A 68,522-nucleotide genomic window follows, 5' to 3' on the forward strand; every position below is an offset into this window, starting at 1 on the left:
CAGTTTGGCTCCAACCATCACTCAGAATTCAGAGGACGCGGGGGACGGGGACCTTCATGTTCGCCCACCTCTGCTGGGCTGTCCCCGTCGCTCCTCCTGCGGAGGTCCTGGGCTCCTCTGGTCTGTTGCGAGGATTTCCTTTGGCACGTCTTCTAGGGCAGGCGGCCGGCGCAACCCTCCCTCGCTTCCCCTGCATCGTGAGGCTGACAGCGCCTTGCTCTCTGCACCTGAACAAAGGAGGATCCCTCCCGGAAGTGCACCCCTGGGAGGGGATGAGGCACCTCGGGGAAGACCCCGCAGGCTGGTGACCCCGGCATCTCCCTGACCCATGAGGAAGTGATTTTGAGATGGGAGCTCCCACATCCAAACGCGCGCGGGCGACCCACGTGGTCCTGGAAGCGGGGATGGGGCGGGGACACTGCAGAGCACGGCGCTCTCAGCCAGGCTGAGCCCAGACGGGCGGGCTGGGTGGGGAGGCCGTCGCGGACCCGGTGAGGGGGGCCCTTCCTCCCCAGCTGGCTCGGGGGAAGCTCCACCTCACTTGTCCTCTCCCACCCACCGTCCTGTCTCCGCCCCCTTTTCTCTGTCCCCACGTTTCCTTACATTGTATTAAAAAACAAGTCAATGCCTCATAAAAGCCACTGTGTTTTCCAGTAATAGACCACAGCCAAGTAACCTTGACCTCAGCTGTTGGGTGAAACAGACCCTCCCGCTGTAGAACGCCCCACAGGACTGGCCCTGTGAGCCTCTGCTCTGTCCCGGAACGAGCGAGGCCTCTCTAGGAGCTGCTTCCACACACGGTGGATCCTCCTTGGTTCCTGCCTCACTCAGGAATTGCGCTGGCTGCACACACCACCGAAACACCCCCAGCAACAACAAAAGTGGCTTCGGTAAGTCAGGCGTTCACAGGTCTCTCATGGGACAAGAGTTGCAGGTGGCCAGCCAGGGCGGTCCGGGTCTCCACCGTCATCGGAGACCCAGGCAGGCATCTCTGTCCTTCTTTTGCAGCTCCTTGCACATGGCTTCCTGTCTCAAGGTCGCCTCATGGTTCAATCTGTTGCCAGAGCCCCCGCCATCACACCTCTGTTCAGGAAGCAGAAAAAAAGCAACGCGAAGGACGGGGGGTGCTTTTCCCAGGCGAGTCAGCTACTTTCAAGGAGCCCCCCCAAAGCTCTGTCCAGCACTTTTACTCACATCTCCTTTGCCAGACCTTCGTTATTTGGCTGTACACAGCTGCAAGGAATATCGGGAAATGGGGTCCAGAGAGGATATCTGGCTCGGCCAGGATGGTGAAGGTCCAGAAACCTGGGATGGGGGAGCCCTGTGGGGCAAGTCTGCCCCCCAACCCAGCAGAGAGCGAGGACAGGGGCCAGGATGAGCCCCACAGAGTTCCGGCCAAGGACACAGACCAGTGCCAACTCCTCCCTGCGGGACTTGGGCGGGACTCATGCCCCCTCCCTGGTTGTCCCAAGGCCCCGCCTCCACAGCTCTGAGACCCCAGCAGGGTCTTCAGGGACCAGCAGGACCCACGGATGGGGGCAAACTTCTGATCTCGCACCGTCTCTGTCACGGTGCCTGGGGCGAGGTCCAGCCAACCCTCTGCAGTCCACTGACTCAGGACACAGCTCAGCCTTGGGTCGCGTTGTCCAGCCCTTGTGACGGTCCAAGCTTGGGCCTGGACGCCTGGACCAGAGGCAGATCTGTCTGGAGTGGCCCTTCAGTGGGGCTCCTTCTCAGCCCCTGCCCATGGCCTGCTCCCCGACCCAGTGGTCCCCCAGGACGGCCATGCAGATCCCACCCACGCATGCACTGCCTCGCTCTGGCCCAGCCCAGACGCCAGCCCTCGGGGTCTCTGTGTCAGGCACCATGTTTCCAAGCACCTCAAGGGCCCCTGGGAGACCCTGCCTAGGCCTGGGGTCAGCAGGCAGCACCCTAGCCCTGGAGGGCCCAGGAGAGGGGCCGGTCAGGAGGTCCTACCCCCTCCCCGGCAGGTCAGCAGGAGGCGGGAGGAGAGGCCTGGAGAGGAGTCGCGCTTTGCCTGAGCCCCTCGCCCCAAGCCGAGGAGAAGGCCCCATGTCATCCCGCGGTACCGAAGAGGAAACTGAGGCACAGAGCACAGAGGTGAGCTGCCCTGGCCACGTAGCTGGACGGCCTCCCGCCGTGGCCACCAGCCCAGCATCCCTTCCCCGCCCTGAGAAGCATGAGGTAAGGCAAGTCCAGCTCTCGGGACTGGCGGTGACCAGGCCTGGGAGCCCCGGCTGCAGGACAGGGATGCACGGCTGCAGGCAGATCCCAGCCTCTATCAGCAGCTCCAGGGGGCCGGCCGAGCTCTCCGGGACCTGCTGGTCAGAGCTCTCCAGGGACGAGGCCCCCGCCCTGCCCTCCCGCGGAGGGGCAGCCTTGGTGCCAGTGAGGGCGGGCGTCTAGCTGCCCCCACCCCGCCCTCCGCGGACAGCAGGCAGAAGGCCGGCGGCCGCGCTCTCCCGAAGGCGCTCCCGTCCGCCAGTTTCGCGGAGTCCGCTTGGCCGCCCACCTTCTCCGGCGCCCAAGGCCCGCCGGCCCCTCCCGCAGCGGGTGGTGGCTGCGCCAGTGACCTTGTGGTAACCCGAGTGCCATCCGTCAGCGGCCGGCCGCCAGGCTCCGGAACGCTGCGGCAGCTCATCTGAATTCAAATTACCCTGGGAGACGCGCGCCGTGCCAGCCATAACTCAGCGCCGCTGGAGAAGCGCGGCCGCTGCAGATTGGACATTACCATACATTCCTGGGGCGTCGGACAGGGCTGCTAATGAAAATATCAATCAAAAACTCAGCTGACTTAATGGTCAATTTAAATTAATTAATTGGGGAGGAGAAAAAAGTCGAGGGGGCAGCGCTGACGGGCTCCGTCTCCGGTGGCCGCTGAGAAGTTTGGTGCCCGACTGGTACAGCCCCCGGGTCGGCAGACGGGGCATCCCCTCCCAGGGACCCCAGGACACCCGAGGACCCAGGGAAGGGGTGTGAGGCCCGGCCTCCCTGCCTCAGCAGCTCCCGGTCAGCTGCGGGCAGCCTGTCCGACTGTCCGGATCCCTGTCTGCAGGGATAGCCAGCCACCTCCTGCCGGGTCCCCCCGGTCACCAAGCAGCAGAGAAACCCCTTTGCCCGCGGGACGGGGAGCGGCTGGCGGGGCGAGGGCGGGTGAGCCACCGTCTGCTCGGGTCTATGCCTGGACGTCCGCCCACCCCCTCAGGCCTCATCTCCTTGTCCATGAAAGGGGGTGGCGGCAACCCCCACCCAGGGTGCTGCAGGCCGGGGCGCCCCAAGGCCCCTCGGGAGGGTCAGTGAATTGTCTTCCACATACAAAGAGAGAGGGCAGGTCCCCAGAGCGCAGCCCCGCTACAGCCAGGCAGCTGGAGTGTGAGCTGTACAGTGTCCCTCTCAGCCGTGTGGCACTGGGAAAAGCTTCCAAGGCCCCAGGTGACAGGGGAGCAGGGCTCCAGGGACACACGGGGACCCGCCACTCAGTGAGGGAATGGAGCTCGAGAGGCAGACGCCACAGCCCAGGGGCACGGGCAAACTGTTCAGCGGCCAGAGGGGGGTCTGGGGGAATCAGGATTCTGGGCAGGACCCTCAGGGAGATGCCCACCGCAGGCCCCGCAGACGGGACTTTTTACATCCTCAGAAGCAATAACAGAGCCCTCCAAAAAGGAGGGAGGCGACAGAGCCAGGCTGGCCTGGCCCCCCGGCCCCGCTGCAGGGCACTGGCCGTCTGCGGACCTCTCCAAGGGAAGGCTGGCCCCGGGGTTGGGTCCCAGATGCCAGGCGGAACATTCCTTGCCATGGACTCTCACCCAGCACCTTTTCTGCAGGAACTGCTCGGGCACATCGCCCACGGCTGAGAGGAACCCGCCATCCAGGGTCTCAGCGCGTGAGGTCAGGGCCGGGGGAGCCCGAGGCGACGTGGGGATTGGAGAGGAGGTGGGAGGCTGGCGGGGGGCGGGGGGGGCAGTGAGGAGGGGTCAGGACCCTCGGAGGCAGCCAGGAGGCTGTCAGTGCCAAGTTCAAGTGATTTCACGGCGGGGGGGGGGCAAGTCAGGGTGAGACGTGATGGGGAGGGCTGGGTGGGCATCTCGGGCTGGGGATTGGGGACCCGTGGGGGCTATCCCTGGGCTTCGGGTTCTGGTGGTGTTTGCGGTCAGCGCTGGGGCATCACCAGGGTTCTGGGGAGACCTGGACAGTCACCCCACCCAGCCCACCTTCAAGGGGAGGTCCCGCTGCCTCTCCCGGGCCTGGTGCAGGAGGGGGGCCTCATGTCCCCCAGCCACTTCTGCCCGTGCACTGTTAGGCCCCAAGCCCCCGAGGGTCCCCCCGACCCAGCTGTTACCTCTCGCGCCCCCAGGCCTCCTGGTCAGTGCCCAGCCGGGAAGCCCAGCCACCCAGGTCCCCATGGGTCAAGTACCGCGGACGAAGGGCCCGCCTGGCCCAGCAGGTGGAGGGGACACGAGCTCCACCTCTGACCCCAGGGCACTGCCGAGGCCACGGCAGCTGCTCAGCAGGTGCCACTGTTCCTAATTCCCTCCACTGGCGACAGCTGGTGCAGGTGAAATGTCTGCAGACGCACGTTTCCCAGGAGAGGTACGTGCCGACACCACTCCTCCAATAACTGCAGGATCGATGGTACCAGGGGCCCCAGACCGAGGGACCCTAGGGGGCCCACCCCGCCCTCCGCCCCTCCCACCCCCCCACCGGGCCTGGGTCCCATAGGCTACTTATCCTCCCATCACCTGTGCCAAACTCACTGGCCAGACAGAGCCAGGGTCTAGGCTGGGCCCAGCAGCCAAGGGCTGCAGCCAGCCGAGGCCGGGACGTGGAGAGAGGGGGTGACGGAGAGAGCCCAGAAGAAGGGGGTCCCAGGCCCTCACCTTCGGGCGCTGGTCCCTCCCAGGGTCTCCACTCAGTGGGGTGGCTGCTCCCAAGGTCACGCAGCAGGTTGGTGGGAGCCTGGGCCTTGAACCTCAATTTCCCCGGGCTCCCCCTGGCAACCCACCCACCGTGGAGTGGCCCCTGGGGGATTCGGCTGTGTGAGCTCTGTGGCCTTGGGCGAGTCCCGCACCCTCTCTGGGCTCAGAGCCCCATCTGTAAATTGCAGTGTCCAGGGACCAGCGCTGGCTTCAGTAAGCCCTGGGGCCACGCTCACAGCCACTGGGGCCACACCCATAGCCACCGGGGCCACACCACAGCTCACCCTGCCCCATCCGACCCTGGGCTCCTGCACTCCTGACACGCCTCCTGGATGGCTGGCCTCCCTGGGGAGGGGGCACCTCATCTTGTCCACACTCCCCAGGGGGGCCAGCGCTCTTTGGGGAACGGCATTGATCCCCTTCCTGGACTCAGCCCTCTCTGGGAAGTAGAAGGAGCCACCTGAAGCCCTGAGGACACTGAAGTGGGGGGGACTGACTGGGGGACACCATCGCCACCACACCTGGGGCCCCAGGGTCTGCGCCACCTCCACTCCCACCCCAGGTTCCAGACCACCCTCCACCCACCCACCCCCGCAGGCTTGCCCACAACGCCGGGCAGGCTGAGGTCTCAGCCACTGCCGGGGCAATCTTTGCTGCCACCCAGCGGCCGCTAGGGGCAGTGCAGGTGGCGCCTCCGGCCACCGCAGGACCACCCAGCCTCAGGGTGAGTGACCAGGGGCCCCCAGGAGCTGGCCAGTGGAAGTAGAGCCCTTCTTTGGGCCTGGACCATGCACCCCAGAGGCCCAGCCAGAGGGCAGCTGGGGACCGAGGGGGTGGGCTGAGTTCTGGGCAGAGCAGCCACTGCCTCGGTCTAGGGCCACCTGGCCCCGCCCGCTGTGGGGAAGTGGGCATCCATCCTCCAGTTCCTGCACGAGCGTCCCGGTCGCCCCGTGAGGCCAGGACCCCTAGCCCCACACACTGAGGGCGTCCAGTGTCTGGACCCTCAGGCTTCAAGCTGAGAAACAGGCCTCGATCCAAGCCCCCGCCCAGCTTGTGCAGCCACGGTGCGATGCCCATGCACAGCCGCTCCCCTCGGGCCCTCGGCCCCAGCCCACACCCTCAGGAGGATGGGGAGGGAGGTGCCCCCGCCGGCCCCGGCCTGTGATCCCAGCTGCTCTGGGCGCACCCGCATCCCGGTGTGAGCAGCTGGGGCATCTGCGGCGGGCCGTCTGCAGCAGAGCCCTGGCTGGGGGGGGCCTGTATGGCTGCAGAGCCCCGGGGCAGCCCCGCCCCTCCCTGCCCTGGTCCGGAGGGCTGCGGAGGGCGGGTGGGATGGGCCGGGGAGCCTAGGCGGCAGACACTGCCTGGCAAGGTGAGGCCCAGCCTCTCCCTCCCTGACCCATGAAGGGACAAAGTCCCACAGGCCACAGGCTCCACCCCCCAGAGGCCCCTCTGTGCACTGGCCTGTCATCTGTCAGGTCCACCTGCAGCCTCCCCCGCGGCCCCTGCAGCATGGCCTTGGCCCGGCGTGGAGAACCACCCGGGCCCGGCACAGAGCGGACCCTCGGCAGATGGGAGCCCGACGCCCAGGGCAGCCCTGCCCACAGCCGGCTTTCATGGACGGCAAGCGTCTCAGGCCCAAGCCAGCCCCCCGGGAAGGGCGAGCCAGCCCTGAGTCCCTGGTAGTCCCAGGGCTGCCGTGGCTGTCCTCACCACACAGACCCACCTGGGCCACCCAAGGCAGCTCTGAGATCAGGGCCCCCCTCAAAGGCCAAAAGCGCGACAGAGGGGCAAAAACCACAGCCGCTCAACACCCTGCCCCGGTCAGTCCGCCTCGTCCTCACAACCCGGGTCCATTCAGACAGAGGAGGTACCATGCCGGGAGGGGAAGCCAGGCCCTGGGCCTGAGTGAGGACCCCCTGCGCCCTGTGTCCCCAGCACCCCCGAAGGAGGAGGCCTTGGTATCTGTTAACGGACAGGGTGTCCTGCCGCCCGCCTGCCAGGGCTGGTGGAGGTCTGTGCCAGGACAGCAGGACAGAGGACCCACGCCTCACGTACGAGGGCATCAGCCACCCCTGCCAGCCGCCCTGAGCCGAGCTGCACCCACGAGGCGGCCGTGCTCCCAGGAAGCCAGGAGAATGGGCGTCAATCCCCAGTGGACGGATGCTACGCTGGGGCCCAAAGAACTGGGGCTCCCGGGGGCCGGGCCCTGGACCTCCCTACCCTGGTCCAGCACCCTGTGTCCTTCTGTCGACGGCGAGCACAACCAGGCTAGCGGCGGCCACGCATCCAGCCAGGCGTCGGTGGCGGGGCTGGGAGACTGGGAGAACTGGGCACCGACCGCGGGGTCCGCAGATTCCATAAAGCACCAGAGGCAGCGTTTCCCCCTTGTGGGCCAGACGGCCTCTGCGGTCCCTGCTCACCTCTGCCGCCCGACGCGCCTCGCTTCGGAAACAGCCAGGCCCGAGGGCTGCCAGGTGCTGAGCCTTGATCTCGTGGGGACACTCAGCCCAGGACCCGTCCCCCGCCTCCCGGGGCCTCTTCCTCTCCTGCACGAAGGGCCCTGATGTGTGAGTCCATTTCCGTGAAATGTCCAGAATGGGTAAATCCACAGAAGCAGAGCAGGTTGGTGGGGTGATGGCCAAGGGCAGGGGGTTTCTTTGGGGCCACGGCGTGAAATGCCTCGGAACTGGATGGACGTGGTGGCTGCACAGCCCTGTCAATGTCGTAACTGCCACTTTAAGATGGTTAATTTTTTTTTTTTTTTTTTTTTTTTTTTTTTTCTTTGCGGTACGTGGGCCTCTCACTGTTGTGGCCTCTCCCATTGCGGAGCACAGGCTCCGGACGCGCAGGCCCAGCGGCCATGGCTCACGGGCCCAGCCGCTCCGCGGCATGTGGGATCCTCCCAGACCGGGGCACGAACCCGCGTCCCCTGCATCGGCAGGCGGACTCTCAACCACTGCGCCACCAGGGAAGCCCAAGATGGTTAATTTTATGTCATGTGAATTGCACCTCAAAGCAAGTTTCAAAAAGACAATTAGATTGGAAGGATACAGAGACCATTAGCATGGTCCCTGCGCAAGGATGACCCGCAAATTCGTGAAGCATTCCATATTTAAAAGAAAAAAGACAATGAGATAACTTGGATGTATAGTAATATATGAAATTAATACCTAAATCAATAAATCTCATACACTAACAGTAAAAAGATGTTTGCAGTTAATTGTGTAAGACTTTTAAAATAGTAACACCGGAGAGGGAAGGCTTTGGTCCTGGGGCCGCTGCATCTGCCTGGCCCCAGCCCCCCTCTAGCCCCCTCACCTGTGCCCGCCCGGGCTCCCCACAGCATCGCCCCAGGGAGCTCCTGGCTGCGCAGGTGCGGACGACATGACCCTCCTGCACGGCGGCACCCACAGCAAGCGTCTCTGTCACCCCACACGTCCCGGGTCTCGGCCTGGGAGCGGCAAGGCTGGTGTTCATCCCAGATGCCGCAGCACGCTCTCTCCGCTGCAGTCCGTGCAATGCTGTGGGGTCTCATTTGTCATCTGTTACTGTGGTTTCTTGTTCCTAGAGCAAGTTCCCAGCTGAAGGGGAGCTCCCTGGGGAGGGGTCCCAGCACGGGGCACATGCAAGACCCAGAGAAAGTTCCCCTGAGCTGAAAGGGCATTAATTGAGCAGAGGGCGGCCTCTGAGACACCCCATGACCCCCGCCTCCTGGGTTCATGCCACTGTGGGCCGCACCCACACTTCCATCAGGCTCCGCAGATGATGGGTGTGCTGTGGCTAGCTGGCCCACCGAGGGAAGCCGGCTGCTTGCAAGTTTCCTTGGAGAAGCCCCGGCGGCGGGACCGAGAGTTGACTCCGAGGAAACACGTGCGGTGCAAAGGGCAACGAAGAGCCATCAGGGTGGGACATATGTGGGGACACCCACAGCCACTGACAGCACGTGACAGGACTGTCAACGGCCTGGGGGCAAAACGAGGCTGCCCGTGCACAAGACGAGGACAGAAAGCCAAAAGGGCAGGGCCGGAATTAAAGTGACCAAGGTCCTGGTGTTGGGGGGAGGCAACCTGGGTGAGCTTCAGACTTTGCGAGGTAAGGACGCTCATTATGACGGCGGGGCACCCACTTAGAGAGCAGAAACAGAACTCATAACATCACGACCAGGAGAGGGAGAAGCCACAGAACCCAGTGACAGAAGACTTACAATAAGTGAAAAAACACCTAATTCTCCAGGTAAAGCTGGAGGTGGGATTAAGAAAACCACTCTGGTCTGTTCACCAAAGACCTAACATACAAGGCTACTGAAAGATTTAACACAAAAGGATGTAAAAATATACACCCAGTGACGTCCGCTTCTGGTCAGAATGCAGAGGATGTTGAAACCCTCGGCTCCCGACAAGAAAACTCATCACATTAAAGCCAGGGATGCAGGAAAAGGAGCGCCTGCAGGGCAGCTTGAAGAACTGGTTGCACAGAGAGACGAGCCTTTCCTCACGGGCACCTGGGGTGGGCACCTGTCTGGCACGCTGGGTCTGCCTGCAGCAGTGGGGGGTCAGCAGGCTTGGTCAACAGTCCAAACTATCAAGTGTCTAACAGGCATGGAGCTGGAGGCCCAGAGGCAGAAGAGAGAAGACTACAGCAGAAAATCTAACAGCCCACTGAGTTCAGAAGCTGGCTGGAACAGCAGCAACTGTGCAAGATGAATACAAAGAAAAACCATTCCCAGGTGTGGCCAACTGCTGAAAACCAAAACTAAAGAGAAAATCTCAAACGCTTCCAAGAAAAAAAAAAAGACACATCACTTACAGGGATTCAACAATAAAATCACTTCTGACCCCTCACCAAGAACTATGCAAGCCCGAAGACAATGGAATTGTTTCTTTAAAGAAGGAACGAGACAAACTAGAATTCCATGTATGGCAAAACTATCCTTCAAAAATAAAGGCGAGGGCTTCCCTGGTGGCGCAGTGGTTGAGAGTCCGCCTGCCGATGCAGGGGACGCGGGTTCATGCCCCAGTCCGGGAAAATCCCACATGCCGCGGAGCAACTGGGCCCGTGAGCCACAACTACTGAGCCTGCGCGTCTGGAGCCTGTGCTCCGCAACAAGAGAGGCCAAGACAGTGAGAGGCCCACACACCGCGATGAAGAGTGGTCCCCGCTTGACACAACTAGAGAAAGCCCTCGCACAGAAACGAAGACCCAACACAGCCAAAAATAAATAAATTAAAAGAAGGCTCAACATTTAAAAAAAAAAACAACAGAAAACAAGTGTCAGCCAGGATGTGGAGAAACTGGAGCCCTGTGCACGGCTGGCAGAACGTGAAATGGCGCAGCTGCTGGAGAACAGTGTGGAGGTTCCTCAAAAAACTAAACAGTCACCACTGAACCTGACAATTCCATTTCTGGTCACACGCTCAAAAGAACTGACAGCAGGGTCTCAGTGGGGTATTTGTACCCCCATGTTCATAGCAGCGTTACTCACAACAGGCAAAAGGTAGACACAACCCAAGTGTCCATTCACACAGTGGAATGTTATTCAGCCGTAAAAGGGAAGGAGATTCTGACACTTGCTACAACATGGATGAACGTTGAGGACATTATCCTCAGTGACATAAGTCAGTTAAAAAAAAAGTACTGTGTGATTCCACTTATATGAGTCCCTAGAGGAGTCAGATCCATAGAGACAGAGAGCAGATGTGGGGGCCGGGGGAGGGGGACGGAAGGTTAGTGTTTAATGGGTGCAGAGCTCAGTTTGGGAAGATGGAAAAGTTCTGGAGATGGATGGTGACGGCTGCACAGCAACGCGGATGTACTTAATGCCACTGAACTGTGCACTTAAAAACAGAAGTAGAGTCATGGATGTAGAAAACAAATTTATGGTTACCAGCGGGTAAGGGGGGGAGGGATCAATTGGGAGACGGGGATGGGCATAGACACACTACTATATATAAAACAGGTAACTCATAAGGGCCTACTGTAGCGCACAGGGAACTCTACTCAATACTCTGTAATGGCCTATGTGGCCTAAAAGAGTGGATATATGTATAGGTATAACTGATTCACTTTGCCGTACACCTGAAACTAACACAACGTTGTAAATCAACTATACCCCAATAAAAAAAATTTTTAATGGTTAACGTGGTAAATGTTATGTATACGTATTTTACCACAATAAAAAAAAAAATTGGAGACAGGGTCTCTAAAGAGGTGAATAATGTAAAATGAGGTCCCAAGGGTGGGCCCTGATCCAATCTGACTGGTGTCCTTATAGGAGGAGGAGATTAGGACACAGACACACACAGAGGGACGACCCTGTGAGGACACGGGGAGGAGGTGGCCGTCTGCACGCCCAGGAGAGGCCGCCTCAGGAGGACCCAGCCCCATGCACACCCTGAAATGGGACTTGCAGCCCCCAGGACTGGGGCGAGCAAATGCCTGTTGTCTGAGGCCCCCAACGCACCCTCCCCAGTCTGTAGTATTTGCTGCAGCTGCCCTAGAAAACTCACGTACAGATTAAAGGAGAAACATCGTATGATCATCTCAACTGACGAATAAACGAAAATTCAACGTTCGTTCATGATTTTTTATCATTAGCAAACTAGGAATAAAATTGGACTTCCTGTGAATCTCCCGGGTCTTCCCTGCGCTCTGCTCCTTGTCTTTGGGGTTGGAGGGAAGACCTGGGGCCACAGGACGAGCCCCACCCTCTGCCACCAGCACAAGGATCCCCAACAAGCCCTTCCCAGGCCGCCCGCCCGGGGGCCTCCAAGGTGTCTTTTCAGCCTGTTAACAAGCAGTCCTGGCCATCGAGACCCAGCAAAGGGCGCGAGATCAGGGATGTCGCCGTGAGCATCTGGGGAAGCCAGCTCCAGCGCCCAGACCTCAGCCAGAGACCCAGGACCGGGTGGACAAAACTGGAAGGTGGACGAGGCCTGAGTCCCCTCCTGGACGCCCTTGACTGGACAGCCCTCGCCCGGCCAGAAACCACATAACATTCCCCACACGTGTGCATGCACACACGTGCACGTGGGCACAGCCCCACACGTGCATATACACACACATTCCACATGTATACGGCCGTACATGGGCAGGCACACAGACCCATGCATGCACGTACACACACGTGGGCCCCCAGGTGCACACGTGCGGGTGCACGCAGGTTCGTGTGTGGGCACGTGGGTGTGCACGTAGGTACACACATGCACACACATGCAAGCATGCCTCACCACATTCCAAACGGTGAAACATTTATATGCCTCATTATTTAAACCAATGCAGTGACACGCAAAATTGCTAAAAGGATCTAAAAAGGAAGCCAGATGACTTGGAAATTCAAAGCTACTCTCCTAAATAACTCCTCGGTCAGAGAGCAAATGAAAGTAGCTGTGACAGACGAGTTTACAGGTGTTGGGAGAGAGACTGCACATCCCCGGGGCCAGCTTCAGGAACGGTTGTCAGAGAATTGGCAACCTTAACTGTTTTTATTACTGAGCAAGAGAGACTGAGAATAAATGAACTCAACATCCGACACAAGGAGGGAAAACAGCGATAAAGCAAATCCGCGGGGGCAGGAGCGAGGAGCACAGACACAGGCGGGTTCATGAATTGGAAGCGAGGAGAATGGGGGACTCAACAGTAAGTCCAAGCGCTGGTTCCTCAAAGTAAATAAATACAATAAACAAGCGTCTGACCAGGCTAATCAACAGAGCGAGAGAACCCAGACGCCGTGCGGGCCCAGAAGAGGGGACCAGAGAGCCCGGATTAAAAGCGACAGGTTAGTACGTGGGATATTCTTGATGAAACTGACACCGTTCTAAGACAATATAAATTACCCAAATCAACTTAAATAGGTTTTTAAAAGCTATATCCACAGCTGCAGAAAAATAGGAAAAGGTGCATGATGGGCAGTCACTTCCCCTCCCACTCGACACCAGGGCAGAAGCCCACGGTCGGGATGGGCTGCGGGCACCCCGGGAGGGGGGCCCGGCTGAGCAGTGGGGTGGGGGAGGGGGTCAAGGTCAGGGGGCCCGGGGAAAGGGAGGAGGGGCTTGGCACCTACAGGCTGGTGGCCACTGTGAGGGGACCAGGGCTGTCCAGAGGCCTGGGGTGGAGGCCAGGAGACGGACCCTGCTTGCCCTCGACCCTGACCACTCTGACCCTTGACCCCAACCACCGCTGAGCTCCACCCCACCCCCACCGCCCCTCCACGCCATCATGTCAGGGCCTCCCTGGCCACACTGGATTCTCGGGGGCGTGTCTTCTCCAACTGGAATCTCCTCCATCTTGTGTATTTTGTAGGATTTGCCCAAAGTCGTCTGGGGTGGGTGTGGTCTTTGCAGGAAGATGCTCAGCCCGTTTTGTTCAGTGGTTGCAGGACGAGCCCTGGGTTCTGACTTGCGGCACCGGTTTCTGCACTATTTTCCTGGGAATTCGCCCTTTCCTCCCCGCCGCCCACCTCGCCCTCTCACCATCGGCAGGGGCCCTGCTGCCCTCAGGCTCTGTCCTCTTGTCGCCCCTGACTGTCCCTCTGGGCTCCGTCTCGCTCGGCCCGTCACCTGAGTCCATCAGAGGCAAGACTCCCGTCGCCTCGCTCTGGCTCCGTCTCCTCGCTCTGGCTCTGTCCGCTTCCATCGTTTCTGCTCTTACTTTACCATCGATTCCTCCTTCTGTCTTTGACTTTATCCTTTAATTCCCCGAATTCAGGCACCAGCAAGCGACCCCTGAACGGTGACTGCCCGAGAGAGCTCAGATGGCTTTTCCACTTCTGCGGGGAGAAGACTGTACGTGACCCTCCAAATCCAAGGTATTTACTCTCTGGGGGCAACCAGCATGGGGGTCACAAGGCACTCACCTGGAAGAGGTCAGGAGGCTGGGAGCTGCGGAGCAGCGGTGCTCACCTGGGCTCCTAAGACGCCCCTCCGCGGCCGCCCAGACCTGCAGGCTGACCCCGAGCAGCTTGGAGTGACACAGATGTGCTCGGCCTGGAGATCCACGGCCGGTCCAGCTGGACAGGGTTGTGGGGAGTTCTCCCCTGCCCGCCTGCCACCTGCCCAGGGCCCCCCGGGGCTGGGCCTGGCTGGGCTCACTCCTGCACACAGCGCTGCCCCTGCCGTCGCCGACTCTCTCCCGCGCTTCCCCGCCTGGGCCCTACAGTAGCCTTTGCCAGGCCAGGGTCCCCTCCTCCAGCCCCTGCTGAAGAGCCATCCTGGGGGCTCTACAGCCGTCCCGACACCACCAGCACCACGTCCCCTGCAGCCACCTTCCCGTCTCGCCGCTCCCCCGGCCCCCTCGGCAACTTATTTTTGTTCTTTTCTCTTTCAGCTAAACCTGGGCAGCTTCCAGGGCTTCCCTGGAGGTCCAGTGGTTAAGACTCCACGCTTTCACTGCATGGGACAAGGGTTCAATCCCTGTCAAGGAACTAAGATACCACATGCTGCGCGGCGTCGCCAAAAAAAAGCCCAAAAAAGGGCTTCCCTGGTGGCGCAGTGGTTGAGAGTCCGCCTGCCGATGCAGGGGACACGGGTTCGTGCCCCGGTCCGGGAGGATCCCACATGCCGCGGAGCGGCTGGGCCCGTGAGCCATGGCCACTGAGTCTGCGCGTCCGGAGCCCGTGCTCTGCAACAGGAGAGGCCACAACAGTGAGAGGCCCGCGTACCACAAAAAAAAAATAAAAAAACAAAAAAACAAAAAACCCAGGCAGCTTCCAAATCCCCGCTGTCCAGGTGACACCCCAGACGGGCACAGCCAGTGGCAGGGGCCTCTGACTGGACACGTGGACTGTTCAGAAAAGGCAGGAGGCCCCTCTGCATCTGTCTGCGGCACAGACATCCATCCTCCTACTTCCCCAGGAGAGCAACCAGGAGCCGAACCGTGCCTCTGAGGACAGCGGGGCCCTCAGGCTGCCGCCGAGGTTTTAAGAGAAGAAAGACCTCTTCGACACTGATGGGAAAAGAAGCCATTACCGCCACTTCAGTTCTGTAAGTAACTGTGTCAGAACAGGTGCTGCTGAGTTTCCCAAGAGGCACGAGGTGGGTGGGTGCCCGGCAGGCGGCCGCGCAGCGCTCAAAGACCCTGCCCCCCACCTCGCAGGGCAGGGCCAATGGGGGGCCCATGGGGAAGAGCACGCTTCCCAGCCTTGCCCGGCCCCCAGCTAAGCCCAAACCAGTTCAGAAGGCGCTTCCAGTTAACAACTGGGCCCCACGACCATTTTCTCAGGAAAGAAAAGCAAGAATATTTCTCCAAAGATTATAAACGTCTCCTTTCGCTATCGCAAATTCTTCCTCTTACCCAAAGTTCCTTAGATCAACGTGTTTGGTAGAAAGCCTATGATTTTATTGTTAGAATGAACAAAAAGAGACGCGAGGCCAGCCAGGCCTACGTGACCTGGGGAGGAAAGCGAGCGGCAGAAGCCACACCGCAAAGCAAATGAATGCCTTTTATTGAAGTGACAGAGCAGGGCTGCCAGGACCACGTCCTCACGGCCCGTTCCAAGTCCTCAGCGACGCGGCCCTGCTCCAAACAGCCCGGCACACGACGACCGCGTCCACAGAGGGGCCGGCCACGCACCTGGTGTTTCCGAGCAGCTGAACCACGCGCAGTGCCCTTCACAGCAGGCGTTTCACCAAACCCACCCCAGGGTCTGTGCACAGACCCTGTGAACAGAATGCCCTCACGAAAATTCACTTCAAAATAGAGACGCTTTCTCGGAACCGTAAACGCCGTAAAAACGCAGAACATTTCTTTAGGAAAGACTGGATCAAAGCGACACCTCGAGTTCAAAACAGCGCGTTCGCGGGGAAGAGCCGGGGCTCCCCCGCCTGCCGGTCAGTTGTTCTCGATCTGCTCCAGGTCCAGCTCGCCGCGGCCCAGGGGGAAGATGCCCTCCTCCCCAGCGCTGTCCCAGTCACTTGGGTCCCCGCCACTCCCGCCCTCGCCCTCACCGGCCACCCACCCCCGCCAGACCCCCGGGCTGGGGCCGGCGTCGCCGGGGCTGGGCGCAGCGGTGCTCATGGGGCCGTGCGGGTCGCACGGGGAGGACACGGCTGTCTTCACTTGGGCGTCTTCCTCATCCTCGTCTTCATAATCGAGGGAGCAAAGGCTTTTTGAATTTTTTAACGTCTGCAACAGAAAAGACACGGGCTTGAAGCATCTCCAGGAGGCCACAGGGGAGGTGGCATCCCACCACGAGGGGTCCCCGAGGTCACAGAAGGCGTCCTCGGTCCCCTGGGCCCCGCCACATGCCCTCCCACCCTCGGGGCCACTTTCTCAGAGCCCTGCCTGCCCGCGCTCCTGCCTTGCCCAGGGCCATGGCCCCACTGAGACCTGGCGCATGGGGGACAAGGGCCCGGGGACTCGAGGCCGGAGGTGTGTCCACGATCCCATCAAATACCTGCGGAAGGACTGGCCGGAGGTCCGGGGTCCTCGCGCAACAACGGCCCCGCTCGTCAGCCCAGCCGGCGCCCGCCTCCACAGCCTGCCTCGGGGGACCCCCGCCAGGGCCCCCAGCTCCTGCCAGGCGAGCCCCACAGCCACCCCCGGTGCCCACCTTCCTCTCCCCTCAGCCCTCCCTCTTCCAATGGTTCTGCTTTCAACACCGACACGCCGCAACTGTCCTCACCTTAGAACGCCTGAGACGCACACCCTCCACAGGGGGCCTCCCCTGAGCCTCCACCCCCTCCAGCCTGGCGGGCGTCTCCCCACCCCGCGCCCCCGGACGGCCGGCCCAGAGCGCCCGGCTGAGAGCCGCTCTGCCGATGGTCTGCCGCTGCCCCCGGTCCCTCCCTGAACTCCTGGTCCCGCAGCTTCGTGCAGCGCCACGTGCTGCCCACGGCGCGTCCAGGCGTCACCCCTGGGCTGCCCACCCTGCCCCGCAGACACGTCACCACGTGTTTTGGGGCTTCTCAGGGCATTGGCAGAATCCGACATGGCCACGTGCGTGTGGGGGTGGCGGCCACGGGGCGAGGGTGCCCCCAGGCCTCCCGCGGTCAGGCTCCTGGACACACGTCTCCCTGGAACAGGCCCCCCAGAACCACACACGCAGCTCCCTCTGGAACCAGCGCTTTCGGGGGTGCCACTCAGCTCCACCAGACCAACAGCCTTGTTTCGGCTGTTGTCCTACTGGAAAGAGTGGGCCGCCAAGAAGTAACACTGAAGAGTCAAGTCCCTGAAGATCTGACAACTGGCCACAAGCCCTGGTCACAAAATGAGGACGCGTGAGATAATTTCTTCTTCATTCCAATCAAGGTGGACGCCACAGTCAAGGTCACTTTCGTACGCAGATCCCACAGCACGGCGGGCCCAGCCCTGCACCCACAGCAGCAGAAGCCGACGTGTCCTTCCTCACATCTCCACCTACAAAATTCTCCTTTTGATTCACAGCACGGAAGTCGAAGCCCTACCCAGACGGTAGTAACCTGACAGCTGGCGGGAGGACCACGGCCCACAGGTCCTCTCGGTGGCCAGGACGGAGGCCCGCCTACGACCACAACCGCGGCTCAAGCGTGAATGCGGCAGCTCTGGACACTCCCGGCTCAGGCCACGCACAGCTCGAAGCCACTGACTCTCCGCACTGAAGAGCCCAACAGGGGCGTCACAAAGCTCCAGACGGCCGGGCCTGACCTGACACGTGTGACCCTCGCTGCCGGACGGGCCTGCTCTGGTCTGACGGTGACCTGCATCTAAGCAGATGAACAGAAAATATCTTTTCAAAATCAAAGGTCAGGACTTGCCTGGTGGCACAGCGGTTAGGAAACCGCCTGCCAATGCAGAGGACACAGGTTCGATCCCTGGTCCAGGAAGATTCCACAGGCGGTGGGGCAACTAAGCCCATGCGCCACAACTACTGAGCTCACGTGCTACAACTACTGAAGCCCGCACACCTAGAGCCCATGCTCCGCAACAAGAGAAGCCCCCGCAATGAAAAGCCTGTGCACCGCAACGAAGAGTAGGGTCTGCTCGCCGCAACTCGCCGCGCGCAGCAACGAAGACCCAACGCAGCTAAACATAAATAAATAAATAAATAAATTTATTTTACAAAAACAATCAAAGGTCAAAACTTTGAGTTCTGAATCAGGGGCCCTCAGTTTTAGAGGGTCTTTCTCCTTGTGTGCAAAACAGCCTGGGGGATGCGCCCACCACAGACCACCCAACTGACGCGGGCAAGAGCTCGCGCTCAACCCTCCGCGGCTGGAGCGAAGAGGCCCCGTGAGACTGAGTCGCGAGCTTCTGCAAGAACAGACACCATCCTGCCAGCAAACGGCCAGCCCGGCCCAGCCGCAGGCTCGTCAGGTCTCTTCCTGGAAGCACAGCCCAGCGTCCATGCTCCAGACCAGAGCTGGCCCTGCCCACAGGCCACGGCCACAGCCCAGGCGGGAGCCTCCGGCTGCCCGGAGCCCCTGGAGCCCAGCACCCAGGCGCGTGTCCAGCCTGGGCTCCAGCCGAGGAGAGGAACCTGGACACGCACCGCGGCCGACCCGGCCGAGCCAAGGCCCTCCTCACCCGCCACGGGCGGAGGCCGGCCCGATGGACACCACAGGACTGGGGGGACGGGGGCGTCCACCACGAGCAGGACACATGCGGAAATGGGGGCCGCCTGAGGGTCGGCACCCCGTCTGGACTCCCAGCCTCCCCAGGCAGCACTGGAAGAGGCCTCTCTGTGGAACTGGGGGTGAAGACTTGGGGGGTCCCAGCACCCCACAAAAAGCTCACGGCCGAAGGGCCACACCCAGGCACATGGGGCCGCCGATCGGCCTTTGGGTCCCCGTCTTAAACGCAGGCAGGCGTCCCAACGTTACCAAACACCTGGGGACAGCATCTTCTACGTAAGGCAGCAGTGAGGACAACCCAAAAGAGGAAGCAGTTTGGAGGAAACAGGCGATGCAAGACAAAGAAAACGTCCCCAAAACCAGACCCCCAACACCCAGGGATAAGATCCTCCATCTGCGAACCGGCAAAGGGAAAGAGGGGACCAGTCAGGAGACCCACCCTCTGAGGCCGGGGGCCCCAGAAGGCAGACTGAAGAATATCACGCCCCGAAATCATCTCCCCAGCAATGCGGGGGCCCCCTGCACCCGACTGACCCCCAAGGACCCGGCACAACCGACACACACAGACACACGAGGTCTGTCCTCACGAAGTGCTTGGAGGACAGAGAGGAGACTGGGGAACCAGGACCAGACGGGATGGTGCGGGGCCCGGAAGCTGAGGGCAGCGTCTGGAGTGTGAAGAGGCCGGTCCTGGGCAACGGGAGAGGACGTGCAAGGCCTCTGAATCCATGCCACCCCCCTCCTTCCTCAAGAAGCCGTGCGCGAAAGAGATGGTGACAAGGAAGGCTGACCCCTGGGTCTCGGGGTTGGCGAGTCCACTCTGCAGTGGACGGCCACCTGTCTCTGGGTCTCTCTGGAGGCCCAGACACCGGCCGGGGGGGCTGTCACCAGGTCGCACAGCCAGGATGGTACCACCGCGGTGTCTCCTGCTGGGCGGCCTGCAGTGCCCGGGGACCCTCATTTCACCAGCGAGAGCCCCGTGGTGACCTCAGCGACAGGGCACGGGGGCCTTACGAACACAGCCTCTCTCATGCCTCGTGCCCTGGGCCCTGCGTGTCTGGCACCTCGCCTGACCCCGGCACTGACCTTCTCAGAAGAGGGGAGAGAGCGTGGCCCCGAGACCGCTGGGCACACCTCCACCCACAGTGCCACCCACAGCGGTCACAGCGTCCCCTCCGCAAGAGAGATGGGTGTACCCGCCACGCGCGGTTTTTACATGCATCACCTTCCACGTCCGTCTAAAGCAATACGCTCACGCGACAGTCGATCGGGAGAAGCGAACAGGTTAAAGCAGACTAGACAGAGTACATCTACCATGACACGGTCTGTTTATTCAACTTGGGGGAAACTAAAGCACGAATAAAAAGGACGAAATGAAAGGCAGACACGAGCTGCTCAGAAAACGAACTTGAAACACGTGGACAGGGAACTAGCCTCACAAATACAGACGCTGCAGGTCAACCACCACCGCCCCGGGTCTTCCCCGCCTCTGCCGGACCCTCCCATGGTGCCCTCCCCCACCCTGGGCTGGTGGACGGACGGCCAGGGTGAGGCCCCCAGCCCCACCTGCTCACCCTCTGCCCCCCTCAGTCCAGGAGGCCATGAAAAGGCCGCGACTGCCTGACCTCTCGGTGCCGGGCCCCCCGCCCTCTCACCGGCCCAGTGACATCCACACAAGACTTGGGAGTCAGGGCCCGGCCGCCCCTGTGGCCACTGGGGAGGCACATCAGCGCCCTGGCCTCGTGGGGGGCCCTCCCCACGCCCACATTCCGGCCACAATCTCTAAGGCACTGTGTGCATGACACAAAAATAAGGACAAGAACCAAGAGGCTGCTTCTGAGAGAAAGCAGTGGGAACCAGCTGACCAACAAGCTCCCAGGCCTGGCGGCTCCGGGCAGCTGCGGGCGGCAGGCCCGGGTGGGAGCCGGCCTTGGACAGCGTGGAGCCCCAGCGCTGTGTCCAGGGGCCTGTGCACTCTGACCTCTCGGGGCTCCTCCCGCGCCTAGGAAGCCTCGTGGAAGGGAGACGGACTAAGGGACAGGAAACCTGGGGGTCTCCAGGTACAAACGGACAGAATTCGCCAGGTGTCCAGGCTGAGCGACGGGCATTTCCCCGAGGCGACGCCCTGCGCGGAGGGGACGCCTGGTGACGGCGGGTCCTCTATGCCCCAGCCGCCCGCAGAGCCCAGTGACCGCCGCGGCCAGCCCAAGGGAGGGACCGGGACCAGGGACTCAAGTCACTCCTGCAGACGGTGCTTGGCCCTCCCGCTTGCAGCCCCGCAGGAAACACCCACGACACTCTCAGCTCGCTCCCCGCGCAGCGCGCCGCAGCGGGCCTGCCGCCCTACAGGCCCCACACCCCAAACGCAGGGAGGCCCGAACCTCGCCACTCAGACCCCGTGACCGCTTGGCCACTGTCACCTCACTCCCCTGACGTTTGAAATAATCGCGCTTTCTAGGTACGCTGTAACATCGTGATGGAGTACAGAACATACTTGGTCTTCGTGCGGGTGCTTGGCTCAGAGCTCTAAACTCCTCGGGGTTCCCTGAGTGACGGGGGCGGGGGAGCCCCTTCCAACCACACCCGAGTTCACGCCAACACGACTCGACCCCGCAGCAGCCTCAGGTTGGGGGCTGGTCACCAGCGGAACCAAGCCTGGGATTCCAGGGTCGGACTTTCAGCCCACCCCACCTCCACCTCCAGGGACCCAGTTAATCACCAGTGGCCAATGGCTTAATCAATCACACCAATGCAACGAAACCTCCATAAAATCCCCTCAACGGTGGGGTTCCTAGGTGAGCTCGTCAAGGTGCTGGGAGCGTGGTGCACCTGGAGAGGGTGTGGAGGTTCTGCGCCCTCCCTATGCCTTGCCCTACGCATCCCTTCCATCTGGCAGTTCCTGTGTTGAAGCCTTTATGATAAACGGGTGTCGTAAATAAGGTGCTTTCCCGAGTTCTGTGAGCCATTATAGCAAATGATGGACCCTGAGGAGGGGTCGTGGGAGCCCCCTATTTATAGGTACAGGAGGCCCTGGACTTGGGGCTGGTGCCTGAAGTGGGGCCGTCTTGTGGGGCTGAGTGTTGACCTGCAGGGTCTGCACTAACCCCAGGTAGTTCATCTCAGAAGTGAAGTGAGTTGTTGGACACTCGGCTGGTGTCTGCAGAGAACAGCAGGTGTGTGGTGGGAAAACCCAGGCATTCAGTTTCAGAGGCGGTGTGAGTCCACACAGGTCACAGTCACGTCGTCTGGTGAGGGACGGAGGGGCTGCCGACCGGCTGAGGGGCCCGCTTGGGCACTGACCTCTGCACCCAGCCCGGAACTGACCCCACGCCTCAAAATGGGCATCAGAACTGGCACGGGGGGAAGGTTCTTCACCAGATGCTTTTCAACAGGTGGCCGTTATGATCTGTTTGCAATGTTCCTAGCCACACACACTTCATCATTCACATTAAAGATAAAAAAGTACAGACTACAAATTTTAAAGGCCTGAGAAGTACAATGGGCAACTTTGTACCCAAAACTGAAACCTTAACTGTAACAGACAAGTCCCCAGAAATACTCAAAACAAACTGAAGAAACAGAAAACCCTACTAGATCCTGACTGGAGAAAGTGGGTGCGGGTCTGTTTAAATCCACATCCACCCCAGGCCCAGATGGCTTTCCAGCAATCCCACCAAACCTCCGCCACGTGAGGGAGCGGGGAGGTGGCTCCCCCAGCCCCAGTCCAGACTTAGGTGCCCACAGCCCTGGCCGACAGCATGGCCGTGACCTCGGGGAGTCCCTGAGCAGAACTGGCCAGCTGAGCCGCTCCTGGGTGCCCAACCCACAAGAACATAGCACAGACGTGTGCTGTTTACGCTGCTAGATGTGGGCTGTTTGTTACGAGGCAACAGATGACTGATACACTATCTTATGCATTCATTTCAGAGATGGCTCTGCTGGGGACATGAGGGTTGAAGGAGAGGCAGACACCGATGAGTACGAGAGAGGTTGCCAGGAGCCTGGGGCAGGATGGCTGGAGAAGGAAGGGGACACAGGACGAGACTGCTGGGCCCGGGAATTGCGTGGTAGGGGCGCAGGGGAGCTAGCTCTAGGACCACAGCCACGCGCCCGTAACAGGAGGAGCCTCTGCCCTACCCAGGCTTGTCCCTGTCCTGCCCACACCCCAGCTCCCGTCTCCTCTCTGCTCCCCCACCAGCTGCCCTGCACGGCAGCCTCTCCATCACAAGGCGATCACGACCATGCTTGGCCCAGAACTCAGCAACCCAAGAGTTGCCAGGCTGGGTCCACACACATCTGTGGTCAGTGGTCCTGACACCCTCCTCCTCACCCTATCCCTGCCCCTCCCTGGTCTGAGGGGTTGGCACGCCCACCCAGCAGTGAGGGCTCCCCCTGCTCTGCTCCCCCTGCCTACTCTGGAGTCCCTGGTGGGAACGTCCCCACAGTCCTGCCCCTTCGGGGCCCACAGACGCTGCAGTACTCGGAGCTGGGGGGTGCATATCGGGCTCACGGCCAGCTTTCCTCCGCGGCACGTGGCAAAGCTCGGAACACCCCCTTCCTAAACCCCAGCTCCCCGCGGAAACTTCACAGCCAGCAAGTGTGGGTTGGGAGCTCCCTCCCCACCACTGGGAAGAACCTTCCAGAAAACCCACCAGTCAGGAAAGGTAAAGCTGACAGTGAGGTCGAGAGTGGGTGTAGACGGCATCGTGCAGCCTGGATCCCACCTGGGTTCTGTGGACCACGGAGACCTCAGTCCCACCCTGCGGGCTCCTGTGCCCCCGCCAGGACCCCAGGCACAGCCGCCTCTGTGATGAGGGGGCCTGGCAGGCCGTCCTCTCCCTTTTCTCACGCCAGAGCCCCGTCCTTGCTCCTCAGCACCCCCAGAAGGTCCTGCCATCCCCCTGCAAAGATGCACAGGTCAGACCTCTGGAAACCGGCTCTTTCCTTTAACTCTGCTCTGAACTGCCTGCGATCAGAAAACAGCATGGGAGGGGCAGGCGGTGACCCCGGACACCAGAATCTTCAAGCTGGTTCACAACCCAAACTCTGAACAACACCTTCTCCAGAGGCATCATTGGTGGCAGGCTCCGCAAAGGACGGCAAGGAAAGGCTTGGTGGCGGACAGCGCCCGCTCAGCCTCGACGCACAGGTCAGACCTCTGGAAACCAGCTCTTTCCTTTAACTCTGCTCTGAACTGCCCGCGATCAGAAAACAGCATGGGAGGGGCAGGCGGTGACCCCGGACACCAGAATCTTCAAGCTGGTTCACAACCCAAACTCTGAACAACACCTTCTCCAGAGGCATCATTGGTGGCAGGCTCCGCGAAGGACGGCAAGGAAAGGCTTGGTGGCGGACAGCGCCCGCTCAGCCTCGACGCCCTGACCAACGGCTCCTGTCTCCACCCTGCAAAGGGCAGCCCAGGCCCGCGTGGGGGCGGATCCCCCCATAAGCGCCCCGCCCCATGGAGGGGGCGCCTGCACTGGACGCAAGAGGGAGCCTCACCCGCGTCATTTTCAGGAAGTCCAGGGCCGGGCGCGGCCAGCGGGCATCCTCCTCACGCCTGCGCTTCCGCTGGCCCTTCCCGCCCGCGCGCACACATGGCTGAGAGCGGCAGCGGAGCAGGCCCCGGCGGCGGCCCAGCTCGGGCGTGGACGCGGGCGTGGACGCGGGCGTGGACGCGGGCGTGCTGCCCGCTGAGGGTGGGGCCGCGTCCACTGGCAACAGGTGCTCCTGTGACAGGGACAGGCGGCGGCGCGGCGAGGGCCAGCGAGGTCCGGCGGGTTGCCGAGCCGGGCCCAGGGCCAGGAGGCCGCTGCTGGCCAAAGCCGAGGCCGGCCGGGGCGCGGGGGGTGAGGCGGAGCTGGCAGCGGGGAGGGCTCGGCCCGGCGACCAGGCGCTCCCGGCCTGCAGCGTGGCGCTCCCGCCACTGTGGCACCGCCGCTTGGAGACAGGAGCCCAGACTCTGGAGCCACCGGGGCGCCACGGGGACCGGCAGCGCGCCAGCTCGTCGGGCTCCGACAGGGAGCGGCAGTGTCGCTTGGTGGGTGGCGCTGAAGGCGGCCCTGCGCCGTCCCTGAGGTCCCTGGCACTGACCGCACCCAGGCTGGCGCTCGGGCTGCAGGGGCCAGGAGGGAAGGGGATGGCAGGGCCCGTGGCCCCCTGGCTTCCAACGGGCTGTCCTCCACCGACGACCTTCCAGGAGTGCTTGTCTTCTGGGGAAACATGAAGGAGAGACGGGTGAGGGGCGCACGCCCCCCGCGCCCTCAGCCCTACCTGGCCCCAGGGTGGGCCCAGCCCTGCTCGTGGGATGCCCCTCCTCCCCGCCCCTGCCCTGCACAGTCGCAGCTCACACCACGGTGGGGATGCCTAGGGGCACGGGGAACCTGACACCACAGACCCAGCTTCCTCGTCATCAGACGGGGGCATAAGGGTCACTCGAGAGGCTGAGCGTACAGGGGTCAGCAGCTCGACACAGATGGGCTCACGCAGGCAGCATACCTGGGCACGGGGGCAGCCAGGGGAGTGGGGCCAGGGCTGGGGGAGCCCAGAGCCCTGATGACCTGGCCCGGGGGCGGCTAGCAGCCCCTCCAGCCCAGCTGCTCTGCGGTCACCCCCAGCCGAGGGGCCTTGGCATGGAGGCCGGGACCCGCCGCTGGGAGAGGCACAGGCAAAGGCCCTGGGCGACCCCGGGCCACGAGGACGCACAGTCAGTCAGAAAGGACGGCAGGGCTGGCTCCGCGGCCTACAGGAAGCCCAAGGGGCTCCGAGCCAGGACTGGCCCTGTGTGGGACGGAGACGGTGCCCAGGGCCACGTGCGGGCCCATACCACCCGAGACAGCTGCACCTGAGCAGCCCGGAGGGAGCCGAGCACAGCGTCCCCGTGGAGGTGAGCAGGGCCGCAGGGGAAGACCTGGATGCCACTTGGACTGTCCGGCCTGAAGTCGCACCACTAGCACCTCACTGCGACCACGGACACCAGCCACGGTTCGTCACAGGGGCCACGGCGCCCACACTCACACTCACGCAAACAGACTTACGCTCGGGCGGCCAAGCCTCCTAGGCCCATTCAGACCACAGGGCACACGTGGCAGGGGCGTGCGGTGCAGGGAAGGGGTCCCGCAGACCCAGGCCCTCCAGGCACGCACAACCCCGGCTCCCACCACTGGCCGGGTGTGCGCCACACCAGCGCTGCGGCACAGGCCGTGCGTACCGCCGGACCCCCGTCCTTTCCCTGGTGGCCACAAGACCCCACCGGGCGGGCCTTTCAGGTCTGCACTGCCAGGCCGCTTCCAGAAAGGAAGCTCTCCAACCCGCACCGCTGCCCAGAGGAGGGAGAGGCCAGCAGAGGAGGGGGCGCAGCAGGGGCCTCGCGCTCCGTGTCAGCCTCCCCGTCCGGCCCTGCTCACGGGGTCCTGGCCCACAGCAGCCCAGAAAGACCCGCTGGGGCTTTTAAATACTTACCGTCGGTCTCAGAAGGGAACGAGTGGCCACTGGTGTTCAGTTTCTGGGCAGAATACTGAAAGTGAAGAGAAAGAAGTTTCAGTGCTGCGGGTTTACACGTGCGGATTCAGAAAGAGTTCCAACTCAAGAAGCAGGCCTGTGTTTTTATCCCTGCAATAAACTTGTTTGTCCCCAACACTGTCTTTCTTGGTGACTAAAAAGAAAAACATGGGCCCCGAATACATTTCTTTTCTTAATCAGGATTTTTAAAAGCCTCACAATTATTCAGTTAAGTAAAGGACATAGAGGGCCACAAGCGGACTTCCCTGGTGGCGCAGTGGTTAAGAATCCGCCTGCCAATGCAGGGGACACGGGTTCAATCCCTGGTCCAGAAAGATCCCACATGCCACGCAGCAACTAAGCCTGTGTGCCGCAACTACTGAGCCTGCGCTCTAAAGCCCGTGAGCCACAACTACTGAAGCCCGCATGCACTAGAGCCCATGCGCCGCAACTACTGAAGCTCGTGCGCTCTAGGGCCCATGTGCCACAACTACTGAGCCTGCATGCTGCAACTACTGAAGCCTGTGCGCCTAGAGCCTGTGCACCCCAACAAGAGAAGCCACCGCAATGAGAAGCCCACGCACTACAACGAAGAGCAGCCCCTGCTCGCCGCAACTAGAGAAAGCCCACATGCAGCAATGAGACCCAACGCAGCCAAAAGTAAATAAAAGTTTTTTAAAAAAAGAAAGAAAGTGACAAGGCAAACCATGGGATAGGAGAAAATATTGGCAAGACACACATCCAAGAGAAGACTTGTATCCAGAATATACAAAGAGTTCCTACAAACCAGTGAGAAAAACGCACACAACCCAAAAGAAAGACGAGCAAAAAGACAGCAAAAAGGACATACAAACACCCAGTAAGTACAGGAAATGGCCCTGGTCTCACTGGTCATCAGGGACACGCGGTCAGAGTCGTGAGCAGATGCCACCATTCCCGGCCAGGGAGACGGCACGGCTGGGGCGCTGACGGGCCTCTGGGCAGGCCTTCGCTTAACACAGTGGGAACAGACTTCCACAAGAGGCCTACACGCAAACGCAGTCAGTGGTGTCATTCTTAACAGCCAGTCGTGGACACATCCCAAGTGTCTGGCAACAGGAGACGCGGACCATTCAACAGAGTAAAGGAACAGCTCCTGATGCGCCGTCCACACAGTGAACCCAGGGGCGCTCATTCGCCTTGAGTGGAGAAGCCAGTCTCCAGGAGTACACGCTGCATGCCGGCACTTCTGGGACAGCAAAGCCACGTGGGGCCACAGGGCACCTCCCGGGGCGGTGGAGAGGTTTGCAGTGACAGTGACAAGGTTACCGCGCACACGACTGGAAAACCCACCCAATCCACACCAAACCCCATCTGCGCATTTCACTAGATGAAACGTACACCTCAATAAAAAAGTATTTTTTAAACTCAAGGCTTTAAAAGCTGAGCTCTCTGCCAACCCAACTATACCTGCACAGCCGGACGTGCTGGAGGACACACACAGCACGCTGAGGCTACGTCCACGGGGGCCAGCACACGCTGACCCTCCCTGACCTGGCACCCCCCCTCACTCCTCCACCTAGCACCCTTCCCAGGCCCCCAGCACAGCCCTGCAGCAGAGGGGGCCTGCTCCCCTGACCCGAGTCATGGCCTCTGCTCCGGCCCTGGCCCTCACTGAGAACGGACGCCAAGCACCTGTCCCCACCAGGCTCGTGTCCCCACCGGCTCCTGTCCCCACAGGGCTTGCGTCCCCACCAAGCTCTGGGGCCTGTGGGCCCTGCTACCCTCTCACTCCCGCGTCCGGCCCAGGCTCCAGCTGGCTCGCCGCCCACAGCCTCTGCTCCACCGAATTCCAGCCCTGTGTCAACTCCCAACGCCCCTCCCCACTCTACTTGTCCCCAGCACATCATCTGCTTCGCCTCGACCCCAGCATCGAGAACAGCTGCCCTGCTCTCTGGGGCGCCCCGAGCCCAAAATCAAACAGTGATAGAGATGACGGGGACTCTCTTGCTCAGAAAGATACACTGAATTGTGTCTTTCGCTATGTAAATTACACTCTTATTTTCTTTTTTTTTTCTGGCTGCGCAGCTAGCAGGATCTCAGTTCCCTGAACCGAGGCCCTGGGGCAGTCAAAGCGCCCAATTCCAACCACTAGGCCACCAGGGAATTCCCTCCTCTTTTTTTTTTTTAAGTGAATGTTAGAGCAGGTGCTCTAAGCCACGTCTATGCACCCATAGCACAGGAACCCCACGGACACGTCAGCAAGCCTCACCAGGAGCTCAGTGAAACGCCCACTGGTACAGAAAGGCATTATTTCCCACACACGTGCATCCTGTACAGAAGGACGTGTGGGGAAGTCACACAAGGTGAAATGATGTGTCACAACGGGAAGAGTTATAAGTGGGGCTTCTCTTGTCATGCTCTCTCTACAGCGAAACCCGCTCGCGTGCCCCCTTCCCTGCAGGACACCACCGGCGACAACAGGCCAAGGGCTGGGTGCGGGCGACACAATGGCGCTGAGCGCCCGCCCGGGGAGACGCTCAGGCACGGCCCCCAACACCAGACAGGTGCGGATGCTCCGCCGCCTCCCTCCGGACCTCCAGTTTAACCAGGCAGGGTGTGAGCTGAAGGACACGGCAACACGGCCCTAGAAATCGGCTCCACCTCGGGCAGAGCTAACCCACAGAGACACAATTCAAGAGGAGCTCTCAGGAGGGGCGGCGCCCGAAGGCACGGGCAGCGTCTGGCGGGCCCGGCTGCCGACCAGGGTGGACGTTTGCCCACTCAGCGCCCAGGACCGTACGCGTCTATGTGTAGCTTAGGCTTTCCAAGTTTGTTTTTAACGAGGCTGAGGACCCACCATCACGACGCTGACGGGCTCTGGGGGCTGCGAAGGCGCCGCAGCCTCCCTGGGACACTGCCCCCTCCCTCCTCACCTCCCCCCATCCTCTCCCCCAGCTGGGGCCCAGCCCAGGCAGCGGCCCCCAACACGGGCCGGGCAGCTCACCGGGCCGGCATCGTAGCTCTTGCGGGCAAGGTCATCCAGGCTCTGGTTCTGCAGCTTCTCAGTGATGAGGGTGACCATGGTCTGGGGCCCGTGCCCTCTGTCCGCGCCGACAGGCCCTGGGGTTCTGGAACATCAGGCTTCGGGAGGCCCGGGCCGCTGCTGGCTCTGAGCTAACCCTCAAGGGTACGTTTCCATTTTAAAGACGAGCGATCCATTCCCGAGGGTTCTTCAGAGCCTCGTGCCTGTTTCTGGCAAAGAGAAACAAACCATCATAAGGATTACAGGCAAAGCCATTCAGCTAATGACTCTGTCACCCGCCAGGACTGCGTGTGTGAATATTCTGATCTCGCTGCCTAACAAAGACCCTCCCGCGTGAAAACTACCACACGAGCTCTCTCCTGGAAAATGTAATAAAAGCAGCGGTCTGGGTGAAGGATGGCAGGTGGACACGCATGAGAGCCGGCGAGGGAGGCCTCCCCACCCCTGCTCCAAACACAGGCGCCAGACGGGAGGAGGCGCGACCGCCACGCTTCGGACTCGAGAAGCTGCTGGAAACCTAGTCCTCAGCCAGCGGCAGCGAGACCCCAGAATCGAGCTGGCCGTGAACGGCCGGACCCACCTGGCCGCTGACCAGTCACCGCTGACCACTGACCGCAGCAGTTAGACACCCCTCCGCCCCACCTGGCCAGTGAGAGCCCCACCCCCAACTGGGGTTCCCTCCTGGGAGGGGGGCGGGGGTGCAGAGTTGGCAGCAGACCCAGCTGGCGGCGGCCCGGGGGGACGCTCGGAGGACCCGGCTCCCCGCAGACGCCGACAGGAGAGGGCCGGCCACCCGCCCGCCACGCAGGCACCCCCTTCTCAGTGGCCCGCTGCCGCCCGTGAGCAGCTGCTGAGGGCCCCCAGCCCAGGAAGCCACAGACAGAGGCGACAGACAGGAAGACCCCAGCAGCTGGAGAAAACAGATGACGCCAGAGGACGAGAGCTTCCGAGCGAGAAGGCGCCGTATCTACACAGTAAGATCGCTAGAAGGGAACGTTCAGAGAAAACTAAAAGAGCTGTTGGGAATTAAACACGACAGCAGTGATGGAACCTCCATAATCTTCAGAGCCCGGCTCCTAACTGCCTCCCAGAGGCCGTGAGCTCGCCCCGACCAGAGGCCCCATCCACACCCAGGACTGGTTCTAGGCCAGGAGAGCTGCTCTCCATCCACAGCGCCCACGTCTGTGCCCCTCAGCCTGAAGCCCGTCCACGGGGTCTTCAGCACCCAGCATGCTTGGCGCTGACAGCACCCCTGGGCTCCCCCTGTCCTAAGTAGAGATGGCCATCTCTTCCAGCACAGCCGGGGACCCCAAGGCCCAGACAGGAGGGTCAGGGCCAGCAGTTCCCCAGGGGGCAGCTCTGCACTGGCAGTGGTTCTGCTTCAATGCATTGCGAACCCGGGAACCGGATCAGAGCTGGCCACACCACACGCCCACCGCCAGCCCCCAGTCCCTGGGCAGGACCAGCCAAGCCACAGAACAGCTCTCCCTGCCGCTCCCCACAAAGCCACCTGGGCCCCACTCAGAAATCCCTCACAGGAGAGGGGCTTTACGAGGGCCCCTCATCCCGACACGTGACAGATCAGCCTCCCTTGCTGCAACCCCCCGACGCCCACGGCACTGCCCTCTGACAGACGGCAAGGGGGCAGCGTCCTCCTCTGCCCTCTGCCCTGAGCCGACCGCTCGGGGGTCTCTCAGACCCTCCTGTCAAACCCTCTTCGTGGCACACGGCACACAAAACCCTAGAAAGGTAACAGCAGCCACGGCAAAATTTGAAAAAAATAATAAAACAACTAGTACTTTAAAAACAGGCCCCACGGTCCTTGGAGAGATGGCTGATGTCCAGGGCTGGGGCAGGGAAACGACCAGAGGAGGCTGGGGCATCTCCAGGTGCCAGAGCATCAGGACAGGAGCAGAGAGTGGTGACAGGGCCCCCAGGGCAGCTGCGAAGCGAACGAGGCAAGTGGACTATACTCCACAGAAAAAATAAGATGCACAAATCCACGCTGAAATAAATAATTGAAAAGGTGGGCTTCCCTGGTGGCGCAGTGGTTGAGAGTCCGCCTGCCGATGCAGGGGACGCGGGTTCGTGCCCCAGTCCGGGAAGATCCCACATGCCGCGGAGCGGCTGGTTCCGTGAGCCATGGCCGCTGAGCCTGCGCGTCCGGAGCCTGTGCTCCGCAAAGGGAGAGGCCACAACAGTGAGAGGCCCGGGTACTGCAAAAAAAATAAATAAATAATAATTGAAAAGGTAAGGAAATTGGGGAGGGGGAAGCTCTTCCTTTTGGTAGAATGCCAACTAAGACATGTAGATGGAAGGACGGAATGTCTTTTAAATGACCACCTGAAAAGCACCGCATAAAGTTCCAGGCAAGAATCATCGCTGAAGCTAAAGCCAGTGGGTGGAAGCACGAGGAGAGGCAGGGTATCACGGGGCCCCAAGGGTCTCCCTGCAAGGTGCTCCATCGTGGACCGCACAGCACAGGCGCCTGGAGGCCTCACAGGGCCCCAAAGGGTCTCCCTGAAAGGCTCTCTGTCGTGAATAGCACAGCACAGAAGCCTGGAGGCCTCACGGGGTCCCCAAGGGTCTCCCTGCAAGGCTCTCCGTCGTGGACCACACAGCACAGAAGCCTGGAGGCCTCACGGGGCCCCAAAGGGTCTTCCTGCAAGGCACTCCATCGTGGACCGCACAGCACAGGAGCCTGGAGGTCACCGCGAAAGCCAGAGGCCAAGGTGAGCACAGCCTGTTCCAGGGCACAGTGACAGCATGGGACACAGGATTCCTGTCAGAAACACAGAAGCTGGATTTAGCTGTGAGGAAAAGTCAGACAAACCCAAATGAGGTGAACTGTGCGAAGTGACGGGCAGCGATCAGCAGTGTCAGGGCCGGGAGAGACGCACACGAGGGGGTCCTGCCCTGCTGACGACCCTGGGAGGACACGAGGTCCTGGGTCAGAAAAAGGGCTCCAGGGGACAACGCCTGACATCTGCATCAGCACAGCGGTCAGAGCCAGCACCTCGGGTCCCGATCCGACCCTCGCGCTGCGCCACGTCCGACACGGACGCCAGGAGCCACGCGGCCCACAGGGGGCACGGCCAGCTTCCACGTGGAATGGTCCTCCGCCACCACTGCAGATGTGCAAGAAAGGCAACAAAACAGTGTCAGTGCAAACACGGCTCCTGGCTGCTGCGGGCCAGTGCGCGCAGGGCGCAGCAGCTGCGGACAAAGCAAGAGACGCCCAGTGGGGACGCCCAGCTGCCCGCCCGGGGCTGGGGGTGGGGGCTGAGCACCGGGCAGAGGAGAACGACCGTCCTGGGTAACGTTTTCATTTTCGTCTTGGGGAAGGAACGCGTGCCATTCACAGTTGTTAATATGCAGATTCAAATCCCAGCTCCCCGGAGCTGCCCCCACGAAGAACCGAAAACGGGGGGCTTAGGACAGCAGAAACCTACTTCCTCCGGGTTCTGAGACCCAAAGCCAGAAGTCGAGGTGTCGGCAGGGTTGGCTCCTCCTGGGGCCCCCAAGGGGGGATCCGCTCCCTGTCTCCCTCCCAGCCTCTGGTGGTGGCCAGCGGTCCTTGGCATCCTTGGTTGTGTCGGCATCACACCCACCTCCGCCTCCATCCTCAGGCAGCCTCTCCTGTGTGTCCTGTATCTCTGTATCTCTTCTTATCAGGACACCAGTGATTGGGTTGAGGTCCACCCTAATCCAGCATGACTACATCTTTTTTTTTTCCTTTTTTAAAAATATTTATTTATTTTTGGCCGTGTCGGGTCTTCTTTGCTGCGCTCAGGGTTTCTCTAGCTGTGGTGAGTGGGGGCTACTCTCCGTTGTGGTGCGCGGGCTCTAGGTGCCCGGGCTTCAGTAGTTGTGGCTCACGGCCTCCAGAGTGCAGGCTCAGTAGTTGAGGCACATGGGCTTAGTGGCTCCGCAGCATGTGGGATCCTCCTGGACCAGGGCTCGAGCCTGGGTCCCCTGCATTGGCAGGCGGATTCTTAACCACTGCGCCACCAGGGAAGTCCCCAGTATGACTACATCTTAATTTACATCTTAATGTAAAGGTCCTGGGGTCAGGACTTGAGCAGACCTTTTGGAAGGACACACTGTGTCAACCCTCAAGGCCAAGCCAGTTCCCCTTATAAGAAATCAAACAATCAGGATGGAACCTCACGGGCACAATGCATAATGCCCTGCACGTCCCTGCTCAACGGTCAGCATGATGAGCCGGGGCTGGAGCAGCTCAGGACAGCGTCCTGGCCCTGAGGGAGGCAAGCTCGCCTTGGGAACAATGCCAGCTGGTGGCAGGTGCTAGAAGGAGGCGAGCAGGACCCCATCCATGGCAGGGCGGCCTGTTGGGAGGACGATGGAGCCAACACTGAAATCTGAGCAGGAGGTACCAGGACAGAGGGACAAACCCAGGACCCTGGGGGCCCAGGTGGACGCAGACGCCAGACGTGAGAGAACTAACCGGCCCTGCCGGCCGGGCGCTGAGGGCCGGGGAACAGAGGCTCCGTCCCACAAGCCCTAGGACGACTGAGGCAGACGTGTGGCCAGGGCTCCTCGGCACCCCTGGAAGCACAGGTGACCTTTGACTCCACCCACAGCCCCAGTTCAGAAGCTCCAAGACCCCGCGCACACACACTGGAGCATCCCCTGGCCAGGGGACAGTCTCCTCCCGTGTCAGGCGGACCCGCCGCAGAGGAGGCCCGATTGTGGACGCCTCGCCACTTCTCCTACCGCGAGAAATTCAAAGCCGCTGTCCTCCCTCCAAAGGCGCTGGTCCTTCTTCACAAGCAAACCAGTGACCCGGCTGCCCACCTCCCAGGGCTCCTCTCCCTGCCCACCCCTGTGAGCCTGGGCGGCCGCAGCAGCAAAGCTGTCCCTTCCCGTCCACTCAGCAGCCCTCAGCTGGCCCCAACAAGAAGTAGCCACAGGGCTCCAACCACCAGAAACACCCTGCGTGGCTGCGGGACAGAGGCCAAAATCCTCACTCTGGGCCTCCTGGCCCCTCACGTCCCCACACAGGCACCCTCCAGGCCCAGGGGTGTCACGCACACAGTAAGTGCCCAACGGGCGGCCCCGCGCGTGGCCCGACCCAGACTCTGAGGGCCTCTCGGCTGGCCGCTCTGGCCCATCTCATCCTCTGGACTCCACCCTCCACAAGTGCGCCAAAGTGGCTCTGCTTTTCTGTTCTTTTCATTTCAGTTTATTGACATAGAGTCAGACAGCATTTGTAAAGCCATGTATGAGTGTCTGAGGGCGGCCACACGCTGGGGGCTTAAGCAACAGACACTTACTGTCTCCCGACTCTGGAGGCTGTGCTCCCCCTGAAGGCGCCGGGGAAGAGTCTGTTCCGGGCTCTGCCCCGGCTCCTGGTAGCTCCTTGGCCTGTGGCAGCCTCACTCTCACTGTGTCTGTGTCCAAAACCCCCCTTATTATAAGGACACCAGTCGTTTTGGATTAGGGGCCACCCTCCTCCAGCATGAGTTCACCTTAACTAATTACATGCAACAATCCTAGTTCCAAGGCACCGGGGTTTAGGATTTCAACACAATTCAGCCTACAACAAGCCACGTCTATCGTATCACGGCAACGCATAGGTTTAAAAGCCAACACTGCTGCGTTTCTGTAACGCAGAGGACGGGCACCAGCAGTGCCTCTGCCAGGGCACTTCCCCGCAGCTCTGCACTCGTGCCCCGAGTCCATGCTGGACGGTGCATGCGCACAGCTGTCCTTGGTTGTCTCTGACTTGGGGAGCATCAGGGCTGAGGTCTTGCCAGCACGTCCCCACACCAACTCCCTGCCCCCCCCGCCTCCCAGCCTCCCAGTGCGGCCCACCAACACTTCCGTAAGTCATCGCCGACATCACTCTGTCATTGTAAACAGCATCCCCAGCTGAGCCACACAGGGAGCCCGTTTCCTCAGGTTAACAATAATTGCCTCCTTTTGCTCCTACACAAAGTTTCTGCCCGATACAAACTCTTCCCTCAGACTCCCCCAAAGAATTATCAACTCGGCAAGCAAGCTTCATTTGGTCAAAGATGTCAGGACAGCCGTTAGGCCGTGCGTTCCTGGACCCCCGGCCTCTGCTCAGGCCGGAGTGGCGCTGGCCAGCTGGGCCCTGGGCCTCACCCTCACCTTGTGGCTTCCTGAGCAGGGTGCCTGGCAGGCGTGTCATGTCCGCGCCCCTTCTCTCCTCCCTGGATGCCTGCCGGACTTTCTGACTCTTCTGTCTCCCAGGGCCGGGAAACATACACAGGGCCTTGAGCAGGGTCTTCTTAACCAGGAACCCAAGCCACTGGGGCCTCGGAGGTTCGACAGCGTCACTGCCGAGCCCCTCCCGTCCCCCCTGCCCCTGGTCTGTTTCAGGGACAGCCGGTGCTCTGCATTGCGCTCCTGGGCTGGCCCTCCCTGATCGTCCGTCTCTGTCTCGTTTTTGTTGCTGTCGATCTGTTTCCACAATGGCCAACACCTCATCTTCCACGCCTTCCAGTGACATGTTTATTTCTGCTCCCCTGTTTAACCCGAGGGCCCCGGCGCGCCTCTGAGCGCCGTGAGCCTCCGTGTGTGCTCATCTATGAGGCTCTGACCCAGCACAGGGCTCTCCTCCTAACAGTTTCTTCGTCCTGTCCCTGCTATAGTGTCTCGGTTCCCTCAGCCAACTCTGCTCAGCTGGACTCAGCTTCAGGCCGGAGGTGTCCCCTGTGCCCATCACCCTGCTCCCCTTTCACGCTGGGAGGGGCCTGCACGGCATCTCCATCGAGGGCCACCCGGTACTCGGGGAGGAACAGGTGGATCCGCGTGGACAGCAGGCTGCAGACGCCAGCAGCCCGGGCTGGGGGCGGGGGGACAGGGCCACTGGAAATGCAGCCTCCCTCCAGCCCTCAAGCCGGACCCAGCCCTGGCTGCACCCCAGACCCCGGGCCCGAGCCTGGGCTCTGGACAGGCTGCTCCAGCTCCCCCGCCAGCTCCTGAAGCACGAAACGGGGAGAAAAGTTTCCAGGACCTGCTCAGTCAGTGGTGCCAGAGCGCGGGGAGGCCAGAGCCAGGCCACTTTAGACCCAAAAGCATCGGTTCCGGGGTTTTCACAGAAAAGACAGCACGGGGCCCCCGGCGCCGCAGACCCAGCAGCGTGTCCCCAGTTCCAGGCGCGTCGTGCAGTCACAAGCTCGAGGCCGGCACAGCGGCACCATCTCCAGCTTCTCAGAGATTTTCTTTCATTTTCTCACCAAGAACACTCGAACAAAACTTGGAAGCTGACTGGACATGAGTTATTAACTAGCACCGTTTGTGTGCTGGTCTCAGCGCCCCCCAGGAGAAGGTGGAGCTGAGGTGCCCCTCGATCGGACAGAGGCGAGGTGATCTCCGGGCGCTACAGAGGCCTGGTGCCTTTAGGGACACACGCTGAAGGCACCACGCACGGGGCAATCACAGTGACGGAGAGGCCAGCCACCCCACTCCCCACATCTTCCCAGCCCCGGAGCCAGGATGTCCCCCGAAGGGACGCTCAGCCCCAGCGCCCGGCCAGCCAAGCTCCTCCAAATTCCGGGCCCTGAGACCCTGAGCAGTAATAAATGAGCCTTGCTGTTGGAAGCCACCAGTTTTGGAGTGAATTTGTTGTGCTGTCATAGTAACCAAAGCAGTGACACTTAGCAAAGCGAAGGGAGCCAAGCGTCCCCCTCGAGCTGCTGGAGCCAGTCACGGTCCCCACTCCTGCATCACATGGAGGCTGGGAAGGAAAGGGGAGTGGCCATGTCCCCACGCTGCACACAGGCCACAAGGGAAAAGTTACTGCAGCCGCCGCAAACGCCCGATGATTTTCAGTTGGTGGGGTCTGGGGTACGACTCCACGTCAGGGGTTCGGTGCCTTCCCTAACAGGGCACATTCGGTGCCACACTCATGACCCCTGGGAAAGTCTGAGGCAAAGACAGCCCTGTGTCAGTGCCACTGAAAAACTGTGCGCAAGGCCACCGAAGTCTTTTCGAAAAGACTTCAAAACAAAACAAGAAAAGAAGACAGAAATCACCTATCCTAACTAACCAACATCTTGCTAATATTAAAATACACAACTGGAGGGTTTAGACAACAGGAGTTTTAGTTTAAAGTTGCCCGGAAACCATGTTTGAACTGTGACCTTTGCAAGGCAACAAGGAGAAGAAACTCACATGATATCAATAAAAAGGAGACTATGACCGTTACCTCCCTGCTAGTGCGTGCAGAGTGCACCACGCTGCAGAAGAGACACCACACCCAGAAAGTTGGTTCTGAGAAAGGATGTAGGGTGGGCTCTGATCGGCTGGACAGAAGACCCAGGGTCAGACCCCGGCGGGCCTGCTTCGAGCTGGGCTCTACCAGGTCCGTGACGTCACCTCTCTGGGAAAGAACCAGCCAGATCATGAGGCTGCAAGGAATCAAATTAAGGAACGCGCATGAAAGTGCTGGTTCCCCGGCACACGTGTTAAATTACGACCACTTTATAACAAACGCTTAAAAGACTGTCAAAGTCCACGTGCCTTTCAAAAATATTACAGCAGAAAAAGCCAAAAGGGTTTACATAAAAATTTTAATTTGCTTTAAAAAAAAAAAGTTGTTTTTGAATGTCTGCAATGCACCTGTAAAAAACACCAGACTGGGGCTTCCCTGGTGGTGCAGTGGTTGAGAGTCCACCTGCCGATGCAGGGGACACAGGTTCGTGCCCCGGTCCAGGAGGATCCCACGTGCCGCGGAGCGGCTGGGCCCGTGAGCCATGGCCGCTGAGCCTGCGCGTCCGGAGCCTGGGCTCCGCAACGGGAGAGGCCACAACGGTGAGAGGCCCGCGTACCGCAAAAATAAACAAAAAACACCGGACTGTTGCCCTGGTTCTTTTATCTACCAGCAAACAAACAGGCCTCCTATGTGCCTGCTCCCTGTGTACCCAGGTGCGCATGAGCAAATGTCTCCATAACCAGGAAAGGTCCTGATGCACCCACTTAAAAAGGAAAAAAAAGACAATAACGTTGGCAGCCTCTCCATTACACATTCCCAGCAGCTACAAGAACGCCTCTCCTCTCCCCAAATCCAAAGTAAGTCAAAAAAATGTAGGGATCCACCCAAAGAGCAAACACCCTTTACACCACACGTGCCACCCACCCGTGATCCTTAACCAAGGTCTAATGGTTCTCTGGACAGTGAACCATGGGAGGAGACCAGTTTAAAGAAAAGCCACTGTTCCTAACCAACTGCTATCTCAATTTCAACTGGGGGGTAATATTCCAGAACTTCAAAATCAAACTGTTTCCCGGCCTTCTACCATCAGACTGCTAAGGCTGCGCTTCCCTGTCCGGACCTGCTTTGATAAGACAGTGAGATGAAGAAGCAGAACCTATAAGCTCAAGTTAAATTTCTTAAATATTGTGAAACTGAAGCCATTCTTGAAGTCGAACTAACCTATCTAGAAAAGGTCTCAATACAGAGACGTCATCATATACTCAATTAAGTAGTGAGTGCTTGAGTTAAAAAGAATTGTAAAGTTGTGGAAGCTTAGAGTCAAGTACAGGTAGCCCGTGACCAAATGCAAACAACTGGAGTCAATTTAGCACAGACATAACACTTCAGATCTGCGGCTGTACTTGGAGTAAAGGGAAAATAAAGCAGAAATAAAGAAAAACACTCTGTCTACCTAACGCACCTCTCTCCACTCCCAGGAAAAGTCTGAGAGACTCAACCCTCGTCTATGCAGAGAAAGCAGCTTCGGAATCCACTTGCAATCACCTTCCACAGTTCGCCGGGGAGGGTCTGGTCTCCCCCGTCGTGCGGGTCCACCTTTGGGCTCCCTTGACGCACAGCTTATCACGTCCAGCTTCCTGCTTCTCTCTCGCTGCAAGATGACAGGCACATGAGTCTCGGGAACCGCTCAGGCCGCGCGTCTCGGTACCGGAACGACGACAGCTCGCAAAGGCGACACCCAAAGTCGGTTCAGCAAGTGGCAGCGCGCCCCAGGCAGGGCCCCTTACAGCCAAAGGGCGCGTAGAGTGTACGGGGCCCCGGGTGCGCAGGCTCTCGGGGCGCGCGGGGGTCCCGGGGCGCGGGGCTCTTGGGGAGCAGGGATTCCGGGGCGCAGGAGTCCCAAGGCCAGGGATTCTCGGGGCGCGCGGGGGTCCCGGGGTGCGCGGAGCTCTCGGGGCGCAGGGGGCCCGGGGCCCGGGGCTCTTGGGGCGCGCAGGGGGCCCCGAGGTGGGCAGGGTCTTGGGGTGCAGGGGGACCGGGGAGTGGGGGGCCCGGGGCCCGGGCCGGTCCGGGGGTGGTGCGCGCGGCAGGAGTCCCAACCCCAGGTCGCGAGCCCCCGGGTCCCCGCGCCCTCAGCGACCCGCCCGCCGCGCTCTCCGTGTGCAGCGGCGAAAACGCTCGGCACCGACGCGAGTGGAAAAGCATCGGGCCGCGCGGGCCGGGCTGAGCGCGCTGACAGGAGCGGGCACCCTCTGGCCCAAGTTCACGCGCGGCCCCGCGCGGGCGGGCGCACGCACGGCCCCGGGTGCGCGCACGCACGCCCCGGGTTCTCGCGGGCCACGCCGGGCCCTGCACCTGAGCTCGGCCGGGCGGGCTGAACGAGGGAGGCGCCGGCCCTCAGGCCGCGCTCCTCCCTCAAAGGACGTCGCGCCTCAGAAGCAACAGGACCGCGGCCGGCGCCCCGCCCCCACGACACAGGCACCGCCCCGCGCCGCCGCCCCGCCCATCAGCTGGCAGGCACTCGCCTTCCCACAGCCGCGCTGCTCCGAGCGCATGAGAGGCGGGGCCTATGTCGTGGGGGCGGTACCTCGGTCGGCGGGTGGGCGGGGACTTACGGCGGAAGGGGCGTGACTGGTGGGGCGGGGTTTCAGCCGAGGGGGCTGGGCCTGCGCATGCCGGGGCTTGTTTCCGCGACGGGCGGGCGAACGGCGCGTGCGCCGTGCTGGCCCCGGGGTCGGGGCCACACCCACACACGTACCTGCGCGCCTGCGGGGGGTGGGCGTGAGCCAGTGTCCAGGAAGGCGAAGGCGGGCGGCGACGGCGACCTAAGGCAGCGGGAGGGCACGCTCGGCGCAGGGGCGAGTGGCCTGCCCGGCGCGAAGGGCTCGGCCCCGCCGGCGGCCCGGCCGTTCGGGGTCCCCACTCCCCATACCGTACGGCCCGGAGCCCTGGTTCGGCCTCGCCGCCCACCGCGCCCTGCCTATGACCCGCTGTGTGACCTCGAGCAAGTCTCTTGCCTTCTCCGGTCTCCCGGCGACTCCGCCCTGTGCGACCGGCAGGGCGGCAGGGGCTCAGAGGCCGTGGTTAGCGCTCCTGGCAGGAGAGAAGGGTGGGCCTTCGTCCGAGCACAGTGGCGGCTGAGACCGGACCTCTGGGGTGTCTCCAGGAGGTGAGGCTGGCGGTCAGGGGACTGGCCCTTGGAAGGGGCCCTGCCTCGCCCTCCAGCCTTCCATCCTGGGGGCCGGCTGGGGTCCTGACCCAGGCCTACTGGCCCCCGCATCAGACCCGCCCTGCCGGCCCAGCTCAGGGGGCAGCTCTGAGGCCGGGCGTCTGCGTGGGCTTGTTTCAGACGAGATGGTTCATTAAACGGGTAAGGGCAGGCAAACGCTCCTCACCCGTGGGAGGGGTCACTGGGGCTGGGAGAGACCTTAGGGACCCTGTGGTCCACAGTTCCCCCACTTGAGGTTCCAGGCGCTGAGCTTTGTGCAGGTGGTGAGAAGGGGTCAGATGGGAAAGAGCCACCTGCCACCTGTGTGCTCACTCTTGGCCTGGGGGCAGGGGCATTAACGAGGGGGCTCCAGCTGACCAGGCCCTGCAGTGGGCCCTGAGGCCAGACAAATGCATGACAGGGATGGGGTGGTGGCTCTTCTAGGTGGAAAAGGGAGTGGCATTGGGAAGAAACCCGAAGGAAAGCCTCCTGGGCATTCCTGGGGTTGGGTGTTGGGGGAGACATCAGGGATGTGGCCCCTGAGCGCCAGGCCAGGGCCTCCATGCAGTTTCTGGGCCTGGTGAGGCCTGTCCTATACAGGTTTTAGAGCCGAGCCAAGCCACCTGTCACCAGGACTGGCGGGGAAGAGTCCCCCTGCGGCCACCTGGAAGAACTGGAGTCCCCGCATAGCTGGTGCAAGGAGCAGGGCCAGCGATAGACGGGGGCGGGGGGGCACGGCGATGTGGGCGCCCAGGCCGCTTCCACGGGCATCCACACCGCCATCCTTTAATCCCCTCCAAGAATCAAGCGATGCTGGCCAGGTTCCCCAAGGACAAGTGGCTCTGTGATCCAGGACGGAGCAGGACACAGACACCTGGGGGCACCTGTGTGGGGGAGGGGAGCTGGGTCTTCTGCTGTAGCCCATCTGGACCCGTGATGACCACCTCAAGTCACCAAGGTCACCTTTGTGTTTGTCAGAAGCCTCCGGACTGATTAAGTTGTATCCCCCTGCCGCTCAGCCCTTATTTGCATATTTACTGAAGGTTTCCAGTGGATCAAGAGAGGTAGTCTGTGCCCCATTAATGTCTCTCATTGGATTTAATGATTTCACATAAAACTGAAAAGCATCTCAGAACCCTCCTGCAACCGGGGACAAAGTTGTGGGGATGGAGTTACAGACCAGAGGTCCTTGCCAGCTCTTGCTGGCTCCTGCCTCTGTGGCTGTCCCATCAGGAGGGCTTGGCCCACACTAGCGCCCTTTGTCAGGCCCTGCATGGATTAGCCCGAGGGAGGGAAGGTGCTAGAAGCGACCTTTCCAGGAGGCTGAAGTGCAGAGCAAAGGGACTCGTCCCGCCCCGGTGCTCATCCTCCCTCTGCCGGAGCCTTGTTAGGAGTGAGGATGAGCCCCCCCAGCCCGTGACCCTGCCCAGAGCGGCCAGGAGCAGCAGAAGGGGCACACCGCGTGCACGGTGGCTCTTGACCTCTGCTGGGGGTGGGAGGTGCGGGGGCACCCTCCAGGAGGCGGAGCCAGAGCTGCCTTAAAGCCAGCAGCGCTTTCATGCTTTCACCAGGAGCCACAGGGCTGGGCACTGGGCACACGGGCGGACGAGGGCAGATGCTCACTCTACGCTGTGCCCTACGTAGGGGCCATGAGGCCCGGGACCTGCCACTGGCCGGAGACACCCACGCACAAAAGGTAGTAACCGGCGCCCAGCCGCGATGCACTGTGGAGCGAGCTAAGGAATACAAGGGCGGGTGGGCTGGTGGGAGAGCTCCTAATCTGGGCTAGGAAGGGCCTGGAGAAGGGGACGTCCCTTGGGGGTTTAAAGGAAGTGAGAGGAGGAGCAGGCAAAGTCAGGAGGTGAGCCCTGGAAGGAGAGTCTCCAGGAGGCCCCTCTCAGCCCCAAAGCCTGAGGGGACATTTCCGCCCTCCACCCAGGGCCCCACCCCGTCCCTCCCTGGCCTTCCTGGCCCAGGGTGCCCTTCGCTGACGCCCGGCACTCAGACTGGGCTGAGGAGAGAGCCTTTCAGACAAGCCTCTCGGGGTCCCCAGGGGCCTGGATGGCTTTCTGATGGGAGGGCAGGAGTGGAACCCCTCTTTTGACCCAGGGGCTAACCTCCAGTAGCAAGAGCCTACCCTGGGCTGCCCTGGCCTGCCGTCCACCAGTGTCCGCCTCTGGGTGCGGCCATCCTGTTTCCAGAGAGTCCTGGATCCAGTCCTTCCCTTCAGGCTCAGCTCCCACTTTTCAGATAAGAAAACCGAGACCCAGGGAGGTTGTGACATTTGTGCCAGAGATGGGACTGGAAACTGGCCACTCAGAGCTGGGGTCCGGGTCCTCCTCCGGCCCAGCACCAGCCTTGACAGCCACCGGGGTAGTCTGGACCGAGGGGCTCAGCAAGTCAGGCAGCCCAACTCCGGGGTACAGCTCATGCATCTGAGCCGCCTGGCGGCCCTGGGGCCTCCCTCCTTCCAGAGGGGTCTGCCGGTGCCCAGGCCCCGAGGTGCTCTGGGCTTCGCGTCGGGAGAAGGGCAAGCCAGCAGCCACTGCGAGGAGGCCGCGTGGGGTGGCTGAGTGTCCCTGTGGGGCGTCGGGAAGCCCCAGGGGAGCAGCTGATGGTCAGAGCGGGGCCTCACGAGCAGGGCCGAGGGCAGGGGTGGAGCCGGTCATCGGGCCAGGGCGGCAGGAGGCCAGCACGGGGGCTCTGAGGAGGTCCAAGCAGAGACCACGGGCCAGGGCTGGGCGCTGGGGGCGGCGGTGGGACCGCCCAGCCCCAAGTCAGGGGTGGGCTTCGAGGAACATCACGAGGTGAGACAGACGTACAGAGACCAGAAAGGGGGTTACTGGCTGTCTAGGGCTGGGGGCCGGGGAACAGCGGAGGCGTGCAGGGTTCTTTGTGGATGTGAAACGTTGACTGTGGTGAGGAACACGCAACTCAGTGGCCCTAAAAGCCACTGAATTGTGCACTTTGTGAACTGCACAGTATGTGAACCGTTCTCAACAATGCTGCTTAAAAAAGAGAGAAATCGGGACGTAGGCAGCCTCCCCAGGGGGCTCGTCAGGGCCAGAGGCACACCCTCCCCCAGCCGGACCAGAAACGCTCCTTTCCTGGACTTTAGAAGCAGCTGACGGACCCTGGGGGCAGTGCCCAGACCCCACGGGAGCTCAGTCCTGCCCGTTTCCCTACTTGGAGTCCCTTTGGCATCTCTGATCCCAGATCCTCCATCCCGTTCTCTTCCTTTCCACCCAGTTGCAGAGCCGGGACCACTCTGCCATCCCTGGAGTGGTCCACGGTCTGCACGTGGTTGCTGCGGCCTGTGGGCAAAGCCCAGTGCCGGCTCCTTCCTCTGGCTTTCCTGCCGACCGGCAGTCAGTCCCAGGGCCTCAGTCAGACTCAGCTTCGGTAACTTTGACCAAACTACAGGTGGTGCTGGGCAAGGCTGGGGCGGCTCAAATGCCTGGCTGTGTCACTTGGAAGTCTGAGTGGCCATCCCAGGGGAGACACTCCACTGCCTTCTTTGTCACTGATCTTCGGAGTCCTCGTGCAGACACCGTCCAGTGTGGGCCCTGCAGGGTGCAGCTTGGTCCGGTGGCCGCCGGAGACACGCTGGGATCATCCCCTCCCGCCACCGGCTCTCACGAGTGAGGTAGCTCCCACCAGCCTCCAGAAGTGGCCCATTTCTCTTTTTCCAAGGTATCATTCTGAACTCGTGAACTTAAACATTTTGATGGGTTTTAATCCATGGCGTTTCTTATCCCCATTGAAGATCAGGTTGTCGCAGTCTTGGCCAGTGAGGGGGTCTCTCCAGGCCACTGGCAGCTGCTTTGGACATGACGCTACTGGACCTCAACGCAGGGCCCCCGGCCTGATGCCGTGCCCAGGCTCACGGTGGACACTCCTGCCCCATGCCTCGGACAGGCCGCTTCTCCAAGAGGCCCTCATCGTGAGAAATGCTATTTCAAGACGACGATGTGGGGCTTCCCTGGTGGCGCAGTGGTTGAGAGTCCGCCTGCCAATGCAGGGGACACGGGTTCGTGCCCCGGTCCGGGAGGATCCCACATGCCACGGAGCGGCTGGGCCCGTGAGCCATGGCCGCTGAGCCTGCGTGTCCGGAGCCTGTGCTCCGCAACGGGAGTGGCCACAACAGTGAGAGGGCCGCGTACCACCAAAAAAAAAAAAAAAAAAAAAAGACCACGACATGGGGGCAAGGGATGGGCACTGCCAGGTTGCTCACTGTTTCTAGACCTTCAGCACAGAGCTAGAGGGAGATAAGGATATAGATATCGGTTAATATAGGTGACGTATAGATACACAATACATACATAGGATCTCTGGCAACCACTGATCTGCTCCATTTCTGTAACTGTCTCTCCCCCAACGTTACACAGGAGGAAGCACATAGAACACAGCCTTTTAGGTTAACTGTTTCCGCTCAGCCTGACCCTCTGGAGACGTGCTCGGGGCTGCTTGTCCTAACAGTCCGTGCCTTTGTGATGTGGAGTATTGGGTGCTGGGGCCACCGAGGGTTTACCCTCACCCGACAAAGAACGCCGGGTCCTTACGGGCATGGCTGTTACAGGTGCGATGGTGCCCTCGGGGCTCCCCGTGCGGCCCAAGACCCAGAGCTGTTCCGGAAGATCTTCTCTACTTTCGACGTGTGCATTCTTCTTCAGCCCAGAGGACCACACAGGAGACACGCCGTCGGGAAGATCCATCCCACAATTACTCATTCAGTTTTCCCAACAGTATGATCGCTAAAAACATGAAGTGTTTTTGCACCTCTGCCCTCTCTCCCTACCCCCCTCCAGGCTGCTGCAGGCCCCACTCTCCCATCGCAGCCTTGCCGGCCTGGGCCCCGAAGCAGCTGTACGTGTGACACCGTCCTCGGTGCCCACGCTGACGCATCTGATCACATCAGCTGCAGAAGATCATTTTCCCGTAGATTCTCGGGAAGGGCTCACAGGAACAAGATCTCTGAATTCTGAGTTCTCCCACATGGATGACAACTTTTCTGTGCCCTTTGTACTTGCAAGTGAGTTTTTTGGATATAAAATCCTTGGTGTACACTTTCTTTCTTCAAATATCTGAAACATGTTACTCCATTGTCTTCTGGAATAAAGTATTGTTGTCAAAAAGTATGATAGTCTAAAATCAAAAAATAGAATTTTTTTTAAAAAGTAAAAACAAAAAATATGAACAAATAAAAAAGTATGATAGTCTAATATTCTTTCCTATATAAGTAATGTGCTTTTTTCAAGATGCCCAAAGGATTTTTTTTCTTTTCTCTTTAAAGTCCAGTAACTTTTCTAGAAAGTGTCTGTGTTGGGCATTCTGAGCCAATATATCCAGGAACATGGTGTGCCCTTTCAACATGTAATTTTGCCTCTTTTGTGTTCCAGGAAAATTGTCACGAATGATCATCTCCCCCAGGATAAAGTCTTGCAAAACTCCAGTGCACTGTCAGAACCAGTGAGCGCCCGTCCACACGGGGGGTGGTCCGGGGTTTGCTTGGCCACTGCCTGTAGAAGGACACGTGGACGGTTCTCGTCTGGGGCCGTTACACACTCGACCGTTCGGAACATTCACCCAGGTTTCTAGTGAACATCGTTCTCAGTTCTGGGATAAATGCCCAGGAGCGCGGGTGCCGGCTCGGGTGGTAACTGTCCGAGCGCCTTCCCGAGGGGCTGCGCCGCCTCCCCTGCCCGGCGTTCACCAGCCCTCGCTGTGTCCCCGCGCTGGCGTCAGCACTGGTGGCTGGTTCTCAGCCACGTTTCCCTAACGAGCAGTCTCGCTGGACACCTTCTCACACATCCTCTGCCCCTGTGTCCTCTCCGTGACTTGCCTCCCTCCTCACGCCCCCTGCTCCTCCTCTAGCTGGACTGCTTTTCACTGTGACTTTGGGGAGTTCTCCTTTATCCCAGGCGAACCCCTGTCAGATACGTCCCCCAAGCCCACCGCCTGTCCTTCCGCCCTCTCAGCAGGGCCTTGCCCGGAGCAAGTCGTTGATTGTGATGAGGTCTTGTTTAACCATTTTCCCTTTTGCGGCGCATGCTTTTGGTGTCCAGTCTAAGCACTGCCTCGCCCTAGAGCCCAGTTTTCTACAAGTTTTATACTTTTGCACTTTACACTTAAGTCTGCGGTCCATTTTAAGTTAACTTTCATGTAACAGGAGACTGAGGTGCCGGCAGACGTCCAGCTGCCCAGCAGGGCCTCTCACAGCATGTCCCCAGGTGGCTCCAATGGCCCCTGTGCTTGAGGGTGGGCTGGCACCATAGCCCAAGACGGGACCCCCACCATGCTGTGTCTGCTGACACTCTCATCTGCTCTGGTGAAGCAAGCCCACCTGGCAAGGAGTGAGGGCGACCTCTGGCCCATGGGGCACATGCTGACCACAGCAGTGGGCATGGCTCCTCCCTGGTCGAGCCTTCAGATGACAGCCCAGCCCCAGCCGATGCCCTCTTTTTTTTAATATTTTATTTATTTATTTGGCTGCGCCAGGTCTTCTATATGGCACGTGGGATCTTTAGTTGTGGCAGGTGGGATCTAGTCCCCTGACCAGGGATCGAAGCCGGGCCCCCTGCACTGGGAGCGTGGAGACTTAACCACTGGACCAACAGGGAAGCCCCCCCCAGCCGATGCCTTGACTGCAGCCCCTCGAATGCAAGGACCCGACCGAGCCACAGAAGCTGGGGGATAAGTACCGTCTTGTAAGCCACAAGTTTGGGGTGACCTGTTCCACAGCAGCAGGTAACCAACACGGCTTGCGCCACCTGCCCGCATCGGTGGCAAGGCCCCACTTGGCACTCCCGCCCAGGGAAGGGAAGGGGCTTCCTCTGCCTTCTTCCTAAGGAGCACAGCAAGTGCACCGATGGCCACCACACCTGGAAAGCCCCTCAAGATCGCACACGCCACGTGCCCCTCGCAAGGCTTGGCATTCACGCAGGGGAGCGGCAAGCACTGGACTGGCTCCAGGGCCCCTCCCTGGGCAGACTGACCATCTCTAGGCCTCCGGGAAGCAGCTTCGATGCCCGTGTGCAGTGGGCGCCCACTTCCTAAGTGCCTGAGGCCCATCCCTGCCCTCCCGTCAGTGAAGGAGTTAACGGACATGTGGGTTTTGTCGGCACCTTAAATGGGGCCTTCGGCAACCTCGACTGCTGCCGTCGCCCAGCATCATTAGCTCGCGGCATTCATTCTCTCCTCTAATCCTCAGAGCCAGCCTAGGAGGTAGCTGCCACTACCCAGGTCTCATCCACGGGACATGAAGGCCCCGTCACACCGCCGGAAGAGGCAGAGCTAGCACCGCAGGGCAGGGCCGCATCCCACATGCCACACGTTGAATGCGCCTGCGATGTGCCAGGCGACAGGCTCTGGCTACACTGTACAGAGTCGGTGCCTTTTGGAAGGTCAGTCACGGAGCCTCAGTGCCAGCGAGAGGCTTTGTTTCTTCCGCCCTACACTGAGGGAGCATTTTTCCGGAAAACTTCATGTGCATCTTCGAAATTGAGTTTTACAAAGTGGCTTTGATCCCATCAAAGCCTGCACATTACAAAGCAAACAATGACAACAGAGCAACAAAACTCCAAAATAAAAAACCCTCAAGACTCTTGTTTTGTTTTGTTTTTTGGTTGCGCTGCGTGGCATGCAGGATCTTCGTTCTCCAATCAGGGATCGAACCCAAGCCCCCTGCAGTGGAAGCACTGAGTCTTAACCACTGGACCGCCAGGGAAGTCCCCCCCTCAAGATGCTTAAACGTAAAATATACAGACTGACGATCGAAAAGGCACACATGCCCCATCCCCCCGAGGGGGGTTCCAAGAAGACACATTAACTGCAAGGTACTTCCGGTTTGTCAAGTAGCGTCACATGACTCTACCTGAGCGGCTTTTCGAGTTTGCCTACACGGGGAACCACGCTCCTGTAACCCCTCCGTTAACTAGAAGAGCCACCCACACGGGTGGAAGAGCAGCCTTTTGCTTCAGGTGGGCTGCTGACTCACCTGGGAGGATCCGTCACCATCTTCCTCTCAGAGGCCGAGGGACCAGCAACCTGATGTCAGGATCCCGGCGGGCCGGCAGGAGAGGACGACATCACAGCACAGCAAGGAAGCGAGTTGGGGATGGAGGATGACAGCCCTGATAAGCTGCCCACGTCTGCACTCAGGAGACAGGAAAATGAACCTCCACTGGGAACGAGATCGCGACCAGCCTGGCACCGTGCAGAATTAATCATGCTGGACAAACGTAATGGAGTTCTGACACCTCTGGGTTCAATGTACGAGAGTCAAGAATAAAGACCCCTCAGTCCCAGCCGATGGGCTCCTTGTTACGCTCACACGGAAGAACCAGCTTACACTAACAGCACTAAAGAGCAAGAACTCAAGTCTGAAGACCGATTTCCTTGGTGCTTAAGAGCATTCTAAGAATGTAGGTGTGAAGCAAAAGCCAGTAGCCGGGGTGATTCTTCTAGAACCTGAGTCAGATATCACGGCCCCTGCTCAAGAGCCCCTGGCTGCCCACCCCAGACTGCACCCGTCACTCCCTGCTCCAGCCAGCCTAGCCTCCTTGCCCACTACTTAGGGCCACCGCAGGCCACGCTCTGGCCACAAATGATCTACGGCCTTCCCAAGGCCCCCAAGTCTCATTCTGCATCAGCACCAGCCCGACGTCCCAATCCCGTCACAGGAATAGGCTCTGATGGAGGAGTCCCCCAAACACAGCTCCTGGGGTGAAGGTCCTCTCAGTCTGAAGAGAGACGACTTACGTGCACTCTGTCCCCAGGACCCGCCACACACACACCAACATACGATGGGCCAAGCCTGGGGTAACTGCTTCGGCCGTTCCTGTAGGGGCGGGGGGTACGGGGGGAGGGCTGGTCAGGTCTCAGTCCTGCTGCATCGGTGACTCTCCACGCCTCTGGGATCCACCTGTGAATCACGCTCCCTTTTCCATGAAACGCAGCCTGTGTTCGCAGCTGTGTAGTTTCTTCAACCTGCTTCCTGACACTAGAATCTTGAGGCTCCAAAGGCCTCTTTTCATTCTCTACTGCCTGTCCATTTCAGTCCAAGCTGGCAGTGTTTCTGCCAATACGATTCTTTCAAAAGCTTTTTGAGTCTCCTGTGACTCTTACTGCGGTTCGAGTCATTAGACAAGAGCCACACGCACAGGTCTCCTCAAAATAAGCCCTTCTCTGCCTTGGGCTACTGGAGGACATAAGCTTCTTAGACGTCCTGTTGTTTGATACAAAGGCTCTCGAACTTCCGAGGTCCTAACCAAGCATTTGACAGCCACGGTCTCAGCTTCACTGCAGACCCGTCTCCCCCGGCATCCTCTGGGTTTGATCTTTGCTCTGAAGCCGTTTCTTCATGTTCACCTTGTTTGCCACCCAGGAAGGTGGACATAACTGAGACCACAAAGGGCTCCCCCCATCCCCGCAATTAAACAGCCCTTCCCTCTGTGTTCTCGCCTCTCGGAATGAGCCGTGGGAAGTCAGAGGCAGCTCCGAGAGTCTGCCTAGAAACCCTACCGGCCCATCCAGGCCATAGGTCAGCGTTTTCCACCACCCTGTGCGCAACAGGGCTGCCAGCGGTCACTACGCAGCAGGGGTCCACTTTGCTTCGGTTCCCAGTGTTCTCACCTGTCCTGGGCAGCCTCCTCCAGGCCCCGAGGCGTCCCCTGCCCCCCCTCACAGCTCTTGTCTTTCTCAAACAGGCTCCTGCCCACACCAGCTGCCAACCCTCTCCCGTGTCTGAGCACTGCTGGGGTTCCGTACACCATATTCCTACCCCAGGGCCTTTGTACTTGCTGCCCTCTGGGGTGAATGCCCCCGCCCCACCCCCGCAGCACATCTCTGCTCACACACCACCTAATTGGGCATCTCCCAGCCGCCCCCTGCCCTGCTTCGCTGCCCTCCTACCCTGTAACCTGACACCATATTTGCTATCTTCTGTCCCCAAGAGCATGAGTGCAGACTTCGGGGCACCCTGTCTCCTGTGTCCCAACATCCACGAGGCTGCCTGACATACTACGAGCTCAACACATGTGTGAAGCCAACAGGAAGGGCTTCTGGCCTTTCAAAGCACCTTGAACAAAGTGACCGATGCCCACCCCTTGCTTAAAGGGAGCTCAGCATCACTTCAAGGGGGTGTCCACAGGGCACGAGCTGCCAGGGGCTATGCGCGCCGCTGTGGGTGGGGCAGCCCCTCAGGCGGGCCGTCGGCCCTGGTCTGTCTCAGGACACAGGGAAAGGCCCTGTCACCCCAGCTGCCAACAAAGCAGCAAGCCGAGGCCCCTGGCTTCCTATAAGTCTGTGGGCACACACTTCCTTTAACCAGGAGAGCACACACCGGGCCCACCGCTGACACAGGTCTGGACCCGGCTCCAGCCCAACCAAGACCCCAGGCTAGAGCTGCAAACCTATCACAATGTAGGGCTCCTCGCCGGGCGGGGCGGGGCCACAAGCCCAGGCACAACGCTCCCACCACTGCGTGCCACCCTCCCTCGGCACAAGCCAAGGGCAGGAATCACCACAGCAGGCAGCCTATCTGGCAAGGTAGTAAGTCAGTTAAAGAAGGTCCTTTTTATTTTTGCAATGTCATTCCATACAAAAGCAACAGAAACATAATAGTCTTAACAAGAAGTTTACAATTGAATATTTGAACAGAAAATCTGTACACATTATCATTTACAGCAATTGTACACGGTAAATTAACTGACTATAAAAAAATGTTCTTTCTAAATCCTTCTGCTGTCTTAACTCTTGGAGTAGTATAGGTAGAAGGGCTACTGAGTGCTATTTACAAGTACCTAATTAAGACCGTATAACTTACACAAACCCCATTAACCTACCAGCTCAATTTAATATCTGACTATTCAGTGCTCCGTACGAGGAAAAAAACCCATCTTGACATACTGACAAACGGCCCAAACCCTAACCCTTTCCATAGATATTAAAGGTATCTGATTATGAGAACACTCGGCCAGATACCAGTAAAGAAAGCCCCGTGAACATATGCTTAAACCCAAACCAGCCCTCTGACAAGCAGCAATTAACGCCTAAAAAACTTGTGGAAAACCAGTCACGGTACACTTGTCAGGTTAACTTCAAGGATGCGGAGATTAAGCAATTAAGATTGTTGCAAGATTGCCTCGAGTTCAATTTTCCTCGGATTTAGTTCCATTTACAATTTAAAACATGCAAAATGCATTCCCTATACACAAAATTAACGTTTCTTAAGAAAATAAGGCAAGAACATCGATTCACCAAGAGACTGTACACTGTGACAGAAACCCCCAGTTACAAAGGCAGGACGCATGCTTGGTGGGCCACCCCGCCCGGGGAGGCAGCGCTGCTCCCAGGGGCCTCCAGGTGGCGCCGGTTAGCTCATGGCGGAGAAGTCTTTCAAGGGTTCAGTTAAACAGGCTTCCAAGTCAAACTCATCCCCCGCATGGCAGTCCACGTGCCTAACTTTCGTAGGGGTGCCACAGTACATGTCCTAGAAAACAGAAGCACGGTCACAGCCGGTCCCTCGGGCACACTGGACTTGCTGCTGGAGGTGCTGAGCAGGGGGCTGAGCGACCCCCAGGAACGCAAAACATGCCCGGGAGAGCATCCAGCAGACACTGACTGCCAAGCTTCCCTTCAAGCATCTGTCAAACTCCCACCCCCCGCCCCCGCCCCATGAGTGACCAAGTGACCTTTAAGGCCCCTGAGCCACAGCCGCTCACACCTAACAGGAGCCACTGTGTGGACAGGACGTGCCACCGTGGCTCGTCAAGCAATCACATCACACCGCCGAGCACTTGGCGCTGGCGCTGGGCTGAGGACCGCCCCACCTCACCCCCAAAACGGGGGCCAAAGGGTTCAACCTGAATCTAATCCTCAAGGAGACAGTACGACAACTCCCAACTGAGGAACATCCTGCCTCATAAAAACGGGCCTGAACCCTTCCAAAGAGGTCAACGTCCCGGGGGAAAAGCAGGAAGACTATTCTAAAGTAAAGGAAATTTAAGAGACATGGCAATTAAACGTGTAATCCTTGATTAAATTCTGGGCCAAAAAAGAGAAAAAGAGACCTGCGACAAGGACATTATTGGGACAACCGGGAAACCTGAGCGCGGCCTGGTTACGAGGTAGCCGTGTTTTACCACGGCTGCGTTTCGTGAGCACAGCAGTGATGCTGTGGTAGTGGCCGGTGCTCAGCGGCGAACACGCTGCTCCCCGGTGCCTCGGGCTCGAGCAGTGCAGGCCCGAGCCGGGGCGCTCCGCTTCGCCACCCAGCCTTCTCTCCTGTCCCCTGAACGTCCCGCCGGCTCCCACCTCTCCTCGGCGCCCCAGGACCCCCCGCCAGGACCGCTGCCTCTGATCTTCAGGGCCTGGCCCCCGACCCGCCCGTGCAGTCGCCACCCCCTAACTTCTGTGACCACGAGCGGCACATTCAGAATCGGCTTCTTGAGCTGGGACAACGGTCACTCTTAATCCACACCAAGGATACCACCTGCTGAGATCGTCATGGGTTTTAGTCCTGCCCGTGTATAAATATCCACAAAACTGGGATCGTCCTGTGGTTAAGTAGCCTGTTTTTATTTATCTTGACGATTTTCCACGTTATCAGTCTTCAAAAACAACCTGTAGTAGCTGTATTTCTTATGAATGTAATTTTGTCATTCCTCTCTCTTGGACATTAGTGTTACTTTTTTTTTTGGCCACGCGGCTTGCAGGATCTTAGTTCCCCGATCAGGGACTGAACCCGAGCCCGCTGCAGTGGAAGCGCTGAGTCCTGACCACTGGACCTCCAGGGGAGTCCCTGTGTTACTTCTAACACCTCGAATAGTCACAAAGAGTATGCGGGATGCAGATGGTCCCGAAGACTGGAAGGGCACGTCCCAGGCTTATCAGGGTGACACAGATGGAAGGCAGGCAGGAAAAGGCAACTACGCACTTTGATTTTATATGTTCCTGACCTGTTCAGATACAGTACAGGTTGATCTTCTATAAAGCATGAGTTTTTCAAACAAATATTTATGAGTTCAAGTTTTTAACCTATTTTTTTACTTAATGTGCAGAATATTTCCACATGTAAGTATTGGGGCCGTCTCTTTTAAAATAACAAAGGGATCCTTTCACTGTAAACTGCTGCTGTGTATTTGGCTTGTATACGTGCAGAGAAGTCTGGAAGAACGTGCACCCAACCAGTAACTAGAGAATTAGAGACGAGGCAATTCTGTACATCGCTTTTCATCTTTGAAGGTTTTTTCTTCCGAAAACACGTAATTTTTTAAAATTGGCAAATGTGGGGGAAACCCCTAGGCCCAAAGCATTCCTGCACTTATAACAACTAGCAGATGCTTCCTATACTAGCAATTCACCAGAACTAGACAGACTAAAATTAAAAATAGTGACAAAGCCTGCGAACCAGAGAAGAAAAGGCCTTTTACTTTTAAATGAAAATGGTGGTACTGATTAGTTGGATTGAACCCAAAATCTAAAATAAGGCCACTACCTACGAACTCCATCAAATCTGACACTTCAATAAAGTCAGAGAAAGGGGTAAGGAGCCCCTTTTTCATAAGTATCAGAATCAAATTTCAGCTTAAACTTCAGTTTTCAGAGGGGCATATGTTGTCAACAATTAACCTGTAACACTCACGCGCAGAGATAAAACAAAGGAAAGGTACTTACAAAGTTATCCTGAGAGCTCGTCCGGGACTCAGAGCTGCTCTCCGCAGATTCCGTCTCCATCTCCCCGAGGTCTACAGGACGTCTGTGCGGTCAGAACAAGCACATCAGTCACCGTGGAACAGAGCCAGGAGAAGGCAAACGCCACCACGGCCTCGCTGCCCGTGAGCGCTGACACGCATCTCCTCTGCTCCCTGAGGGACCCACCAGCTTTCAGCGACTCCCCGTGTGCCAGACGGTCCCTCTGCCCGATCACCTGGCAGAGGTAAAGCAGGCCCTGCAGGCAAACAGGTCCACCCGGCTCGGAGCGCACAACCACCTGCCCACTCTCGCCCATGGCCCACTATCTGTACACACCCACAGGCATGCTTCTAAGTAGGAGCGTCAATAACGGAGCCCAGTTGTGGGGGGAGACAGACACTGTGACAAGCCATACTACACATCATCACTCATCTGTCCAATTTCCTACCCATAGGCAGAATGGGACAACAGTGACATCGGGAAAAAAATCAGTGTGTATCTGTGAGGCCAAACTTCTTTCTAATAAATTTCCCCAGCACAAAGCAGAAACTCCAACACTTGAATGAATAAATGTGTCTCTGAGGGCAGGAGAGTCTCAGGTCGAAGGAGCTGAGAAGAGAGGCCGCACAGACAAGTCTCTCCACCTCCGCACTCAACCGGCATCCCGACCACGTGGCAGAAACTCAGGCCTGAGACCTTTCCAACTAGACACAGTTTAAAAAGATAAAAGCCTTCCTTAGATTAAAAAAAAGACCTTTCACGTTTATAGCTCAACATAAATTACTCACATGCTTTTTAAAATGTTATCTTAAAAACAAACAAACCCCACATATCTCTAGGTTTCCTAAGATGAGTCTGTCCGAGCTACAGACAGTAAAGCCAGCCCAGGAAGCACACCCCTCCCTCCAGTCTCTCCCGGGGCCCGCCTAGCCGGCTTTATACACTCGTGCAGAGAAAAAACACACACGAAGCTGTGACCACAGGCGGACGTTATGCACGATAACCTGCCACACAGTGACAGAGCCACTGCGATCACCGCCCAAACTGCAGACACGGAGGACGAGAATGCAATAAAGACATACATTTCTTGCAAATCACATCCTTCTTCCGCTGGAGGATCCCAAAAATGCAGAGCCACCTTCCAGAGTTTGATCTGCTGGTCCCACGATCGTCGACTATACTTCTTGAATTTGTTGGGGGTTTTGGGATGAATGCCAGGCTGTCGAAGGTGCCTACCGGGACAGAGGGATTATCCTGGCACACACCATCCACATTTGCAGGTGAGCTTAAAAGCACTACCTCTCTGCCTCTGCTTTCCTTCGCAATCCATGCCCCAGAATAGGACATCTGCACTTCAGTCCTGCCAAGCAGCTGGTATACTCTCTAAAGCTCCCTTTGTATCCTTGTGTGTGTGGGGGGAGGGGGGATGCTGCTTACACAAAACGGGGCAAGACTCATATCTTTCTCTAATGAAATCTTTACAATCTGTAACTTGAACTTTACATTTTCCCATCATGTGTTTTAATAATCTTACATTTACAAGACAGCTATGAGTCCTGAGAAATGAAATGTCATCTAACATTCTAAATTATGAAAACGTTATTTATCTTCACGTCCTTGGTTTCTCAGTCACCAACCCATTCTTCTTTATTTATGTAAGTGCCTGAAAGTCATTAATAATTAATAATACACTTCTTAGCAGAACTAGGCCCAGAATCAGATTTACCACCAAAGCAACTCTTTAGACGGCAATGCCACATGACTCGACCAGGACATGCTGGCGAAACAAGACTACCTTGGGACTTCTTTAATATAGCGATCGTAGGCAATGGTGTTCTTCCCATAGTTAATCTGCTTCTGTCTCCTCATCAGGACACTTTCATCGGTCTCTAAGTCGGCTGGCAATGCTGACATAGACTCCTTCGAATCCGAACTGAAGAAAATGAAATGCACGGCACAAGCCTCACTTACAAGATCACGACGTAGGAAAACGTCTGAACACGATACAGGAGTATCTGCGCTCTGGATTCCAAACCATACTAACCCCACGACAGTCCAGGATCTTTGAATATATGGGAATTTAGTACACGATAGATACACATTTCTAATCAGTGAAGAACAGAAAAACAGTAAATGTTACTGAGACACTTAGCATCTCATGTTCAGTTTTTTTTTCATTAATAAACTACAGATCTATTAAATTAGAAAAGAAATAATTACACAGCATTTACCTTCCTGATGATGATTTTCTCTCTCTTCCAAAGTCATTTATGAGGAGTTTCCTTTTATATCTGAGAGCAAAGTAAATGTTGCTGTTTTTAAAAAGGTATAGAAATGAACACAAAGCTTTTAGAGCTAAGAGAGCCACAGGGAACAAAGCTTCCCTGAGACTGCGGTCTGGTAAGTGGATTAAGTAACAGTAGGTGGCTTCTTTTATTTTCAACCTCCCTCAATCACCTTTGAGGCAAAGATAAAGGTTACGTGCCAAGATCATAAAAGGTGCTTAAAACCACCAGGTTCTAAAAAAAAAAAAACTACTGCCGCCAGTTAAGTAGTGAGACCCAAATGACACAGAAATTTACATCCCTCTAACCCGGAAGGCTTTAAAAAAAATAAACATGAGTTGAGATACAAAGCTTTTATTTCTAATACCACAATTACTTATTAATGAGACGTGTGCCTGTTGGGACTACTCACCTTCTTAGAAAGACTGCACACCTTCCCCCCTCCCCCATCCCTTGTGGATTTCACCGGGCATTTGCCTTCTATCACAGCAATGACCAATACCCAACTTTGCAAAAGTACGTCACCAAAAAAGCATAGTGCAATCTAACGTGGAAACCATGAACCACCTCTAGCTAGAAGCTCACGTAAGTGTCTAAAGGATGTCACGTATCATGGTGCCTCCTTCCAAATCTAAAATTCTCAACCTTCCCCAAGTTTGCTGGGGCACCCCAGTGAAGCCTGGATACCAGGAGATAATGAACCACCCCCTGAGAACTGCAAAACTAGTCCCTGAAATCATTTTCTGTCGGATTTCATTCTTTCTGGAACCCCAGTTGAAAAGACTGGCTTCAGGTATGACTAAAACCCATTTCCAAATTTTCAGACCGCTGGTGTGTAGTGTGTGCTAGCCTCCTTGGCATAGAGTGAGCTGAATTCTTACCTCCCCCCTTCCTGGTGGGAAGTAAGACAGACCACCATCATCAAAAGCTCGCATCACTTGGGTCTCATCAAAAGCAGCAACTTTCCATCAGAAAGGGTGTGACCCACAGAGCGGCCCCAAACAGTGCTCTGGACAAGATCAGGCCTGCTTTGCAAGGTAGGACAATTTTCAGAAAGGAACAAAGAGGGGTCCACCAACAGGAAGGTCAAGACAAACAGGGGTCTCCCTGCAGCACATAACAGCTGCAGACAGTCACCAGCAAAAGGTGACACTGGGGGTCCAGATACACAAGGACATGATGAGAACTGTTATAACCCTTGAGCAGAACACAAAAACTGCATAGACCCAGTCAAACAGCCTACCGTTACAGCTGAGAAAAACCAAGATCTATATAAACACGAGAACTCATTCAAAACACTGAAGCCCACGGCTGTCAGCTGCAGTTCACCCTTCTACCCAGGCATCCTACTCACCCACACACATGCATTCTAATGTCTGAAAGGAATTAAGTGGTCACAACCAACCCCCACGTGTGTCCGAGCCTTTCCAAAGAAGGCAGCTCTGGGCTTCCCTGGTGGCGCAGTGGTTGAGAGTCTGCCTGCCGATGTGGGGGACACGGGTTCGTGCCCCGGTCCGGGAAGATCCCACATGCCGCGGAGCGGCTGGGCCCGTGAGCCATGGCCGCTAAGCCTGCGCATCCGGAGCCTGTGCTCCGCAACAGGAGAGGCCGCAACAGTGAGAGGCCCACGTACCGCAAAAACAACCAAAAAACAAAGAAGGCAGCTCTAAATACCATCGACCACTGCAGAGGGGGAGGAAGCAGTCTGGCCCTGCTTCCCTGCTGACAATGAGGACATATTTTCTCATCAGAGTTAAGAACAGACTCTTGGTTCAATATACTTCAATTAATTTCGAGCCACAACATTTTAACTCAACGTTCATTCCCTGGGTTGGATGGCATCTATCAAAGGGAAGAAAGGCCCCAAAACACCAGGGAGAACGTAATCCAGGGGGGTGAGCAGTGGTGAAGGATGCATCATCTGAACTGTAATGAGCTGAGGAAGAGGAAGTGGCTTGGAGTTGAACTTGAATACACAGCTCTGGGTACGACTGCAAGGGGTTCACAGACCCCAAGTCAGGGACCCGTCCCCGCACGCACTCTGGCATTTCTGAGCCGTTAGCAGCGCCACCTCCCACTTACTGCCACCCTGGAAGGACAGCCCCAAGACACCGGTTCTCAAATTTCAGTGAGCAGACTCATCTGAAGGGCTTAAGCCAGGGCTGGGCCCCACCCAGTTTCCCATCCAGCAGGCCTGGGGTGGGGCCTGAAAACCTGCATTTCCAACAAGTTCCCAGGAGCTGCTGACGTGGCTGGTCTGGGGCCCACCAGACTTTTAAAAACCACCACTCTTAAGATATGCCTCAAATTTAATATATAATTTAAAACACCAGAGATAACATTTCAAACTGGCCTGAAATGCATACCTTGCAATTTCTTTGTTAACTCTAGTCCTCATTTCATCTTCTTCGACTGCACTTGCCCAGTCTGAACATCTAGAACGGGGCTTAGGGCCTTCGGGAGTAGTAAAGCTGCAATAAAATGAAAACGCACATTTGAACCATGACACAACTTTCAGTTTCCTTTCAAACCGTGCATCAGGAAATGTTCTGAGGTTGTTTGGAGTGCCAAGAAAACGGGCTCCAGAGGAATCTCTGCTCCATGACTTACTAGCTCACCGAGTTCAGGCAATTCGTCTGAAGCCTCCTGGGCTCTGTTTGTTAAACAACTACTGTGTGCCAGTGCAGGGGAAAGGCAGACAGAGTCAACAGTTATCGTCGGCACCAAGAAGTGTACCTACCTAGTACAACTTCTTTTATTTACAAAAAGAGAGGGTTTTTTTTTAGAATTTTAAAAAAGATTTCAGCTAATGCATTTTTCGAGCTAAGCAGAGTGACCAACACCTAATAACTGTGGCTACTATTTACTTCTAGATGCGCACAATTAAAGGCTCAGGATCTATCACATCATAATTAAAATGGGGGGATAAACATGTACTTCAGAGTTCTTACTGCATTGGGACTTAGTCTACAGGTAAAGGTGCCCCCTAGAGTTGGGTTAAATTTAATCTAGAAGCTCAGTTCTATCTAGAGCTCAAGGAAATCTTTAGTCAAGTTCAGGCAATTTGAACTTGATGCCAAGAACTCTGGCAGTTAGAATTGTTGCTACATCTGTTAGTTAGAGATTAGATTAGATTAGTACATTTTTACTACATTAGTACATTTTTACTTTTCCTCAACTTTCTACTGGCCATCACTGGTATATCAAAAGTGGAAACTAACTTCAACTGCATCAGTAAGCGACTTTATACATTCTAGCTGGAAACCCAATGACATGCTTTGAAAATGCAACAGCAATAACAAAAAAGTAATCCCTTTATGTAATTATCATTTCTCTCCTTATAATTACTCCACCCATAGAAACTCAAATTGGATCTGCAAAAATAAATTTCCACAGTCTAAATATGGCTGGCAGGGTCTGAAATCAAATTAATGGACAAATTAAAATGACTCAGTGACTGTATGGTAGATACAGAAGAGAACCAAATGGAGGCCTGTCTAGAGTTAGACGTCAACATCCTCACTAGTGTATCAAGAGGTCCAGGTCTGGGTTTCCCAGCCGTGACAGATTCCCGAATTTCTAAAAGGTGCTTACAAACGACCTTTCACTCCATCTCATGTTTTGGTAGCTTGATAAAAACCACCTTGCGTGGAACTAAAATTCATTTCTTAGATTAAGCAAATTATATTCACCAACTCACCTATCTTAGGACAAGAGTACTTCTGAAAAAGTGCTCAAGTAGAAAACAAAGCCTATTTTACACAATGAGCTAACGTCCCTCCAAAGGAACCAGTTCTTGCCCCCGTGACGATCTAAGTGGCTCCACTCACAATGCGCCCCGTGTACTCCCCGCTGCCACCACAGGGGGTTGTGGGAATAAAAGCACATGCACAGAACGAAGAGCAGGGGCAACGTGCCTAGGACAGGGGCATTCCTGTCAGAAGGAGGCCTATGGGGTTGCTGTGAGCCAGAGGAGGACACAAAGGAATGCAAAGCAATGTAAGGATTTAACACCTTGTCCGCAGCTAAAACAGAGACCACCGCAGGGCTCAGAGCAGGAACTCAGAGATACCATTGGATCACCTGTTCTTCACATCTAGCCCTAGGGCTGAGGGCCTCTGCTCCATTCCCACCTTTTCCCAGGTAATCTCAAACCCCAAATCTTTAAAAGCCACGTATATGCTAATTTAACATCGGTGCCTCCCCGCCCGCTACTTCCTCAACATCTTCTCTTTACTCATCCGAAAAGCTTCTTAAGCCTAATCACCAACTCCTCCCCCAGAGCAGGTCTGCTCCACCCCCATCCTCTTCACGGTGGCAAAAGATTCCACAACCGAGGAAGGTCTCCAGGCCAAAACGCTAGTCACCCCCGAGCTCCTCCCAGCACCCACCCCTAAGCCATCGGTAAGCACCTGAACTTGGCAGCTGTCCCCGCACCCCTCGCCCTCCTCTCCTCGTGCTCGCACAGGCCCTGGCGGGGGGCTCTCCCAGGGACCCCCCCATCTCACCCCGACAGAGGCCTTCCCTGACCAGCTGCCCTCCACCGGCGCCCCTGCGCGTGCCCTTCAGCCGCTCCCGTCTCTGCCGTCCCTCCCGTGTCAGGGTGCAGGCAGAACGGAAAGGAGATCTAGGTTGACACGGCATCCTGGCCTCCCCAACGCGCTGCTCAGCCTAGAAGACACCCAAGTGAGCGTGTAAACACGTAAGTGCTGCGACCGAGACTCGCCGGAAGGGAAGCGCCTAGGGAGCGTCAGGGCGGAAAGGGGGCGGGGAGCCGGTCCGGGTCTGCATCCTGGCGCCCACCTTCTGTGGCTCTGCTGTTGACACCCAACTTTGCCGAGCTGACTCTGGAAAGTTCTAAGTTCGTGGTGGCCCCCAATGCCGTCCCTGGAACAGGAGGGCTGGCGGACTGAGGCTGAGCCCACTTCCCGTTGACGCCCATCGCTGAGACGCCTCTCGGCCGTACTGTGAGGCACAGGCGCCGGGACTAGTCAGCGGTGGTGACCAAGGGCGTCCCGACTAGTCAGGGGTGGTGACCAAGGGCGCCCCGACTAGTCAGCGGTGGTGACCAAGGGCGTCCCGACTAGTCAGGGCTGGTGACCAAGGGCGCCCCGACTAGTCAGGGCTGGTGACCAAGGGCGTCCCGACTAGTCAGCGGTGGTGACCAAGGGCGTCCCGACTAGCCAGGGCTGGTGACCAAGGGCGTCCCGACTAGCCAGGGCTGGTGACCAAGGGCGTCCCGACTAGTCAGGGCTGGTGACCAAGGGCGCCCCGACTAGTCAGGGCTGGTGACCAAGGGCGTCCCGACTAGTCAGCGGTGGTGACCAAGGGCGCCCCGACTAGTCAGCGGTGGTGACCAAGGGCGCCCCGACTAACCAGGGGTGGTGACCAAGGGCGCCCCGACGAGCCAGGGCTGGTGAGGCAGACGCACCCCGACTAGACACGGGTGAGGCAAGGGCGCCCCGACGAGCCAGGGGTGGTGACCCAGAGGCATCCCCACTAGTCGCGGGTAGCGAGACAAAGGCCCCCTGACTAACCGGGACGGTGACCCAAGGGCGCCCCGACTAGTCGAGAGCTGTTGGTGACCCACGGCACCCCCCAGTCACTCAGGTGCGGGGACCCCCCGCTCCGGACCCCGACGGCCGCGCCGGGCCCACCTGTCGGGCCTGCGGTCGCCCGGCGGCCTCGAGGGGCCCTCGGCGTCCTCCGGCTTCCGGCGCCTCCCGTCAGCCGTGCGTTTGCGTCCGAGGCTCCATCTTGAGGCGGGCGGCGGGCTGGCGACGAGACACCACGTCAGGGCGGGGAGGCCCGGGACCCCCGCCCGAACCCCGCCCGCCGCTCCCCAGCCCGGGAGCCCCCCGCGCGCGGCCCGGCCTCACCTGGCGTCGCCGTCGCGGCGGCTCCCGCACCCGTGGGGACTTCGCGGCCGGCAGGCCATGGCGACGCGGCGGGCGGGATTGTGGGGGACTGGGGTCCGGCGGCGGCGGCGGCGGCGGCGGCGGCGGCGGCGACCACGGCGACTTCCCCTTCTCGCGACGCCGACTGAGCGCGCCCCGCCCCCAACAGCCTTTATGGGCCGCCGCCCCGCCCCCCGGGCTCCCGCGCGCGCCGGGCCGGTCGAGACCATCGGGCCCGCTCCGGGGGGAGCCTCTCGGAGGCGCGCGCCCCGCAGGCCGTCCAGGCCGGGCCGGGAGCCGCGAAACAGCTGCCCCGCGTGCTGCCATCCGGGAGGCGAAGGGGCGCCGCCGGGTTGACTGAGGCGAGACCCTCAAAACAGGTTGCCCCCTCCGCCTTGGAGGCGGCCTGGCCGCCGCGACCCTCGGACGCTGATTGGCCGCGTCTTCGCGGGCGGGGATAGGGTATTGGCGGGAGATTCGGACGCTGGCGACGCGGGCGCGCCAAGGGAACAAGGGACGCGTCTCCGATTGGCCCGGCCCCGGTTTCGGGCGCTCTCCGATTGGTCGGTTCGGCGGGAACTGTGTCCGCGCTGGCGGGAACCCGGAACCCGGAAAGGGAGGCAGCAGAGCAACTTCGGGCTGCAGTCTTCAGGCACGTAGAAGCCTGCGGTGACTCGCTGCCCGCGACTGATGCCCGGCGCCGCGAGCCTATGTGAAGTTCCCGCCGCTGAGCTCACTTCTGCCTCTTTCAGAGCCGCCTCCTGCGCTAACCGCTCCCCCACCCCGCACACGGCCCACGGGCCCTCCGTGACCCCCACCGGGTACCCCACCCGTTGGGGCCCTGGGCCAGTCTCCACGCGGTAAGTGGTGATGCTGTGTGCAAAAGAAGTAAAGAGAAGGACTGAAGTCGAAAGAACGTCAAAGATCTCCGGGATGTAGAAAATTCGAGACTGTGTTTTGTTTGGTACGCGGGCCTCTCATTGTTGTGGCCTCTCCCGTTGCGGAGCGCAGGCTCAGCGGCCATGGCTCACGGGCCCAGCCGCTCCGCGGCACGTGGGATCTTCCCGGACCGGGGCACGAACCCGTGTCCCCTGCATCGGCAGGCGGACTCTACCACTGCGCCACCAGGGAAGCCCTACCTGTGTTTTTTAAATGGGTTGCATGTACCACTTTTTAAAAACGTTTGGGGGCCAGCACCAATATAAGAGAGCAGGAAGCACGTGCCGTAGCTCCCCGACCTGAGCTGCTCTCCTGGGCCACCCAGGCATCCCATGGGACACCCAGGCATCCCATGGGACACAGCGGAGAGCTCAAGGTTGGAGGCCTCGACGAGCAGGGCCCACCACCTTGGGCCACCAGTGTCCCCTGTACCTGGAGCACCTGCATGCTGACCCCCCTACAACCCCCAGGACCCTTCAACGAGGGTGCCCTGGAAATGGGCTTTCTGACCCCAGCTGGGAAACCAGAGGAAGATTCCCGCATAGTCTGCCTCCCTTCTCTTATTCTGAGCAAAACGTGCATATTAAAAGCTGCCACTTCTAAGATGGCATCTCCCCAATTGTTACCAAGGTTTGAGTATCAGGAAAAACAAAATATTCCAATCAAGAAAATATATAAACTCATAGTAACATTTTATTAAATAGTGTATCACCTCACTACAATAGACTTATCTTTATAAAACTAAGTAAGTTTCTTCTGTAGAAAAGATAGCCCCAGGCCTGGCTCTCCCTTGCCAAGGTTTGCAACTCCAGGCTGAGGCTGGGCATGGCTCCCGCCTGCCCCTCTGATGGCCTTCATCTGTGGGCACCCCCGAGGACCACAAAGCTGGGCTTCTCGCTTCCAAATCCCTGGCTTTGGTGCAGCCTTGGGTGAGATGGGCCAGCTGAGTCCATCTCCCCTGCTTAGAATGACCAGGTTTAGGGGGCTTAGGGCCCCTCCAACAGTCCCGTTTGTCAGAGCTGTACCCAGGGACCTGGCACTTGCCTCCCTGCTCCCCTCCTGCACCAACAGGAATTGGGAAGACAGCTGCCATTGTCCTGACTGCTGGGCACTTCCCTTCCTAAGTGGGTGGACCCTGCGGGGTATGGCCAGCCCCGTGCTGAGTCCCAACAAGCCTGTCATCCGGATGTAGGACGCTGCTGTGGAGCATGGTCTTCAACTCAGTGCCCTCGCTAGCAGGAGTCTGAAACTTGGCCCTTTCCCTGGACTCGCAGGAGCAGCAGAAGGCACGTGGTTACAGGCCCCTCCAAGGGGTGGGCGGCCCCCACAAGTACGCGGCTAAGAGAACGGCAGCTGAAAGCAGCCAGCCCCTGATGGGAAGACCAGGGTATCCCTGGGCAGGGAGCAGGCAGGGGCCACCCACCTCCCCAGGAGTGGGCTCTTGGCTGCCCACAATCACCAGCAGACCCTGGGCAGCGCTCTCACCCTCCACCAATTAGCTCTGCGCCAGGTCCTCAGAGCAGCCTCCGTCGGGGGAGTGGAGGGTGCCAATGCCACAGGGCCGGCAGCCGGCTTGGGGACAGGAGCAGGATAGACTGCAGTCTCGGGCAAATCCGAGTCTGTCGTGTAACTGACGAGCAGTTCAGGTTCATGTGCCCCATACGTTTACGGCAAGTGGCGTAAGTTAGGGCCATCTGGGGCAGACGACAGGGTCTCCCGGAACACAGCTCAGGGGGCCCCAGAAAGCTCTGGAGATGGACCCAACACCACGTTCTGCGTGCCCAGCATCTACCCCCTAATTGGAAGCACGAAGAGTCGGGGAGACAGAGGCGCTGAGAACCCATCCCGCTGCCACAGACAGAACTTCAACAGAAAACTTCTTTTTAAAACCAAAACCCCAGCCCTACTGCAGCCTCAGCCCTTCTGCACCGGTGAGTCGCCACACAGGGATGAGCCACCCATGACAGCCCAAACCAGGGCCCAGAGGCCCAACTACTCCCCAAGGCAGTGGCGGGGTCTCTCTGGCGGGCTCAGCGCACAGCACATACATCCAGGATGCAGAAGCGCGCGCGGCAGGTGGGGCAGGGCACACGGCTGGCCAGCCAGGTGTCGGGGCGCTGTGGGTCCTGGCGGCTGGCGAACCACTTGCCCATGCAGGTGAGACACCACATGGGGCGGCAACAGCACTGCTGACACTCGCCCTCGTCCGCCTCCTGGCAGGTCTTCACCAGCCTCACGCTGGCCCGGGTCTGCATGCAGCCGATGCACGCCTCCAGGTCCTGCAGGCGGCCCAGGCGGTCAGAGGGAGCCCCACCAGGCCGCCCTGGGGGGCCCCCACCGCAGGAGACGTGGTCCATGGGGGCCCAGCTGGGGAACCCGCCACCCCTGCCCAGCCCCCCACCTGGCTGCTGGGGACCGAGTAGGCCGGGTTGACCTCCACCAGGGAGGCGAAGGTCTCCAGGAACAGGTCGCCCAAGCTCTGGTGGATGACCACGTTGGCCGCGCTGCGGATGGGCGCCCGGAGCTTCTCACACAGCTCACCATACTCCGTGGAATTCAGCCTGCACGAGGTGTTTGCTGCTGGGTGGGGACCACCGGGTGCGTCTACGGGGCAGGGCCTTGGTTCCCAGCAGGCTGGCAAGGACCCCGGGGCGGGCAGAGAGGCCAAGGCTGCGCCCCAGTGCCCAGGGCGCCCATGACCACACAGACGTGGCAGCTCAGGCACAGCCCAGCAGCCAGCAGAGAGGGCCCTGGGGCCGGAGCCCACAGACCCAAAGCTGCCCACTGGCCCCCCACGACGTGGGAGGGCAGGAGGGCGGGAGGACTGTAGCTGAGAAACAGAGAGCCTAGCCCTCGGCAGGGTCAGGCCCAGGGCATGTCCCAGGAGGGGCAGCGCAGGCCCGCTGCAGCCTGAACTAGTCGGGAACACCTGGGCTCAGGCCCAGGCCCCAGAGCCGAGGGAGCTACCAAGCCTCTGTGCTACACGGCGGCCCCCAAACATCCCCCGCGTGCTCCCCCCAACATGCTGTGGAAGACGGCTCAGAGCAGGGTGTGCAGAAAGGGGAAGCGGAGAGTACCTGAGGGGGGCCGGGGGGATGGGGGCGCTGAGGGAGGGGCACACTGGAGGGGCGGCTGATAGGACCAGCTCCCACCATCATCACCTCCTGGAGCAACTCAAAGACCAGAACTTGGGCGCTGGCTGGCCACACCCACCCCAGCAACCCCAGCCTCACCCCCACCCAGCCGCAGGCCCGCCTACCGGATGTCGAAGGCCGGCACGGCAGGGTTGGCACTGGCCACGCGGATGGTAAGCAGCTGCACGGGCAGGTTCGAGTCTGGGGAGAGGTCGTGCTGCTGGGACTCCGTCACGGTCAGGTGCACGTCCTGCTGCTGGGCCACGCACACACGGTACGTGGTCACCTTCATCACCCACCTGTCTGTCACAATCACACGGGCACCCGGCGCCCCCGTGGCAAACTTGTCGATCCGCCGGAACTCGGTGTCCACGGAGGAAGCGACGGCCCGCCAGCCTGACTGCGGGAGGGCATAGTGGGCCAGGGTGCGGGCCAGTGGGTGGTGGGCCCACCGGTCCCGGGACCAGTAGTAGATCAGGGTGCAGGCGATGGTGGGCAGTGTCAATGCCAGCAGGAGGAAGCCCCGCCAGGTCTCCGGGGCCTGGCTGGGGGAGTAGAGCCGCTTTTCTGAGGCTGCGAAGCACATGCCCACGTAGTAGCCTAAAAGGGACAGGGCAAACCTCAGCAGAGGTTGGGACTGCCACACTCATCCTCCTCAGATGGTACCCACCAAGGTCCACAGTGCTGTTCCTGACCCTCCGGGGGCATGGGGAGGGCACACTCCCTTTAGCCCCCAGGCCTGGGCACGGCCCTCTGCCCTAGTCGGCCCCCAGAGCAAGACCACAGTGCCCCAAGGCAGGTGGGCCTCGCCCGCCTCTACAGCTGACTCACCTCAGTCCTTGCCCTGTCAGCAGGAAACATTTTTATCTTACTACTTTATGTACAAATGACATATAACTACCAGAAATAAAACGAGAAAAACCTAGAAAACCAAAAGTAAATACAAGGATCTGGCGTCACCCAATGCAGAGCTGCCCACTGGCCCTCCTGGGGCCGGATCTTGGCCTCTGGACCCCACCTGCTCTGAGGAGGCGGATCAGAGCATGGCCCATCCCAGAACTGGGATGTCCTGCAGCAGACGGTAAGCAAAGAATGACAGGAGCATGTCACAAGGACACAGGAGCCAGCTCCAGGGCTCCTGCTGGCCAGATGGAGGCCAATTTGCATATCGAAATTAATGAAGTAGACAGTGACCTGCAGCACAGATTTGAGATTGCGAAAATAATAATAAATGTTGTTGATCGAGTTGATATGCTTTAGGTAACTCATCGTGTGCAAATAAATAACACATCTCTAAAGATTCAAAGGTATTTCAAAACAAATTAAAAAAAACAAACTCCTTGTTGGGCCACAAGGCCAGGCTCCACCCCATTTCCTCCTCGAGCGGCCCCCCTAAGTCACTCGGCTCACCTTCCAGTTTCCCTGTCCATCACGGGATGGTGGTGGCCCAGCCCCCCACAGCCTGGTGAGAAGATGCAGTTAGAAGCGCCATAAAGCTGCAGAGATCCTTAGTTCCCAGGGCGGAAACCCAACACACGACCCTCAGGAGAACCCAAACTCCTCGTATGGGAAGCCGGCTGACAGGCATCCCTGCCTCCCTGGGGGCTCAGCAGAGCTCGCAGCTCACCACATCGGCCCTGCCTCTATGCTGGCGTGGCCTCTCCTCTGCCGCCTTCCACACAAAGCAGGCAGCCCCCACGCACAGGCCAGCCTCAGCCCAGCCCGCTCCTGGCCACTTTCCATGCCCTGCTGCCAGGTGGAAACCCTTCCCTGTGTCCACCGAGCTGCACATGCTGCTGGCCACCACCACCGCCCTACTTCTGACCCCAAGTCCTCAAGAGAACCCCACCCAGTACCCCATCCAACCAGCCAGCCTCCCAGAAGCCAGCTATCACCTGGATCACCACCCAGCACAGCCCCTGACAACGTCTGAGCATCCCCACACACACGCCTTCCCTGGCCTCTGCACCTGTGACACTCCCAACTGGCGTCACCCTCTACCTGCCTTTCCCGCACCCACCGTCCAACGACTGGGAAGGGTCACCCCTATTTGCATCAGTTAACTCATGCCCCTCTCCTGGGAGCTACCCCCCCATGTGACAGCTCACCACCCGCCCCAGTGAGCAAAGCATCCCTTCCCCCAGGGTTG

At 59.0% G+C, this 68,522-nt stretch overlaps 3 protein-coding genes across 3 annotated transcripts in view; all 3 read right to left on the bottom strand.

Moving 5' to 3' along the window:
* Positions 1–15,347: 15,347 nt before the first annotated feature.
* Positions 15,348–39,418, bottom strand: FAM53A (family with sequence similarity 53 member A). Its single transcript, XM_082837879.1, has 5 exons — positions 38,761–39,418; positions 28,971–29,218; positions 25,946–26,000; positions 23,987–24,696; positions 15,348–16,058 (listed from the first exon to the last, which is right to left on the bottom strand). The coding sequence occupies exons 2-5, from the start codon at positions 29,046–29,048 to the stop codon at positions 15,765–15,767; spliced, it is 1,137 nt and encodes a 378-aa protein (XP_082694005.1). The 5' UTR covers positions 29,049–29,218; positions 38,761–39,418; the 3' UTR covers positions 15,348–15,764.
* Positions 39,419–50,973: 11,555 nt separating this feature from the next.
* On the bottom strand, positions 50,974–62,404 carry SLBP (stem-loop histone mRNA binding protein). Its single transcript, XM_082838095.1, has 8 exons — positions 62,283–62,404; positions 62,061–62,177; positions 58,770–58,874; positions 56,350–56,409; positions 55,914–56,051; positions 55,201–55,350; positions 54,101–54,182; positions 50,974–51,914 (listed from the first exon to the last, which is right to left on the bottom strand). Exons 1-8 carry the CDS (start codon positions 62,339–62,341, stop codon positions 51,798–51,800), a joined length of 828 nt encoding a protein of 275 aa, XP_082694221.1. The 5' UTR covers positions 62,342–62,404; the 3' UTR covers positions 50,974–51,797.
* A 1,514-nt stretch (positions 62,405–63,918) lies between these two features.
* The window catches only part of TMEM129 (transmembrane protein 129, E3 ubiquitin ligase), a 5,038-nt gene continuing 434 nt past the window's right edge, over positions 63,919–68,522 (bottom strand). The window contains exons 2-4 of the mRNA XM_082837963.1: positions 66,499–66,973; positions 65,641–65,800; positions 63,919–65,518 (exon numbers count right to left, since the gene is read on the bottom strand). Of these exons, the coding sequence (XP_082694089.1) occupies positions 65,270–65,518; positions 65,641–65,800; positions 66,499–66,973 (884 nt within the window). The 3' untranslated portion in view covers positions 63,919–65,269. The remainder of the gene's footprint in view (positions 65,519–65,640; positions 65,801–66,498; positions 66,974–68,522) is intronic.

The sequence above is a fragment of the Leucopleurus acutus genome (assembly GCF_964270905.1).
Source record: "Leucopleurus acutus genome assembly, chromosome: 4".
In the NCBI taxonomy this organism is placed as follows: Eukaryota; Metazoa; Chordata; class Mammalia; order Artiodactyla; family Delphinidae; genus Leucopleurus; species Leucopleurus acutus.

Excerpts from the sequence above, each read along its gene's own strand:
- SLBP (XM_082838095.1), bottom strand. The coding sequence starts at position 62,341 with ATGGCCTGCCGGCCGCGAAGTCCCCACGGGTGCGGGAGCCGCCGCGAC. Across the intron at positions 62,178-62,282 it reads CGCCGCGACGGCGACGCCAG|CCCGCCGCCCGCCTCAAGAT; the intron begins GTGAGGCCGGGC and ends TCTCGTCGCCAG. Across the intron at positions 56,052-56,349 it reads AGAAAATCATCATCAGGAAG|TTCGGATTCGAAGGAGTCTA; the intron begins GTAAATGCTGTG and ends CATTTTCTTCAG.
- FAM53A (XM_082837879.1), bottom strand. The coding sequence starts at position 29,048 with ATGGTCACCCTCATCACTGAGAAGCTGCAGAACCAGAGCCTGGATGAC. Across the intron at positions 26,001-28,970 it reads AGAGCTACGATGCCGGCCCG|TATTCTGCCCAGAAACTGAA; the intron begins GTGAGCTGCCCG and ends CTTCACTTTCAG. Across the intron at positions 16,059-23,986 it reads ACTTCCTGAAAATGACGCGG|ACGTTAAAAAATTCAAAAAG; the intron begins GTGAGGCTCCCT and ends TTTCTGTTGCAG.